Source organism: Cupressus sempervirens, chromosome 6 (assembly GCF_028749045.1).
Source record: "Cupressus sempervirens isolate cs-2001-9-10 chromosome 6, ASM2874904v1, whole genome shotgun sequence".
Classification (NCBI taxonomy): Eukaryota; Viridiplantae; Streptophyta; class Pinopsida; order Cupressales; family Cupressaceae; genus Cupressus; species Cupressus sempervirens.
Window position 1 is genome coordinate 211634533 of NC_143123.1, and position 72089 is coordinate 211706621.

Sequence of the window (72089 nt, forward strand, 5' to 3'; positions counted from 1 at the left end):
TCAATGTACAAAAATGACTAATCTCTTGCTCGGTTCCACTAAACTATAATAGCATCATGAGACCTCAAAGGTCCTAGCCATCTCCCACATGTAACATCCCAAACTTCCAGCTAGATATTTGAAGTTTTCTTATGAGGGCATTAGTACTACAATGTAATAACATCATAAGAACAAGAACATCTAACATTGCTAAACAAAAAAGAAAAAGATATTACTAATAAGTAAATCACATCATCTAACCATACGCTAACATTATAATAAAGGAATGCATCAAGTAAACTAACATCATCTAAACATGATATCCAAGCATTCCAATTAAAACATAAATCACAAGAGAAACATACTCCATAAACCTAAAGTACCAAGTGAAACATCAAGCACTAGTCACACCAAAATAATATATTGTCTTTGTACACCATTCCCCAATAGTGGTATAGGTAGCTACACCTCCCAACCACATGAAACCCATAGGTCCACTCCTATCATGCTAATGGAGATAATGATCTAACCAAAAATAGCCATAAAGAAAATGTTCATGGCTATCACTCACACTAAATAGTAAAGATGACTAAAACCAAGATCATGAGATAATGCAATAACAATAAGTCCTGGTCAGACACTCAATGGGTCAACTATGTAGGGACTTGCTGGAGGGTAAATTGCTTGGCATTAGGTAGCCCAAGATAGTATTGTTAGCTCTAACTCCCCAATGGAAGGAGCATGACCTTGTGTCCTCGAGTCATCTCCAGGTGCTCACAATCAATGTCCTCAGATGAACTCCAGGTACTCACAAACATTTTAATATCTTAATTTATTACCTAGTAAATTTATTTAGTTATCACTTAATTAACCCTTCTTCATGCCAACCTAGGAAATAGTCACCAAGGTTGTGGTAGAAGCCCCTCCATACTGCTACCCTACCCTACCCATGCTCATTAAATGATGAGTGCATGTAGGCATGCATATTACCAACCCACCCCTAATGAACATAACTCCACCAAAATAAAATTGGGAGTTCGGGCAAGTCACCCAACAAATACACATGCACATGCTTGTGTATGAGTTCACCACCATCACAAAGATCATAAAACAAGGGCCAGATGAGAACACAAGAAAAATAATAATCAACCGAATACAAGCTTAGGAGTATGGATGTGGCACACATCCCAATGCAACATAAAAGTGCAATAATTATTGGACTAACATCCTACAAAGAATCTAAGTTGATGACCAATGTCATGCCAAGAAAACCTGAGAAAGTTAGGTGAAACAAAAATCGAGGTGGAACCCTCAAAAACCCAACTGATGAGGCTAATTATTGCCTCTATTTTATGATAATTTTAATACCACCAAGACATTTGTGAACTTATATTTACATGAATTGATGATCAAAATCTATAATAGAACCATGAACCCATGGGTAGATAATATGTCATATTTTGCCAATATTATATATATAATGCAGTATTTCATATAACCATCACAATGTATGTTCTAATATTTGGATTTAATTTGATTATGTTTATTTGCAAATATATCTATATTATAACTAACCTATTAGGAAAGGAAGATGAAGATGGTTAGAAGCATTTAAGGGAAAACATTGAAGATGGTTGATGAAATTTAAGGAGAAAATGTTAAGGTTCAGCCCTAGTGGAGTGGAAGAAGTCATAATGGTACCAAGAGACACGACTACTACCAAGGAGGAGCTATGAAGAATTGCTATATTTTCTTTTCATTTACTATTGTGTCAAATTAGTTGCCTAGACTTTATTACTCATACCACAAACTATTTCCTTCTTTCTCTCTAACAGATTTGTAGTTAGTTAGTTTGATTTCCTATTTTTGAATAAGTGTCGATCCTCTATTTATAGGGATCAAATCAATGGTGTTAAAAAGTTAGAAGAAAGTTTATGGAAAGAAACTATTGGCTCTTGCAGTGAGTTTATTTTATAGTTTTATGTATCATTCTCATGTAAGGAATTTTTGGAACATAATGAAATAGCTCTTGGTTTACACTTTGTGTTAGTAGATTAGCAGAAGCCGACCAAGGGGGCCCACGTGGAAGGTGGATTAGATTAGAGTAGTATAGATTTGTTTCCAGTATTTCTAGTATTGCAAGCAAAAGTTATAAGTTCCTTCCTGTAGTATCATACTTTGTGAGTGTTCTTGTAGCCTTTGTAAGAACAGTTATAGTAGATGAACTAAGTTGGAATATAAGTTAGTATTCAATTGTATTTCTAGCATTTGTTTTAGTGAGGATTTAAGTATGCTAGTTTCCTGCAACACTAGTGTAGGTTCTTTCCTTGCATTTTACTTTCCTACAACATAAGCATAATGAATCATTAAGAAACCTAATGCACATATCGTGTTGACCATTTCAAGTATATGTCTCTAGGTTGACAAATTAACTGCACCTCATACTGAGGAAAATAGTCCTTAGATTGAATATACTATTCCTAAGTATGGCCTTGGGCATGATTATTATAACCTACTGTGAGGTGGATCATTTTTGGCATTGTTGCCAGGGATGGTGTCAAGCTAGGAGCATTTTTGAGTCATACTTATTAGTTTAGTTTTTTTTGGAATTTACAATCCTAAAACTTTCTTCACTAGTGTGAAGAATTCAATTACATGCATTGAAGAGGAAGATGACTAGATGAATATGACATATTTCTTCCATGGGAGTCTATTAATTTAAACAAAGAAATTGAAGAACAAGAAGTTGATTTTTCTTTTGAGGATGCAAGCCCTATGTTTCCTACAGAATCATCCTTTAGAGTAGAACCTATAGATACGAGTGGTCTTCAACCTTTTGCTAAATTTTTGGCTAGTTTCCTTGATAGTACTGATCCAAATCCACAAGTTGTTAACAATCCAGTACCCAATGTTCCTTTTTAGTAGCAACCTCATAATCGAGTACCTCTAGTAATGGTACAACCTAATTTTCCATTTCCTCTTCTAAGCCTCACAAATAATACTAATCTCAAGACTATACCCACAACTGCTCTACCAAAGTTTTATGCCCTTGTAACTAAAGACCCTAATACTTTCTTTTTTGAGTTTGGCATACTTTGTCATAGCTTTGACTACAACACTAATGCCCATTAACTCAAGTTGTTTCTAGAAACACTAAAAGAATTAAATCTACAATGGTTCATGGCTTAGGAGGCAATGTAGTAGGAACTTGGGATGAAATGCAAACTCTATTTTTGGATAAATATAAAGAGTATTGCAAAGCATCTGGTTCAAGAGGAGATGACATCTTCAAGATATTACAAAAGGAGGAAGAAATGTTGGAAGACTATCTTTCACATTTCTTGTATACATTGTAGAAGAACCCTCAACACATGTTGTCCGAGGATTCACAAAAGCTAGTCTTTTTTAGATGTGTGCATGATAATTGTCTAGAAGCACTAGACCTGATGGCTGGTGGTGATGTATATCAATCTTTTTGGGATGACCTCAATAAAATGTGTCAAAACTATTCAAGGTCAACTATGAAGAAAGGTCAAGGACCTCATTTCACAATCACTAAAGGAATCAGTCAAGGTATTTCAAAGCTTGAGATATCTAACCTATTGTCAGATTTCAAGCAGGACATCATAAATGATGTTGCTACACATCTCAACACAATGACTGCAAAGAAGAAGTGCGCAGAAGCTAAATCACAATTGGTCAAGTACTATCCTCATTATTGCAAAAAGAAGCAAGACTACACATGTAAACTAGTAGCTAACCTGGAGAACCAACATTTTTCGACTGAGTACATGAAGATAGATAGAGACAATGATTAAGTGTTCTTCATTGCTCAACATTGACCATGGGCCTTGAGAAAAGGTATGCCTCAAGATCCTCTACAATTTTCAAATCCTTATAATAATCAATGGCATAACCAAAGCTATCAGAATCCCTCCCAGTACTCCCAAATTTCTTGGCCAAACCAATATAATAACCAGTGGCCAACTAGTACAATCACCAGTAGAAAAACCAACAAAACAATTAATGGTAAAACCAATAGAACAACTAGAAACCACTGCAGGGAAATTGGTAGCCTAATAATCAATGGAGGGGGCCTTCATAATGACCTAACCAAAATCTTGGTAACCCATAACTACCACCTCTAGTTCCACCTCCTACAATAATGCCACCTTTTGTAGCAACTAATGTTAACCCTAAGCCAACTCAGTTGCCTGCTCAGCCTTAGCCAAATCCAAACAACAAGCAACCACAATAGAAAATGTACACTATAGATACTCAAAAATCCCCTACATATTCCTTAGAAGTATCTGATATACATTTAAGGTTGGGTAAAACTTTGTTTGTACTAGAATACCCTATTATAATAGAAGTTGTAGATACTCCTACAACAACCCTTCCAGAAGTGATACTACTAGATATCAACCTAACAATTGATGTATCTAATAAGACTACTGACTATATCATAGTGAATCCTCCTTTTCCACATAGGCTAGATAAAGAGAAATCTATACCCCAAAAGGAAGAGACATTTGACATTATTGAGTAGCTAAAAAGCATGCATGTTCAAATTCCTCTATTTCAAGCTATCAAGGATGTCCCTCTTTATGGAAAAGCTATTAAAGAAGCATTTTTTAAGAAGCTATGGTAGAAGCAAAAAGACCCTAAAATAGTTCACATTTTCAGGAAATTAGCAGATATCATGTTAGGGAAGGTAGTAACACCAAAGTATTTAGACCCTAGTAGTCTAGTGGTTAACTTGGTCATAAATGGGCAGGCTATGGAAATGCTTTGGTTGATCTTGGAGCAATAATCAATGTAATGAGAAAAGATACAATGCATAGGTTATGCATGGAGGGCTTAAGGACAACTCCCACAGTATTACAACTTGCAGATAGTTCAACTATCACTCCAGATGGTCTCATAGAAGATGTGATAGTGACTTTAGATTCATGGGAGTACCTTGCTAATTTTCTTATCCTATCACCCAAAGTCAAACTTCCTGGCTATCTTGTCATATTAGGAAGACCCTGGTTAGCCACTACTAATGCCAAAATTAGTTGTAGATAAGACAATATGAAAATTTCAAATGGTGAAAACACAAGGAAGCTAGAGCTATATCCACCTACTCAACCCCAACCAGATTTGGGAGAACCTATTTGGCCAGATTTAAGAGACAAAGAGGAAGAACTGAATTCTGTAGCCTAGCTCATGATGTTGCATAAACAATCTTTTCTAAAAATGTAGGAAGAAGATGATATAGTACAAATAATTCTCACCAATGAGTGTATAGTGGCCAAAGATATTGATGAAAGTTTTTTCATACAACTATGTACCTATGAAGATTGTGTTTACCCAAAAACTCCTGAAATAATTGACCAGCTATTGCCAAGAGAAGTATCTACAAGCCCAGTGTCAAAAGTGTCAATGGTAGAATAAATAACTACTATGGAACTTTCCCCTGGTCATAATCTTCATGTAAACAATAAGTTTTCCATATTCCAATTGGAACTGTTAACCAAGCTCTTCAATCAACATGAAAAAGCCTTTTCTTGGGATTATAAGGATATGGTAGGATTGAGTCCTAAACTTTGCACCCATAGGACATATATCAATGAAGAAATCTTGCCACTCTGACAACCTCAAAGGAGAATAGACCTAGCACTGCATGAAATAGTTAAGACAGAGTTGTAGAAATTGTTGGATGCTAGATTTATCTATCTAATCTCTGATAGTAAATGGGTATCACCCTTAGTTATTGTACCTAAGAAAGGAGGCAAGTGGAAAATTTGTGTAGATTATAGAGAATTAAATAATGCCACAAAGAAGGATCACTTTCCTTTACCTTTTACTGATCAGGTTTTTGATACTTTGGCTAGAAAGAAATACTTTCATTTTTAGATGGATATAGTGGATACAACCAAATAAGCATTTCTCTAGAAGATTAGGATAAGACTACATTTACATGTCCTTGGGGTACTTAAGCTTATTCTATATTACCATTTGGTTTATGTAATGGACAAGCTACTTTCCAGAGAGTTGCAATCAGGATCTTTGCTGATATATCACATGACTGCATGGAGATATACATGGATGACTTCACTACATTTGGTGTCACATTTGTGGGAGCTTTGAAAAACTTGGAGAAGGTACTCATCCAATGTGAAGAGCACAATCTATTTCTCAACAGTGAGAAATTTTTTGAGAAATAGATTGATGATGTAGAAATGAATAGTATTGGGGCATTTTATCTCTGAAGCTGGAATCCAAGTAGACCCTACAAAAGTAGAGGTAATTCTCACACTCCCCACTCCTAAAAAATAAAAAGAAGTTAGATCTTTTTTAGGACATGCTAGCTATTATAGAATATTCATTAAGGATTTTAGTCAGATAGCTAGTCCTCTTTATACCCTGCTTACCAAAGAGGTTGAATTTACTTGGACAAAGGAATGTGACAACTCCTTTCAAAAGCTTAAATCATTGTTGACCACTACACAAATACTTAGGTGTCCTAATTGGGCTTTTCCTTTTCACATACATACAGATGCTTTTGACTATGCAATAGGTGCACTTCTAGGAAAAAAATTCCAACATCTTGAAAATGTAATCTACTATATTAGCAAGAGCCTTCATGGAATGAAATTAAACTACACAATGACTGAAAGAGAACTGTTAGCAGTAGTTTATGCTCTGAACAAATTTTGGCATTACACAATTGGCTATCCCATATTTGTTCATACTGATGATGCAAAAATTAAATAGCTCATGAATAAATTGGCTATTACATGCAGGTTAGTAAGATGGTTACTATTGTTGCAGGGATTTGATATCACCATCACTGATAAGCCTAGGAGAGCCAATGTGGTAGCTGATTATCTATCAAGAATCCACCATGATGAGAATGACACTACTCTGATAGATGATACATTTCTAGATGAGCATTTATTTCATATTTTTGTCCAAACTCCATGGTATGTAGACATTGCTAACTACATTGCAACTAATAAAATGCCAACACATTTCTCTTATAAGGAAAATAAGCTGCTTGTAGAGAAAAGTTTCCATTTCTCTTGGATTGATAATATCTTGTTTTACATTGGACCTGATCAAGTTATGAGGAGGTGTGAGAGAAGATGAAACATATGACATTCTACATGCATGTCATTATGAACCATGTAGAGGACACTTTGCAACAAAAAGAACATCATTGATAATTTTAATAATTGGGTACTATTGGCCTACACTTCACAAAGATGCAACTAACTATACACAGAAGTGTGATAAATGTCAAAGGATGGGTAGACCAACAAGAATAGATGAAATGCCTCTCAATCCACAACTGGCATTAACACCATTTGATAAATGGGGCATGGACTTCATTGGTCCAATTGATCCTCGATCCAATGGGAAAACATATATCCTTGTGTGCACTGACTACTTGACAAAATGGGTTGAAGTCAAAGCAATGAAGCATGCTCTTGATCACAAAGTTGAAAAATTTCTGTATGAGGAAATCTTTACTCACTATGGTGCACCCAAAGAACTTGTCACTAACTAAGGTGCTCAATTCACTTCTAACTTGATCACAAAACTTACGAAACAATATAATATCATACACTAAAAATCAAGCCCTTATCACCCTCAAGCTAATGGACAAGCAGAAGTCACAAATTAGGACATAGAGGCCATCTTAACAAAAATAGTTCATTTGCACCTAAGGGATTGGAATAGAAGACTACCAGAAGCTGTTTGGGCCTACAAAACAACATGGAAGACTACTAAAAGGTTCACACCATTTGAGTTACTGTATGGGAAAGTAGGAATGCTCCCCATTGAATTTGAACATAAAACTTTAAGAACAACACTAGAGTTGAACATTGAACTTCCTACAACATAGAGAGAATGTCTTTTGCATCTTAATTCTTTGGATGAAATGCACAATGTTGCTCTAGAACACATTGAAATCATACAAAAATAAAGGAAATAATGACATGACTTTCACATTAAGAATAAACAATTTCAAATTGGTGACTGGGCAATGCTATATGATTCCAGATTTAAAGATATGCCAGACAAGTTGCAGACACAATGGCTAGGTCCCTATGAAATAAACCATGTATTTGCAAATGGAGCCATCCAAATAAGTACCATTTATCTAATTCCTTTTACATTATTAGTCAATGGAAATAGACTCTCAAGTTATATAAATGGCCCCAAACAATAAAGGATTTCCTGTAGCAAATTCAATAGCCAACTTCAAATGACCAATAGGTAACACTTCCTACAACAGAAGGTGCTGACCTCCTGCCTGTAGCTCTTTAGTACTAATTTCTTCGTGCATTCCCATAATAAAAAATTTATGCCCACATAAAGTTAAAAATTCTCCATTCACTTTCTAATTTCTTCTTTTCCAACTCATCTCATTTCTTTACCTACCACCCACCCACCATCCACATCATCATTTTACAATGCTTTCAATAAACATCACCATTTTGTTGATGTATGCTATCACTGTTGATGTATTTTCTACCACCTTTTGGTATGTGCAAAGATCAACTAATAGGTATAAGCTTTTCAAACCTTTATTCATTTATAGTACATAGAATTCATTTCTTACATCTAGTACTACATTATTTATATTATTGCGGCATTATGTTGGTTCCATACCTTGTGTTAAGTATGACAAGTGTGGACACTTGTCCATGTTTCATAGGGGGTAGGGAAAGTTACTAAAACCCAACGACATTCTTATTTATTCATTAAGATTTTTCAAATCTTTGCACTCCCTTTATTGATTAAAACTCAATTATTATAAGTACACAAGTGTCTTGGCGTCATACCCTTATTCATAAATGATTCCTTACTATCAGGCTATGATGTGATCTAAATTTAATTTTCAAGTGATCCGAATTCAATTCTCAAATAATTTTCACATATCTATGATTTACTCTCATCAAACTACATTATTATTTCTCATAATGAATTCTTATGAAATTAATTAGTAGAAAATAGTGTGAAACATGAAAATGGATTTTAAAAAAAAAAACAAAAGAAAGCCTAAATTCATAGGAGGGAAGAGAAAAATAGTGCAAGAAAATTTGAGAGTGAAATTTTCAAGAAGGAATGGGTGGATAATTATAGTGATGAGAACCGATGGAGCATACTATTTTACTCTTAGACATAGAGGTAGTGAGAAGATTTAATGCTTGTAGCTGGTTAGGGTATTTCTTAAGTCTAATAACATTTGATGAAGAAGCAACCATAGAATTTACCAGAACATTTAATGAGGGAGAAGCTACTATATGGGGATTGATAGTTGTTGCTATAGAAGAGTGAATAGTAGAAGTAACTGGGTTACAAACAATAGGAGAACATTGCCCTCATACCCATGATGCAAGATCAGCCAGGGCTCAGCTTATCACACCAACTAATCCTCAACTAGATATAACCAAGCATGGTTGCAAAAGGAAATCTCTTCTGCTACCATACAATGAGATAGTTTTTCACATTATTAGGTACCTCACCTGTCAAGGCAGATTTTTATATTTGCACGTACATCATTTTAAATTTCTTAGTTACATAAGGCACAATTATCTAGTAAATGTTCCCAATTTCTTGTGTAACATGTTATGCATTAGTGCTAAAGAAATCCAAAAGGGGAAGGATAACTCTATCACCCATCATGCCCTAATCAAATTGCTTATAGAGAGATCACTTAGGGATGCCTCTCCCATGACATGGGCAGAATTTGTCCAAGCTAAAACCCTACAACCCTAGGCTATCCTTAATAAATAGCCTAGTGAAGAAAATGTAGCTCCCATTGATGAACCTACTGAGCAAAGCACTCAAGGTGCTGAAGCTGACAATGTGTAAGAAAATGTGCCCTTACCTATTCAAGAGACTAAAATACCTACCTCTACTTGAGAAAAGAGAAAACAAAAATTTCAAGAAGAGACCTTGTCTCCAGTAGTAGAAAAATCAAACCCTGCAATTGCAAAGCAAAAGAAAACTAAGATGGGTCCTGCAATAGTCACTCCTATAGTAGAGACACCGAAAGGAAGTAGTAGGAAGAATACTGTGATACCTGAGGAGACCCCTATGAGAAGAAGTCTTAGAATGAGGGGACAAACTTCTAAAGTGTTAGTAGAAGCTTAGTCTACTTCATCCAAACCATCCACTAAAAAATCCCTAGTAAAAATTGTTCTAGATGAATCTCCTCCTCACCTTGAAACTTCAACCCTTCGTAAAAACCCTAATGAGGAATGTTAGGTTTAAGTAAATAAAAATCAAAATGATTCCCCAACAAGCCAACAAGGAACTCCAAACTATAAAGACACTGAACTAGTTCCCTACAAGTCCACATGGCTTACAAATTTCTTAGAGTAGTCATGGAGGGAATAGAGGAAAAATAAAAATACTTATGAAGAGGACAATGGTCCCATTACCCTACAAACACTTCGTTTCTAGTTGTATGGAAAACATATTCTTCCTACATACCTATGGGAAGAGGAAAGGAAGAAGATGAATAAAGTCATAGGGTCCCAAGGTGAGGAAATTACAGATTTGAAAGAGCAATTGGCAAACCAAAAATAAAGGATGGATCATGCCCTCAAATTGGTTGATCAAGCACTTGCTTGTAGACCACCACCTTGGATTTATGCTATGTGTTTAAAAGAAAAATTCCTTTTATTCCAACTTATGCTAACCCTCAAGAACATAAATGCAAAGTTCAAATTCGCTAAGGAATTCTATGGTTTGTATCAGACTCTGCCATCCGGGTAGTAGAACTTGCTCTGTGAGTTATATGTGCATAATTTTATCATTCCAACAGAAACTCAATGGAATCCTTTGCTCTACATAGGGGATATACATCTGAGGGCTTTGATGTCTTAGATGCATAATGAAGCTAATTATGACAAAGAAATGAATAATTATAGAGATGAGGAAAGAATAGAGTCCCTGTTATTGACAGTTGAGAGTAGTAAACCAGAAGAAATTCTTAGGGACTTGTTTAGATTGATTTATGAGGATAAGAACATGGGAGTAAGGACACAATCTTCACTGCTAGAACCAAGGTCTATGTAGAATATGTGAACCTACCTTACTTTACCTTTTAGAGAGCCATGGTTGGTACTAAAAGTAGGTGGATTAGATTACCTAAGACACTCAAAAGATCAGAGCCACACAGTCCTATCAATTTAGAGGCCGCCCTTCATTGAGTTGCAAAGTATATATAGTTGGGGAAACAAGCTAGGCTAGAATTGTGGTGCCCACTCATAATGCAACCTCCAATGCTCATGTGGCCCCTATATGATATTAATGCTAATAGACCTGACAAGCTATAGGAGGATAATAGAAGGAAAGTTTGGGAGAGAACATGAGGATTCTACTACACCTTCAAAAGTAGCAGGAGAGGAAGGATTGATGTTGGAAAATTCAGATCACTGATTAGGAAAAGCAATGCTTGAGGACAATCATCAGTTTACAAGGGGGAAAATGATGAGGCTAATTATTGCCTCTATTTTGTGATAATTTTAATACTCTATTTTAATACCACCAAGACATTTGTGAACTTATGTTTACCTGAACTGATGATCAAAATCTAGAATAGAACCATTAACCCATGGGTATATAGTATGTCATATTTTTCTAATATTATATATATAATGCAGTATTTCATATAACCATCCGAATGTATGTTCTAATATTTGGATTTAATTTGATTATGCTTATTTGCAAATATCTTTGCATTATAACTAACTTGTTAGCAAATGAAGCTAAAGATGGTCGAAAGCATTTAAGGGAGAACATTGAAGATGGCCGATGACATTCAAGGAAAAAATGTTAAGGTTCAACCATGGTGGAGTGGAAGAAGTCATAATGGTACCAAGAGACATGGCCACTACCAAGGAGGAGCTATGAAGAATTGCTATATTTTCTCTACATTTACTATTGTGTCAAATCAGTTGTCCAGACTTTATTACTCATACTGTGAACTGTTTCCTTCTTTCTTTCTGATGAATTTGTAGTTAGTTAGTTTGATTTCCTATTTTTGAATAAGTGTCAATCCTCTATTTATAGGGATCAGATCAATGGTGTTAAATTGTTAGAAGAAAGTTTATGAAAATTAACTATTGACTCTTGTAGTGAGTTGTTTTTATAGTTTAATGTATCATTCTCATGTAAGGAATTTTTGGAACATAATTAAATAGCTCTTGGTTTACACTCTGTGTTAGTAGATTAGTGGAAGCTGACCAAGGGTACCCACTTGGAAGGTGGATTAGATTAGAGAAGTAGAGATTTATTTCCAATATTTCTAGTATTGCAAGTATAAGTTATAAGTTCTTTCCTATAGTATCATACTTTGTGAGTGTTCCTGCAACATTTGTAAGAATAGTTATAGTAGATGAACTGAGTTGGAATATAAGCTAGTATTCAATTGTATTTCTAGCATTCATTTTAGTGAGGAGTTAAGTATGTTAGTTTCCTACAACACTAGTGTAGGTTCTTTCCTTGCATTTTACTTCCTTGTAGCATAAGCATAATGCCTCATTAAGAAACCTAGTGCACATGTTGTGCCGATCATTTCAAGTATACATCCCTAGGTTGATAAATTTAATGCACCTCATGGTGAGGAAAATAGTCCTTAGATTGAATATACTATTCCTAAGTATGGCCTTGGGCATGATTATTATACACCTATTGTGAGGCGGATCACCAACATTGAAGAAAATCAATGAAAATAAAACCCATTCACCCCGAGGATGAATAAGCCACAAAAATAGAATAAAATTTGGGTTTGAACAATATACACAAAAACAACTAGCATAACAGTGCAAAACCCCAAACCCTTATCCCAAAAATTAGGGGAAGATTCATACCTGACCAACTGGGTAGAATCAACAAACATAAATGGAGGGGAACACTAGTTCTCAACCTCCTAACATACAACTACTAGAAAGAAAACCAGAAACAAAACTAAAACATAAAAATGCAAGAGCCCTACCTTACAACCAAAAGGGTAGAAACAAGAATCAACACAATAAAATAAATAACCCACAGAAGCTACCGAAAGTCATGACAATCCAAGGTCTCTCCAAGCTAGATCCAACGAGATTGATCTCACAAACATCCCACACTTGTAGCTCCTACAATGAACAAAAATGTAATCCTCTATGTAATGCCCCACCCAGAGATCCTTGGAATCAAGGATTCAAATCAAGCCAAGATATATATATATATATATATATATATATATATATATATATATATATATATATATATATATATATATATATATATATATATATATATTTACAAGTATGAATGCACAAGACAACATCATACAGGGATCACAAAGATCACAACGGAAGACTTCAACACAATCCCAACAATCAATGAATCTCCAAACACCACTACCAAACTGACACACACAACCAAAGCCAACAAGGAAAACACACATGATGAGGGCACAAGAAACAAACACTCATCAACAAAACACCAAGCTGGGGTAATATGCAAAATCCCAAAATTTGGCTAAGCCTGAAATCTTGAAGCCCTGAAAATTGGCTAAGTCTGGATTTCTGAAGCCCTGAAATTTCCTAGAATCCATAACTTATCTTTGAGAGGTCTGAAACCTATCTCAAAAAATTTGTCGCATATATTAAAATATATCTTAAGTATAAGGAATTACTTAAATGATATATTTTAAACCCCAAGAGACTAAAACAGAAACACGAAAACTCGATTTCAAGAGAAACCGACAGAATTCAAAATGCAACAGCATAGGGTCGAAGAACGCCCAAAAGGGTATCCAAAACCACTCTCAAAAATATCGGATCAAGAAGAAAAGTGCCCGCTGATGGCACGCGCAGGTTTTTCACAAAAATCGTGTGACACTTTTTACTATGGGAGGGCGATACTTCTCCTTAAGGCGTGCGGCACTCTTCTAGTGTCGTACGACATATCTCAAGAAGGCATGCGACACTTTTCATCATCGTACGACATTTCTCAAGAAGGCGTCCAACACTCTTCTAGTGTCGTACAACATTTCTCAAGAAGCTGTGCGATACTTTACAGTGTCGTACGACATAGTTTGCATGGGCGTGCGATACTTTTTAAAGTGTCACACCATGCTGAACAAATGTCGCCCATAGAAACACGAAAACACTCCCAGAAGCGAAAAGGACCAAAATAGAGCAAAGAACCTCCACACCAGGGAGTACCAGATCCACAAAGGCCTGAGGAATGAACACTCGAGTGCAAGAACAACACAAAATGGAGAACATCAACCATCTAAACTACAATAGCAGAGAACAAACTAAATATAAACATCGTAGAGAACAAAAGAAACATCACAATGTACATAAATACATCTCAGGAACAAAACAACCAAACTAAGTACGTGGTTCCTCCCAACCGTCAATAGCATCATAAGACCATCGTGGGTCCTAGCCATCCCCCACGCGTAACATCCCAAGCCACTGACCAGATCGTCAGTACTATCGTAATAGGGATGTCACTACTAAATCATGCAACAATATAAGCATAAGGAAATCTAACATGCTAGTAGTAAAGCATAAGATAATCCTATAGTAGATAACATCTCCTATTACATGCTAAACAACAATAAGCAACAGATATACTACTAAATCAAATAACATCATATAATCATATGCTAAACATCATGATAAGGGAATGCGTCAAGTAAACTAACATCATCTAAACATGATATACAAGCATCCCAATGAAAGCATAAATCACAAGAAAGCATACTCCGGAACTCGAAGTACCAAGTGAAGACATCCAACAACGGTCGCACTAGGACAAAAGATCGTCTCTATACACCGATCCCTACCAGTGGTACAGGTAGCTATGCCTCCCAACCATGTGGCACCCGTAGGTCCACACCCGCCGTGCTGATGGAGATAATGATCCAACCACAAACACATAAAAGCACAACAACCAAGGCTAACACTCACGCCAGACAGTATGATGGCTGAACCAAGAACCTAAGACAATGCAAGGAGTACAGGTCCTGGTCAGACACTCAAAAGGCTACTAAGTAGGGGCTGACATCATGGAGAGTTGCTTGGCATCGAAAAGCCCAAGCTTGGATCATGCGTTTCAACTCCTCAACGGAGGGCCCCGCACACACATTTTATTATCTTAAGTTTTATTATTAGTCACACATTTTCTTTAATTATCACTTATTTAAAACTTCCTCTGCCAACCCTATGGGACTAAGGTCACCAAGCTGCAAGATAGAAGCCCCCTCCATATGCTACCCTACCCTACCCATGCTCATCCTATGACAAGTGCCCGTGGGCATGCATACTCCCATCCCAACCCCAATGATCATAACTTCTGGCAAATCCACGAAAGATCGGGCCTCGCAAGTCACCCAACAAATGTACGTGTACGTACTCGTGTGTGGCGCACCACCATCACGAAGATCATAACAGAAGGACAGGAATGAGAACACAATGCAAAGAAAACACCCAACTGAAAGCAACACGGGAACGATGGATTCTACACGAATCCCAAAGCTAATAAAACCATACATCATGAAATCACTCAACCAGCCTCAATCTGAGAGTATGGATTTTACACGAATCCCAATGATGTAACAAGACCAAACATCGTGAACTCACTCAACCGGCCTCAATCCAGGAGTATGGATTCTACGTGAATCCTAGCATTCACGAAACAAAAGCAAAGGTCCAAAAGAAACCATAACAGGTAACAAATCACTCAACCGAACACAAAGTCAGGAGTACAGGTGCGACACGCATCCCAATGCAACATAAAAGTGCAATAGTGGTCTGACTGATATCCAAATGGATCATCCAGGTCCACGAACCACAATGTGCCAAGAAAACCCGAGAAAACAGGGCGGCATGCAAAACGAGGTGAAAACTCCAAAAATTTAGAAAACTTCAAAATTAAAACCCATTTGGCCTTTGGGTTTAAAAACCCCAAAAATCCAAAAATAAATGAAATCGGACACCGTATGCAAAAACGGCCAGGATAACGGTGCAAAACTCCAAACCCTCATCCCAAAAAAAGAGGGAAATGTTCATACCCGCCCAACCGGGTAGAACTAGCATACAGAAACAGAGGGGAACACTAGTTCTCAGCCTCCAAACAAATGGCTACCAAAAACAGAAGCAAAAACGGAGCAGAAACAATAAAACAGGAAAGCCCTACCTCACAGCCAAAAGGGCAAAACAAGAATTTGAACCGTAAAATAAATATCTCGCAGAAGTAGCTGAAACTCACGGCAATCCAAGGTTTCCCCGAGCTGGATCCAACGAGCTGAACCTCGCGACGATACCACGCCCATAGCTCCCACAACGAACAAAACAGTAAATCCTCATGAAGAGGATTTTGGGTTTTACTCTCCAACTTTTCAATTTGAAAGTGAGAAGTGAGGAATTAAATTCCTTTTTGGATATTTATTCACTTTTCGAGTGAATAATCGATTAGGGCAAATAACCAACCAACCTAGTTAAATCTTGAATCGACCCAAACGAAAATAGGCTATTCCTATAAATAGGAATTCATCTATGGCAAAGCTACCAGAAATATAAAATAAATCAATTAAAAAGCCTGAAAACTCAAAAACACATAAATCTCCTAAACAACTTTCGCGACAAAGCGAAACTCTAAATGCACAGACACGCTTACTGGTCTAATCACATAATGCAAATGAGTTCGGATTTAATAATCACCGAAAGGTTTAAATTAAACATTTAATTAAGGATATGTCAACCATACAAAGGCGACATTGGCAAAATATGAACGACTGAATCACTAACTCCAAGTGCCACTGCCAGGGATATAATCCTACACACTAAACAACACGATCAAGTGCAATTGCATATAATACCATAGCCGAAGCAATAAATGCATTAAATCACCTAATTTAGCCATTTATTTAATTATATTAAAATAATCTATTTACATAACTCACGTTCGCAAAAGGCATAGCAACGCAGGAATGAAGTAAATAACCATAGCATTAAATCCATCACATAAAAAAATCAGAGGTATGTCCAAATACCAGATAGCCAGATAACATCATAAAACACACTGTCATCTCAAAATGGCATCATCATGCAATATGATTAACTGAACAACATAGTAGTCTAAAATCTATGATACTAGAATCAAAGAGTAACATTTGACCCTCGGGTCCTCTCAAATGTAAACATCACAAGAGTAACAAATATCTCTCTAATCAGAATGTAACAACGTAAATGTTCGTAGCACATAACCCAATAATCCAACAAGAACAATCCATTCTAATTACTTAAGCATTTAATAAAGATTGATTACTTTGCATTAAAAATGCATTTAAAACACATAAGCAAACACAGTCATAAACATGACTAACCATCGCTACAGGAACCCAGTCCAGTGTAGCATGGTAATAGTACACAGTGCAATCTCTGCACACATCTCAGGGTAATCACAGAACAACCTCATGATACCACATCGATCCTGGTAACCACTGGAACAAACCTCAGTGAACCAAAAATCACATCATAATCTCAAAGATCAGTCAAAAGCATAAATAAGGCAACTGATACAAAAACATAAATCCAAACACCTCAACGGTGTAGACCACTCAGGTTCACAATCATGATCCATCACAACAAAAGATCAACAAGGGTGCATCCATCAGGATGACTTACAAAAGTCAAATGGGAGAGGCACTACACTCTAGAAGAGGATTTGGAAAAAGCTCTCAATTTTCTAATTTCCAAAAGTGAGAAGTGAGAAATAAATTTCCTCTTTGGTTATGTATTCACTTTTTGAGTGAATAATGGATTAGGGTAAATAACTAGGTAACTCAGTTAAACCCTAAATTAATCCAAATGAAAATAGGCTATTCCAAGTAATTGGAATTCATCTATGGAAACGCAATTGAGAATTAAAATCAATCAAAATAAAGCCTAAAAACCTTTAAACCAAAATCACAAAAATTCTTAGCAACTTTCCTAATAGTGCAAACCTCTAAATGCACATACAGGTTCATAGGTCTAATCACATAAAGAAAATGAGTATGGATTTATTAAATCACTAGAAGTTTTAATTTAAATAATTAAATATGATATGTCAACCATACAAGGATGACATTGGTTAAATATGAACAACTGAATCACTAACTCCATCCACCACTGCTAGGGATATAAATCCTGCACACTAAAACACATGATCGAGTGCAATTGCATATAATAACATAGCCAAAGCAATAAATGCATTAAATAAACTAATTTAACCATTTATTTAATTATACTAAATTTATCCATTTACATCACTCACATTTGCATAAAGCATCACAAAGTAAGAATGAAATAAATTACCATAGTATTAAATCCAACATATAACATAATCAGAGATATGTCAAAATATCAGATAGCTAGATATCATCATAAAACATACTGTTTTCTCAAAAGGCATCATCATGCATATATGATCAACTGAATAACATAGTAATTTAACATCTATAATACTAGAAATCAAAGTATAACACCTAACCCTTAGGTCTTCTCAAATTTAAAAATAACATGAGTAACAAGTATCTCTTGGATCAAAATATAACAAGGTACAAACTGCAAACACAAGAGGCACTACAAGTTGCCAAATCATTTAAAGTATGTCATTATAAGTAAAGGAATGATTGGTAAAGATATAAGATAAAATGAAGAAGTGATGTTAAGTATGTGATATTAAAAGGAAAGTTAATGAATTGATCTTTGATAAGGTAATATTGGTTTTATTGTTTTGGATTATTTTATGAAGTGTGAAAATGATGTAAATATTAATTGTATTGGTCAGTAATGAAGGAATGAAGTTGTGCAGTGAAAAGATAAAGAATTAGTGTGTGCTACCAAGATATAAATGGTGGTTGGTAAGCAAACATATTGCTCGGTGGAAGTATACCAAGAATATATTAGTAAACCAATGAAATGTTATTATTACCAAGCAAATAATGCCACTGATCGCACTAGTGTTAATTGAGTATATTAGGTTGTTCGGTTGAATATGAATGCATGCTGGTAAAAGAGGAATAGTTTTGGAAAATTAATTATGGGATGACATCTAGTGAGAATTGAGATCTAGAAGACTCTAAGGAAGAAAATAAGTTTTTTAGTGAAATAAAAAAATAAAAAAGGTTAGGTAAGATCAAATGGAGAAGATTGAAGGAAAAGTTCAATCCAAGAATAGTTCAAGTTTTGAGGTGAAGATACATATGGCATAATTTGTAATATATTTTTCTAAGAAAAAAATTCAATGTATGCAAGCTAAGATGTAATCAAACAAATGAGAGGAAATCAAGGAAACCCTAATGAAGGAGATCAAGTGACAAAATATTGTCTATATAAGGGACGAGCAAGAAGGTTACTATTTTTGATAGCCAAAAGGAAAAAGAAGGGTACACCAAGCATAACAGAGCTGAAGAAAATCATGAATCAGGAGAAGGAAAGTGATGAGATAAAGTGTGTGTGTTGATCAAAAAACAAAGAAGAGTTCCAAGAAGAAAAAAGAGCAAAAAGGAGATTTGAAAAAGTAAAGGTAGTTTCTATTTCAACATATCATTTCATTGTTACTTTCTAATTGTTGTAGCAGAAAATATCTTAACTGAGTGGATGTAACAACACTATTTGTAAATCCTTTGTAAGGTGACATTCTAATAAATGTAATATGTCCTTTAATGAGGAAAATCATTAAAAAGTGATAGATTTAATTGATTTTTGGTGAAAATCCCTTGATAGGGTCACATTTAGCATATGTGTTTGTAACCTTTAATAGGATTGATCTTAATCGAGCTCACTTTAGAAGAGTGTTTTTGTTTGTGGGTGATAATTCCCAAAGTGATTTTTTCCCAAATTTGATTTCCACATTAAAATCTAGTGTTGATGTGTTTATGAATGTTTTGCATGTTATTTACCATTTTCATATGCACAATGTTGTAAACCATTGTTGGTTAGTTGAATGTTAAAACTAATTAGTAAGGATTATTTATTGATAAGTTTAATAGGTGAAAAGTGTTTAAAAGGGACCAGAGATTAAAAAAAAAGTCACACCCTACCATCTTAGTTATCCAAAAATTGGTCTTAGAGCATTTTGCACTTAGAATATATATTTTAAAATACTTGAGCTAAATATCCAAAGATGTATAAGAGAGAGGCACCCAAGTTGAATAAGCAACATTTTGAAGGATGAGGTTATACCCATCTAAAATTAGAGATTCTATATTATACTACTTGGATAATGATTATACTTCACCACCATTTGGACCTATGCTAGTCCAAAAGATGAGAGAAAAGCAAGAATACAACACTATAATGACTGAGATAGCTTCTGCTCTGACTGATGTTGAATTTCAAGATATCAAGAATTTTGCTACAACAAAAGAGATGTGGGATAAACTTTCACTTGTTCATGGAGGTGATTAGGATGTACATATGACAAAGATTGAAAGTCTTAGAGGAAAATTTGATGAGATGAGAATGCAAGATGGTGAAAACATTGCACAATGTAGTTTTAGAATAAAGGAAGTGGTGAGTGCTCTCAAAGGAGCTGGTGGAATCATAAGTAAACAAGATGTGGTAAGAAAATTTCTATGAAATCTAGTACCTCCTTATTCTATTAAAGTCTCTTCTATTCATTAATTGAGATCCACGCCTAGTAATATTATTACCCTTGATGCTTTGATTGGTAAGCTGATTACATTTTAGCTTATTAGTTTTGATAATATATTACCAAAGATAGAAACTATTTTCAAAATATCTCTAATCATTAGTAGTTCGAGGAAAGAAAGAGAAAGAGACAACCACTTAAGCACATGTGGAAGTCACCATGGAAAAATACTATTTGATGAAAAAGAACTAGAACAATTGGAAGCAATACTAGTAAGGATATTACCAAAAGGAAAAGGAAATTACAATGAAAAATTACCCCTAAAATTCTTTAGTTGCAACAAGATTGGTCATATTGCATCTAGGTGTCCTTAAAATGATAGGAATGATAAGAAGGACACGAAGGAGACCAATACTGAAATTTTAGAGAAAACATAGATAAAGGAAAGGAAGCATGTTACCTAGCTCAGGAAGGCCAAACAAACCAAGACTCTGATGACTTAGAAGAAGGTGAGAAGGTTTTTTATATTGCTATGAAGGATGATTTAGAAGAATAAAGTTACGAATATGAAAAAGGCCTTATTTCTCAAGTTAGTAAAATTGATACATGGATTATTCATAGTGGCTATTTACATCATATGATTTGCAATGTTGGAAATTTTAAACATATAGAATGTTATGATGGAGGATCTCTAATAATTGGAAATGATGCCTCATGTTATATAAAAGGAAAAGAATGTATTGTGCCGAATAAATAGTTGATGTGTGATAATACTTATTACGTTCAAGAATAAAATTACAACTTGTTGAGTATGAACAACTGAATAACAAAGGTTGCTGATTGTAATTTTAGAACCAAAAGGTAAATATCTATGATGATGTTGGAGATTTAGTTGTTATTGATGAAAAAGAAAAATGTAACTTACTCTATCTAAATTCTATTGCAAACAAATGTTTGGTTGTGACATAAAAAGTTCTATCATGGAAATTTTGATAATCTAATTAAGGAAAGAGCAAGAGGTTTATCAAGATTAAATAAACTAAAAAAAGTTATGTTTAAGGAATGTTGGATAGGTAAGATAAAAAAACCACATTTTTAAAGAAAGCCTTACTCATCTAATTGTATATTAAAGTTAGTTCATACTAGTCTATATGGCCCTACAAGAGTACAAAGCTATTATGGTGATCAATATTTCATTTTGTTTATTGATGACCACTCAAGAATAATTAATATAATGTTCTTAAAATAAAATTTTTATGCATTCTAAATATTTATAAAGTACAAGGCAAGAGTTGAGAAGGAAACAGGTAAGCAACTGAAGTGCATAAGATCTGATAAAGGAGATGAATTCATTTTTTTTTATGGATTTACTATCTTCTATAGGGAAAGTAGACCAAAAGATAAATCTCTACACTAAGAAATCCAATAGAATGACATAGATGAAAGAAGGAATAAATCAATAGTTGATTGTGCTAAAACACTATTAATTGAGAAGGAGTTTGCACAAACAATTTGGAGAGAATCCACTAGTATTGTTGCTTACACCCTTAGCTAAGTACAATTAAAGAAATATAAAAATGAAGGAGATAGAAAGAAGGAACTTGAAGACTATCAAATATTTTTATATGGTTAGGAAGGAGTTCCTGAAACCTTATTTGAGAAACAAGAGAAAATTGAGGAACTAATTGAACTCCCACTGAGTGAAGAAAATGATAAAGAACATAGAATTGAGCCAATACTAGAAAAGTATGTCTAAAGGATCCATTCACTAAATCAAATAATTGAAAATAAAGATGTAAGAGTCATGAAAAGAAGTAAGTTGAGAGAATATGCATGCTTGATTTTTGAGTTTGAGCCTAGATTAGTCAAGGATGCATTAGAAAATAAAGATTGGGCTAATGCAATAAAAGAAGAAGTTGATCAAATTGAGAAGAATAATACTTGGACACTGGTATTGAGACCCAAGGACAAAAAAGATATTGGTACAAAGTGGATTTTAATAAATAAGATGAATGAGAATGGATATGTGACAATGAAAGAAGAAAGAATAGTGTACAAAGGATATGCTCATGAGGAAGATACTGACTATGGTGAGACATTTGCCCCTATTTCTAGACTAGAAGGTGTGAGAATTCTACTTGCATATGTAGCTCATAAAGGTGACAAAGTATATCAAATGGATGTAAAGACTACATTTTTGAATGGAACACTAGAAGAAGAAAATTACATTGAACAACTAGAAGGATATTTTGACAAAAATCAAGAAAAATATGGCATGCAAACTGAATAAGGCACTATATAGTTTGAAATAGGCACCTTAAGCATGGTATGAAAGGCTCCAATACTATCTAATTAAATTAAATTTCATTATAACTAGTGATAACTATAATTTGTATTTGAAAATTGAATTTGAAGATAAGGTGTTAATAGCTAAAGTCTTTGTTGATGATATCATATTTGGAGGAAATAAGCTAATGTGTAGATCAATTTCTAATAAAATGAGTAAGGAATTTGAAATCTCAATGATTGGTGAGATTAAATTCTTTTTTGGATTACGAGTTCTACAAACTAAATATGTGATATACATAACATAGTCAAAGTAAATCAAAGAGATCCTAAAAATATTTGGGATGGAAGACTCAAGACCAGTTGACACCCTGATGATAATTAGATGCAAACTATAAAAGGAAGATGACTCTACTAAGACAAATGAGACATTATAGAAATCAATAATTGGTAAGTTATAATATGTTGTTCATAGTAGGCCAAACATTTCTCATGTTGGTGGTATTGTGGAAAGATTTTCTTCTATTCCTAAAGAGACATATGACTGCTGTGAAGAGAATCTTTAGATATGTGAAAGGAACCAAGGACTATGACTTATCGTACAAAAATGATGGAGATTTTGAATTAAAAGTGTATACTGATGTTGATTGGGTGGAAAATGTGGATGATAGGAAAAGTAGAAGTGGAAGATCTTTCTTCTTAAGAGAAAGATTAGTGACATAGATAAGAAAAAAGCAAAGTTGTATCTCATAGTCAACTACTTATGCTGAATATATTATTGTTGTAATCAATTATTCTAACATTGTTTGGATAAAAAAAACTACTTAAAGGGATATAAGAGGATTTAGATGGTCCTATGACAATATCTTGTGATAACACATGTGCTATAAAAATTTAAAACAACCCTGTGATGTATTCTAGACAAAACATATATCAATCAAATATCACTATTTGAGAGAATAGGTTTTTTCTTAGAATATATGGAATCCAAGGAGCATATTGTTGATATATTCACAAAACCATTACCCAAGGATAATTTTGTTGGAATTAAAAATGGGAAAGTAAATTTAAGAGGGGGAGGGATGAATCAACACTTCAAAACTTTAACCATAAAAATATTCACCAAACAACCATCTCATAATTTGCACGTAAATTAAAATAGCTAGCTACACGTGTTCATCCATAGTATGAAATGAATAACACATAAAAAAGTAAATTTGTTACCCAAAAACCCTCTAATGAGAAGGTAAAATTGGAGTGTCGATGACACCCACAAATATTCACTACTGTAGTTGTAAAGTGTATCCAATGAAGGTTACAATTGTTTGATCATAAACTATGATCTACCCTATGAAAGATCTACCATGTTAAAGGCTTATTAATACTATTAAATCTTACCTTGTTAAAGGATTTCAATACCCTATTAGAAGTGTGTCTAGTTAGAGGATTTCAACTTATAATAAAGTAAGCACTTTTTAAAGGATTTGCAAAAGCCTGCTAGAACTATTCAATTAAGAGATTTGTATTGATTTGCTTCTTAGAATGTCTCAGCCTTGATCCTTTGGTTAGCACCTCTTTTCTAGATATCAGATCTCCTCTTTCCTAATGTGTACTTGATCCTTTTAATTAGATGTTTCTCTTCTATCCTTTAACTACTTTGTTGTGTTCTCTCTAACTGATTCTACTATTCATATCTCTTTCACAACCTCCTTAGTCACCATGAATGCTCTCTCTATGCTTAGCATTCACCCTTCTCTTCTCATCCGTGGATACAAACTTGTTAGGGTTTTCCCTCCTTAATTGACTTAGGTGAACTAGGGTTAGGTGGTAATAAATGATTGTGATTCATCTATTTTTCCACTTAAAACATCCCTTAATCTAATTCATTGCATGTAATGCATAGGTATTTGTAATATACATCTGTATAAATCTTCTAGAATCATAAAATAATCCTCAAGTCAGCCCAAAAATGGTTTACATAGGAGTTTGTACCATTACAAACAACTATATCCAAAATTGGTAACTTGACACTTAAAGGCTCTGATGCTCGACATCTATTACATATTCAATGCTATAACTCATCTTTTGAATGAATCAACATATTCTATTTACTCAACTTATGAGTGATTCGACACTCACTATCTACTTGACACATACTGGTGCTTGACACTATCTATGTATATTACTTGACATGTATTGTTTGGCAACTAATGCTCGACATGCTTTGATCACTCGACTTACACTAATTTCTTGGCTTTCTCTGATCACTTGGCATACATTATGAATATGAATAAGTGTGTTGTCACTAAATTGTCAAAACCGATATGAGTTTAACAATCTCCCCCTTTGACATGAGTGGAAAAAACATGCCATAACTTAGATAATATATATACTTCACTTGGTTCCCATACAAAATTTCAAAACTTCAAAATTTTGCAAAATTGATGACTTGAATAGTCATACCTCTTTAAAATTTCATAACCCCCTCTGAGTTGAGTGTTTTTTGTTGTATCCAAATTTTGATAACTCCTGAGTAAATATGTTGTACTGCTGTTGTCCACTATTTTTGAATAGTGTTCCCCTTATCATCTTTATTCCCCCTTTTCTTTCTCATTCCCCCTTTTTTAACACTTATGTCATTTGGGTGGTATACTAATACTGTGTTTATCCATAAATGTTTTATGAACCTCCATGATGATCTTTAATGTTGTATCCCAATTGTTGCATGCTACCTCTAGAAACTGATACTGGATGTCTAGCTTGACAACAAGGTTAACTAAGCTTTCATGAGTGGAAAGATGAGAATCTTTCTTCATCAAGTTTTTAGAAAATACTAGTTCCTTGTGTAAAACTTCCATGTGTGGGGTCAACATGGATTGGATGTTGATCAAGGTAGTACAAATGTTAGCATCTTGTGCTTCTAGTGCTTCTATCTAATCTTGAGTAGAGAGTAATCTCTAAAAATGAGTCTATCTTTGACTAGGAGATAATTTAATGTTGTACCTATGGACTATAGATCTCCTTGCAGTCAATCAATAGCCCTCTATTCTTCTTGTGTGAATAAATTAACATCACAAAGCTTTATGTATAGAGAAAGATATTCTCCAACACCTTTTTCACATCTTCCATTTTGGTCGCTAACTCAACCCGTCTTAGTGCAATAAAACTAGATATCTATTCAAGAAAGTTTTTCTAAAACTTCTTTTTTGACCACTCTAATAGTTTAGTATTTGAGTCTAGCTCATCATCATTGATCCTATCAATAATATTTACCAATTTCTCAAGAATAAATTTGTCTTTATTTGGGGCTAGGAGACTGAAAGTATCAAGAAATTGTTTTTGACGTCATGAAGAACTTTCTTCTACTTATGCTCCCTTCTCAGCAACTCTTGATGTTTCTTCCTATGTAAAGATTCCTATAGAATGCTCATCTTCTCAATGGTGATTGTTGTAAGATCAAACTTGGGTAGTTCAATCAACTCATCAAGACTCACATCTCCATATGTTATCTCTTCTGTGCTTCTTGATGTCTCTACACTTGGCATGTATATTTGCAATGGTGTGGCTTGAGTGCTCAGTCTCTGAAGAACTTGACTACTATTAAGAGTCATAGAAACTGGTAAGGTAACTAGAGTATATATAGAAATTTGTTCCTCTACAACAATAGTCATCTTCAATTCTTTATGCTTTTCAATCTAACTATCCTCTTTCTTCTCTTCACCTTTTGTCTGTGGTGTAGGTGTAGGACTTGCTTCCTAACCTAATTTGATTTCTATTTCACCTTCCTCAACTATTATTAAGGCTTTCTTGTGTGAAATGAATGGCTCAAGAGGTAATGCAACTAGTGTTGTAACAACACCTTGCTATTCAATGCTTACACTCTGTGTTTATGTAGTTTTTACCTTTTGGGGCACACTAGATGTGTTAATTTGCTTCTCCTCTATTGTTGCCATATCTACCTTTTGAATTTCATCAATTCTCACAAATATAGGATTTGAGCATAAATGTGCTTCCATGGTGGAACTCTTCAATATCTTTTTCAAATCATCCTTAGTCAAAGGATTGATGTATAGAGTAGAGTTGTCAAGAACATCCTTGATTTGTATTGAGTCCTATTGACACACTTGGTCTACATGTGGAGGATTGGCACTTGAAACTTGTACTTGAGGTACACTTTGATCATCTTATTATTCATCCTCAACTGTGGCCTCTCCTTCTCTTGTTTCCTCAGTGCCTTCCACATGACCATCCTTGACTGATATATCTTGTACAATCTCTATTGCTTGTTGTGTTGTCTTTCTCTCACCTTGCTTAGGGTCTTGCAATGCTTGCTCACCTTTCTCTATTAGAGCACAAATGGGTAACTTGTAAATTAATCTCCATATTGCTTTACTATTAGTTACCACATCCTCTATATTCTTCTTCAATGTACTAAATGCTCTATATTTTGGAGTAAATTTATCTTTGTGCAACTCCATAGCCTCATCTATCATTATCTTTGGCAATTTAGGCATAAATTGGGCTAAATTGGTTTCCCTAATCTATCTTTTTGTTTGTAAGCTGTATTTCCATTTTTTCGCAACTCAATCATAAAGACTTTTAGGTAATGAGTTGGAAATCTCTATAGGTGTTGATTTGAATGTATCCATCATCACATATATGGCTTCCTCTATAGTATTTTGTTCAACTTTTCCTATCTTATCAAAATCTGTGTGTAAAACCATATAAATCTATAGTTGATTTTATATTGTCACACAAGTTATCTAAATCAAAGGAGGGACTATGGCTTACCACCTTGAATTGACTCATGTCATCAAATTTTGTCTTCTCCTCATTTGATTAAGTTGGAGCTACATATTTTCTCCTCTCATATGTCTTCTTGACTGGTTGGCTTGGCTTTGCTGAAGCAATAGTCCTCTTGCCTTCAGGTTTCTCAACAACCTTGACTTGCTTAGTGATTGCCCTTGTGCTAGCCCTAGTAATAAGAACTATTGGCTTCTGTTGTGATAGTTTCATAACCTTCTTCTTGGATTTATCCACTATAGGCTCCTTAGTCTTTCTTTTCTTTTTAGTAGGCTTGGGTGCTTCCTTGGCTTCTTCTTCCTCAACACCTTCTTTATGAGCTCCCTCATCTTCTCCTTGTGCTCGAGTATTTTAAAAAGGGGCTTGGACTTGTTCTTCCTCTTCTTCATCTTCATCTTCTTCTTCATCTCCCCCTTTTCCAAATATCTCTTTTAGCTTCTTCACAACTTTATTCTTGTTTCTTACCACAAAAGCTATCTTCAAATCAATTGTAATTCTAGACTTCGCTTCCTCATAATTCCCAAATGAGGTGGCATTTTTATCTATTTCCTCTACTAGTAGAGTTGTTGTAGTTGTGATGCCTCATAAATATTTATCTCATATGGCAAGGGCTCAATCCATCTGACCATGGATAGGACTACCTACACATATGTATAATCAATATCAACTAGAAGGAAAACATAATCATAATGTTTCTCAACTAGTGATACTAGAATCCTCAATCTCTACTTCATAGACTTCTTAAATTCTTCAAAATAGCTTGTCATTACTGACTCAAAGTTGTCTCCAAGTTTCTCTATGTATTCTCCAATTTGAACTACAATAGGCCTATTGGTCTTCCAAGAAACTTTACCAAATGAAGGAAATATACATATAAAAGAATATACAAACTAATAAAGAGCCAAATTTTCAAGATGCACTGTTAGTTTTCCTTATGGCCTGCAAGTTTTTAGATAGTTGTTGAAGTTATAACTTGGAAAGGTCATAGGTATGATCTCTCTTTATGATTTTATATCCCAAATATACTGGCATGCAAAACAAACTATTCAATCTACTAGATTGAAAGAATTTGTGAGCTATCACTTTCACAACAAAAGCAATTAGGGGGTCTAAGATAGAATCAATAGATATTCCCCTATTATTCCATATTGCACTTGTATTCTTCTTAATTACCTCTTTTGAATCACTTCACATGCACTTGGGTTGGTCTAGGGTAGGATACCTTGACACTCGACTAATGATCCTTTTGGTGATCTTAATGGGTCCACATTCTAGCCAAATGGATTTTTCATGTGTTCTATTGAGTACAATCTTGATCCATTCAGTATTAAATACATTAGCAAAATCTAGGGCACGGGTCAACCCTTTCCTTTCTACAATTTTATTCTCTTCCCTTAAAACTCCATCATCACAAAGTTGATTGTACAATTTCCTAATCTCCATGTCACCTATACTTCCAACTTTGCATGTATAACACCACTTGACATCCTAAATCATTAAGACTTTTGGTGGTATCATAGATAGCACACTAGATAGGTCTCCTTTGTATGCAATTTTAGGTATTTCCTGGGAAGGTGGTTGTCTTATCTTATTAAATAAATTACACATTCAATACTTCCTTTTCCTCTTTCCTAACATTTGTAGAAGAGGTTGCTGCCATATTTGATAACTAGGGTTTACTAAAACTTAAACAATGAAACTCGGCACCAGTAAAATACCTTTCCAATCTGATGAATATGTCAAGTTGTAGTTGAATTTGGTTCACAAATGCAAGAATCTTCTTTTTCAATTTTCCTTCATGCTCTTCATGCTCTCTTCAATCTTTGATAAATGCAAATGAGTCGAGAAATAACTATATAACCCTTAAATTTTTTCAGTTGATGCTTAATGCTTACACATCTATAAGCTTGATCTATATAGGGTTTCCAAATCACTCGGCTTACACATGAATTCCTCTTTGCTCGGTTCACATAGCATGCTCAACCAATACTAGCATACTTTCATAGCTTGACATCAACTAAAATTCCATTCACGCTCGACAACAACTATGAAATCTTTCATTCTTGACAAAAACATGAGACCTAACAAAACTAAAGATTTCTTCTAGGTTCTAACTATTTCATTGCATCTCAATTCATGCATATATAATATTTTTAGAACTTATATTCTTGGAACTAATGTAAAATATATCATTGTGATATCCATCCCATACATACCTTTTGATTGCCTAGTTGGGGGGTGATGTTATCACCTGATCCATTAGATGAAGTGACCTCATTTGAACTTGATGTGCTGAAATATTCCTTTTTCTTCCATGTCTTGTTCATCTGCACTTTGACTTTCTCATCATCAAACTTATCTTTGCCTTTATTGAATTCATTGCTTGGTGCTTTTGACCTTGTTGGACACTTTCTACTAATATGACCAGGCTTTAAATAGCTAAAGCATGTAGTTTAACTCAACCATCTACTATAGTCACTTCTAAAATTTATTCTAATGCAATTCTCAGGAACATGTCCATAATCTTGAAAATAGTAAGAACTATACCTTGATTTGTGATCTCAATTGTAGGGTTTTCTATTGTGTTGCACCTTTGTCTAATTGTTTGATGTCCACTTGGCATTAGATCTGTATTCATATGCTTTATGTCCATACTTTTGATAATTGTGGCAATATCTATCAAATATTTTTGTGCTTAGGGTCTTGGTCCTACATTCATGTGCCTGATTTCCTTGCTTGTTGCACTTATGATAGTAACCCATGAATTTATTCTTAGGTTTCTAATTTGCATTATTGCTCTTGCAAACATTTGTTGTATAACCTAACTTTCCACAATTATGACAAGTGGATTTTTAGTTCTTACCTTTGTTGTTTATTTTTTCACCACTTTTAGATGATTCTCCTTGCTCATTACTAGTGTATCCTAATCCAATAGCATCAGTGTTAGATCTAGGAGATCTCATTAGTTTCTTAAAGTATTTGATGGCTTCACTAGGTTAGTTGAAACTTTCTACAAATTCATTTTCTCTTCTTAATTCATTTCTTAGTTGTTCATTCTATAACTTTAGGGTTCTGATCTCAATGTTCTTTCCATTTAGTTCATGATTTGTAATCATTACTTGATTCATTATTTCTAGTTGCATGTTGGCAATCCTTTGTACCTCTGATGTATTCGCTTCTAGTCCATTGGCCAATGTTCTTTTTTCATCTTCAATCATGACTTTATCTTCCTCAAATTTGTTTTTATGCTTTTTCACCTCACATAGAAATACTAATTGGACTTCTTGTTCTATCTTAAGATTTTTGACCTCTTTAGTTAGGACACCATTCTTTTCCATCAAATCTACAACTATTGCATCAAGTTCACTTGAGTTTCCATCTCTAAACAATTCAGTAGTGTCTTCCTCTTTATAACTTGTGTTATTTTCCTCAATAGCTATCTCTTTCCTTCTCTTTAATGAGCACTTCAACTCATCTCTTGCTCCATTGAGTTGGTGTAGGACAAGCTAGATTTCAATTTTTTGGTTCTCAATAGTCTTTCCCAACTTGTAGACTTCCATCTTCAAGATCTTTCCTTAGAGTTACAAAGCTTTCCTTTCCAGAGAACAAGGCTTTGTTACCAATTATTGGAATTAACAATGGGAAAGTAAACTCTGGGGGGGGGAGGGAGTGAATCAACACTTAAAAAATTTAACAATAAAAAAATTCACCACACAACCATCTCATAATTTGCATGTAAATTGAAATATATAGCTACACATGTTCATCCATAACATGTAACAAATAACTCAAAACAAAGTAAATTTGCTACCCATAAACCATCCATGAGAAGATAAAACTAGGGTGAGGATGACACCCACAAATCTTCACTAGTGAATTTGTAAAGTGTATCTAATGAAGGTTAAAATTATTTGATTATAAACTATGATCTACCATGGGAAAGGTTTCCCCTGTTAAAGCCTTACAAAGAATGTTAATGTTGGAATTCTTTAGAATAACAAAGAGGGGAGTGAATCAATTATTCAAGGTCTATATTTGCAAATAAAAATTTTCACAGCTTAGTGAACCCATATCTATAACACCTTAATATGCATGCATCCATTAGATCATGCAATGCTTAAACATTGTAGGTTACTATCCTAGGTCAAAATAACTTGCAGAAATGTAAACATGAAACATAATAGATTCAATAACATATTTGACACATGGATTTTAAATGGAAACCCAATTTGGGAAAAAACCACCAGTAACATGCTACTAATTCTCACTCTTTTGAAGTGATGCCCTATGAAAGGCCAACCCTGTTAAAGGTTACAATACACATTGTTAAATGTGACTTGGTTAGAGGATTTCAATCATTCTATTAGGAGTGAGCCTTGTTAGAGTACTTTAGATTATTCACTTGGAATGTCTCCTGGTTAAAGAATTTACAAATGACTGTTAGGTCAACCTTAATCCAAAGGATTTACCCTAGATTGATACAATGATTAGAAAGTAATAGTAAGACTTGATCTGATACCTAATGGAAGTAATATCTACATCTTTCCTCAAAGATATGTAAATAAAAATCAAGTGTTTGATAGAGGTAAGAAGTTTTGAGGAATTTTGGTGGCTCAGGGCCATCATCTTGTAAAGTTGGAGTAGGTTTCCTATTTTCAATAAAGTTGTTTAGAAAAATTTTGTTGTCAAGTGTGTGGCCTAATTCCTCTAGTGATTCTAAATCCTTATCATTCTTGTAAGGGGCATGCATTCCTAGAAAGATCCACTATTGGCCTAATTTTTCACCCATCAAAAAATTGTGAAATCTTGTGAAAATTAGGAAGAACTGTGTTAAAGATTGCTTAAGGTTTCTAAAATATTTGTCTATCCTATGAACAAAGCCCTAACACTAGTCATGTCATATATTTTTGTTGAAATATTCATAAGTTGACATGTTTTAGGGATATATAAAATATTGCTTATCTTTGATGTCCCTAAGTCCTTTTCATATGTTCTAATGTCTTGCCCTTTTACAAATTTCAAGTTACAATGGTGCGACTGCTTTGGTTGCAACATCACTCCATTTCTTATGCTAATAATTTGTGGAGGCGTAATAATGATAAATGGTTATCTATTGGTCAACACAACTTCATGACTATTAAAGCTGACTGCAAACAACTTATGGTGTGAAGGATCGATTCTTTGGATTGCATGGTCATGGCTATTTTCTCACTTTAATGTTCTACAGAGTGAATTGACAAAAATTGTAATGATGGGGGTTTAGTTTTAGTGTGTTCACAATGTTGCACAAGGTTTAAGGTAACTCATGGTTAATGCTATGAAGAAATGACTGCTTTGCTCATGGATTCATAGGGTTAAAAGACAGGTAGCTATTTGCAATTCCATCTAGGTGATTAATGATTAAGGTGTGGTCTTTGTGGTTTTGTAGTGGTTTGTGATGTAGTTAAGGTTTGTGTTGTGACTAAGTGAAAGGGTTAATCATAGTGATTAAGGTTCAGGTTTGTCACATGATCATAAAGGATTAATGCTAACCATGGTTAAAGCTACAAAATGGTAAAGCATTATGATCACACATTTGCAAAGGTTAAGATTAAGTTGAGCAATAAAGTTGTGAAGTGGTGATCAAGGTTAATATGTAGTTGTTTGCATGGTCACAGGTGATCTCAATCAAAGGAACGGTTAAGTTGTGAACTTATGAGGAGTAATAAGGTAGTTAAGGTCATAGTTTTAGCACAACTTTGCATGGTGAGAAAATAAGTATATTTGATAGTTGCAATGTTGCAATAAAAGTAGAAATAGTTAGCTCATATGCATATCATAAGGTTACAGGAGGTTTGTATATGAAGCTTCAACCACATTCTAGTAAGCAAAGGGTTCTGGATTAGCATGGATGGTTACTTCAGTGCCCTGATGCGGAAATTTGATGCACTGATGGTAGGTGGATGGAACTGCCTTTATAGCGTGAATCCATGGGCAACCGAGGAGGATGTTAAATGGTAGGTTTAGATCAACAACATGGCAAATCGTCTCTTGGATGACTGGCCCAACCTTGATGGGCAACAAAATAGTTCCTTCTGTGGTTCTTTCCAAGTTGTCATAAGCTTTGATGGTGATAACTTCACTGATCATATCTGCCTCAGTATACCTAGCTTGTTTTATGAATTTTAGGGTGCAAATGTTCAAGGCTAATCCATTATCTATCATTACTCTTTTCACGACAAAATTGGATACCATGATGGCTATGCGAAGCGGAAGGGTGTGATCTGGCTTGACCGCGGGTATGTCGGTGGGTTTGAATGATAGGGCACATGAGGAGGATAGGTGTCCGACGAGATTACAAAAATTAGTAGCATTGATATCAGAAGGGACACAGGATTCTATGAGAGCACTGTCAAGGATGTCTTTGTACACAGGACTAGTATGGAGAAGGTCTAAAATGGAGATTTGGGCTGGCATGTTCCCAAGGTGTTCCAAGATATTGTACCAGCTTTTTGATGGAGCTGATGGTGCTGATGAAACTGCTGGGCTTGCGATGTTAAATCGCGCTCTTCGAGTGGTGACTACACACTCATTGTCTGGTCCTCGGATATTGATAACATTGACAGAAGGCTCTTTCTCGGATATACAACCTATAAGGCTACCATAGTCTATATAGGATGAAGTGTGGTTATTGTTCTTCCCATGCTGCTGGTTTGGCTGGCGGTTGTTGGTGTTGTTTTGAATAGGTGCTTTTCCAAGATTTTGGTTGTCGTGTGGAGGAAAAGAATTTTGATAAATCTGTAAGCTTGCATTGGGAGAGGTTTGGGCACCAACGGTGATTTCTTTCCGATCAATGAGGTCTTGCACATAATCTTTCAGTTTCATGCATCTGAGGGTGGTGTGACCGTTTACCCTATGGAACTTGCAATACTCATTGTCCTTGTACCATGTAGCTTTGGATTGGCTTGGATCAATTTGCTGGGTAGGAGGAAATTTGATGAGGTTTTCCTTAGCCAATTTCTCAAAAATGAAATGGCTCACCAAGGGGTGTATAGTTTCTAGGTGCAAGTTGGAATCTGGGCTTTTGCCCTGCAGCTACATTGATGGCATTAGCTTGATTGTTAGACCCTTGAAAGTTGGGTCTTGTGTTGTGGTTTTGATAGCTTTGGTTATTCCATTGTTGGTAGTTGATAGCTTGTTGATTGTTTGTTTGATATGGTGGGTTAGACTGGTTTTGAGAAGGACCAACAATATTCACATGTCTGGTGTCAGTAACCCCATCTATTGCCACATGCTTGTTTTTGTTCCAATACCTAGACTTGTCATTGGAATGTGATTGATTTTGGTTGGCCTCTTTATAAATCTTGACCACACCATCTTTGATGAGTCCTTGCTCAAGGATCATTCCTTTCTCTTTGATATCCTTATAGGTCTGCAAACAGTTCATGGTCATGTGGTGAGCCAAGCTGGGATGTACATTATCAATAAAAATTTTCACCACATGGCGTTCTGGCAAGGTGCAAGATATGCGGGTGGTAAGGGTTTGCCATCTTTTCAAGTATTCAGCAAGGCTTTCTCCACCTTTTTGCTTGGTGTGGACAAGATCAACTATTGATAGCTCTATTTCAACAAGATGGGCATATTGGGCTGCAAATGCCTCAAATAATTCAGCAAAGTTTTTAATTGTGCCATAGGGGATTCTGTAAAACCATTCAAGAGCTGGTCTAGCCAAGCTTTTGGGAAAAAGGTGCAAGAGGAAGACATCATTGTATGCCACATCCTGGAAGTGCATGTAAAATTTTTTGATATGTGTGACAGGGTCTCCTTTTCCTCTGAATTTGTCAAATTTGGGTACCTCAAAGTGTTTGGGAAATGGTGTCATGGTAATGGCTCTGTCAAAAGGGTAAGGACACACATTCTCAAACTTGAATGTCTTCGTATCATTCCCTTCTTGGATGGCTTTCAGAGCTATCTTCATTTGCTCCCATTTTGAATTGATAGGTGATGGCTGGGGTGCCCCCAATGTAGGAGTGCCTTGAGGTAGGTATGCATTAGATGGGGCCACTGAATATGGATTGTTGTGAGGGATTTGCTGATAGGGATTGTACATTGTTTGGGCAGCTGCATGGTGGATGACAGGTTGCTAAGGGGGAGGTGGCGCATATTGCTGCATGTGTTGTGAGCCTTGCTGTTGATATGGGATTTGAGGTTGGGATTGAGGAACATAAGCTAGCTATGGGATAAATGGATTGCTTTGTGGGGGTAAGGTACAAGATGGTTGTGAGGCTTGGGGAAAGGATCAGGGGGCTTGTGGGGTTTGACCAATATATGTGGGTTGTGCCCCCATTTGGGATGGTATCTGCAAATAATTGGTGGTTGGCTGGGGTGGTGGATTACCTCCCAGGAGTGGCATTGAAAAGTAGTTGGTAATATGGGGTAATGGATTAGTTGGTGGTGGAGGTGGTGGGAGTTGAAAGCTTGGGAATGGAACTGATGGGGTTTGGTAGCTTTGTGGCTGGATTTGGAAGCTTGGTAGAGTGGTGGTGGGAGCTAGGGTCACTTGTGAGCTTGGCAGAAAATTGGTAGTAGCTTGTGGGATTTGATAGCTTTGTGGAGTGAGGGTAGTATCTTGTGGATTTGTGGCTAATGGTATTGAGCTCCCAAGACCTAATGGAAATGATGGGATTGTGCTTTGGGCTATGGTGAAAAAACTGGGGGTGATGAAAGGTTGATTACTTGGCCCCATGGGTGGCATCCCTGTTGTATGTTGGCCAAAGATGCTAGCACTAATTTGGCAGATGGGTAGATTTGGAAGGCTGGGTTGGGGAGCAGCAACAACAATAGTGAAGGGGGTGAATGGTGAGGTGTTTTGGGTAAAGGGGGTTTGGAGCGGAGAGGTATGAACCAAGGATGGAGTGGTGGTGGCTGGGTTGGCTTGCGGCATGGAGATTTCAACTTGGGTGGATGATGGTATGTTTGGGTCTGTTGGATCATATGGGTTGGTTGGAGGCTCTTCTTTTGGCATATATTGAGGATAATTTGGATCATAAGAGCCTATGGGTGGTGGAAGCTACCCAAACAATGGGTGAGATGGGTGTGATAATGGAGGGGGTCTTCCAAAGTCAAAGGTTCCTACATTGTCCCTTCGAAAATTAGCCATGATTGTCTCTTTGTTCTTGTCTATAATGGCGTTTACCAATACTGCATTTCCTGGTTGGTTCATGAAAGCTTCAATGTCAGTAGGTGATGGCATAGCTTTCTCTGGGCTAAAGGATGGCTAAGTGCTCAAGGGAGGTGAGGCTGTTCGATCCAAATGATAGGGCTCCATTGTTTCTTTCTTCTTGGCTAAGTGAGTGACGGGTGGCATGAAAATGCTCCTAGGGATGAGATGCAACAAATGTTGGTGGATGCAAAAGGGGGGAATGCTTTTCTATGAAAATGATTTCCTAGGTTGAGGTAAAGCTATATGAAAAAACCTAAGGAGGATTGGCTTGGGGATTCTAACTTCAAAGATATGTTGCCAAAGCACGAAAGGTCTGCTTTCTTATGTGCAAGCTTGGTGGTGATTGTGTCAATCTTAAGGATAGACTGATGATCCTTTAGGAAGAACACGAGATTGACCACTTGTGGATCCCAACCTTTAGCTCAAGGTGATGAGGGATAACAAGTGAAAAAGCTAGATTACCCTAGACAAAGCTCTGTCAAAGGGATAACCTTGGTGAGATGGGTGGATTTGGAAGATTTTAGGAATGGCAAACTTTTGGCAAGGTGACAACAATTTTTGAAGGCTTGGATGTGAAGATTTTGGATTGCTGGCTAGATGGTTTGGTCCTAAATGAGATGGATGAGCTAATAATGCTTAAGGGAATAACCTAAGATGGCTGGCTTTTCTACAAAGATGACTCTAAAGTGAAGCTTATCCAAGAAGATGTGGAGAAACAAGGGTGTTTAATCATAGAAATCATGCCTAGTTGGTAAGGCATAAGCAAGATTAACTCTTGGACGTTGGCTAAATTTGATGGTGCACTCTAACCAGGCCTCTTGAAGTGCTTCATCAGTAGCTTTGTCCTCTACTTTATGGAGTTTAGCAATTTGTGGGCTTGGTGTTATTTCTTTTCTCTTGGCTGAAAGTTCTTGGTATGCTAGAGATGGCTTGAGTTTGACCTTGTGAAACTTCTGTTTGGGTTTGGATTGTTCTGACATAAATTCTTGAATTTGCTTGGCTTTGAGAGATCTCAGTTGTTTTGCTTCAACTCGTTCAACTTCTAAAATAGGCAGTGACTACGCTAAGTGTACCCTAAGCTAGGATTGACCAAGTTTGGCAAACATTCATTCAACAAGCAAAATAAAAACAAGCAATAGATAGGAACACCCAGATAGAAGTTTGTGGTTCTTAGAATGTGATACTCGCATCGAGGAGTGTGTATGTTCTACAAATATTTCGATCAGTCACTCCAAATACATTAACATCCTAGATGGTTGTCTGCAAGGCTGACAGTTGGTTTAGCTAGGGAGTCCTAGATATACGCAAGGTACGTGAGGCCCAAATCCATAGATGAGACCAAAAAAATGTCACACAGCCGAGAGGAGCGGTAACCCACTTCTCCTCTTTCACTTCTCAAGGGTATAAAGTTCCTTGAGGCTTAGCCCAAGTGACAAAATCTTGATCCCAAGAGAGGTGTCTTTCAATTCACCTCCCGATTCTTATACTCCGCTAGAATGCTGGAGTTGAGGTCATCCAAGGGGTGATGAAATCCCCAAGAAGACCTCTTAAAAAAAAGAAACAAGGTTTTGGATCCTAATCTTATGCACCCAAGATGGCCTCGAAAGATGACAAGGGGAGAGAAGACTTGGATGACCTTGGGCTAAAAAATATGCTTGTTCTTTTACCAACTGACTCTTATGTGTGCTAATCTAGACCTTGCAAACACTTATGTTTAAGAGACAATGTTTAATTTCAACTTGAAGCGCCAACAAAAGTAAATTGATCAAAGAATGCAAACAAGAAGAAGAGTTAGGGTCAACAAAAGCAAACTTGTGTGCCCGGAGGCCCTCCACGTCAAGTATCGATTGATTTTCTTTAAGGCATTCAAGATTGAGTGTTTGTTCATTTTAAACCCAAAACAAAGATGTGTAAGCTTTAATTTCAAGCTCGCGCCTGGAGGCCCTCCACGTCAATTGTTGTTCAGTTTTAGTGCCCAAACTTGAAATGTGATCAATTTAATCTAGAGTTTTGGTCATTTAAGAATTTTGATAAAGTTAAAGCAAACGTTCAAAGACCAAGTGAGTTAGTTAGATTGTGGAACATTTAACACCTTTTTCAAGTAGACCCATCCCCATAAATGGCGTTGAGATTGCAACCAATGGTTGAATTGATGGGTGATTAGAAAAGAGGTGAGTCCAAGGAACTACTCAAATTGATTTTTGAAAATTTGTATTTAACTTAACAAAGTTTCTTAATTGTCCAAAAATCAAACTTTACCTAAGTTGCATGTGAAAAAGAGATTTGTTTTGTTCAATTTTAGAAGCTCCAAATGAAATGTTTGATATTGCAATGGTTAATTGATCCTTGACATTCAAGATTGGATTTGTTTTTTTAAGCATGCATTCCAAGAAAAAATGATTTTAATCCATGGCATTTAAGAGTGTGTTTTGAGCAACATTCATTCAATGAAAAATGTGTTTAACCATTCAAGTTCATTTTTTAGCAACATGCATTCAAAGACAAATGGTTAAACATTCAAGTTCATTTTTTAGCAACATGCATTCAAAGACAAATGGTTAAACATTCAAGTTCATTTTTTAGCAACATGCATTCAAAGACAAATGGTTAAACACTTAAGTTCATTTTTTAGCAACATGAGAACCTGCAAGAAACATGGTTAGTGGTTCCATATGTGCTCCAACCTGCAATGAGAGAAAAAAAAAAAACAATTTAGTTAGTTAGCCAAAATCTTCAAAAATGAGAGCTTAACTATGGAAAATTTTTTAAAAACTTTTTTTGCTATTTTTCCTATGCGTAAAAATGCTTAAAATGGTCTAAATCCTACGAAACCACTAAAAGTCAAATTTTGATTTATACTCTTTTTTTTTTTTTTGTTTAAACTACAAAGTGCAGAAATAAAGATTTTAAAATAGAAGTGCAACAGAGATAGGCGAAGATGATAGTTCATCAGGCGTAGATGCCAAACTGCAGAGATGCTGATCTACGGAGACGCTAATCTACCGAGATGATGGTGACAACGGAGACGACAGTTCAGGTTGCAGAGATGACAGAGTAGCCAACAGAGGCGCTGATCTGCAGAGACGACAGTTTAGGATGCATAGATGACAGTCAAAGATGCCAAACTGTGTAGATGACAATTTGGTTGCGGAGATGACAGAGTAGCTGGTGGAGACAATAGTTTGCAGGCACAGACGCCAAACTGCGGAGACAACACTGCACGAAAAAAAAGCTGAAAAACGTGGATTTTTTCCAAAATTTTTAAATTTTTTTTTTTTTTTTGTTATTTTTGATTTTTTTTGAGAGTATGTCTTCTTCCTAAGTGCATTCTTTAACCTGCAAAAACAAGAAAAACACCCTACAACTCACTCAAACAACAAGAAACATTAGATTGTTAGAAAAACAACATATAGATAGAAATTGATGATTAAATGACCCATAGTGGGGTCCCACCGGGCGTGCCAAAATGTAGAACAAGATTTAGTATGCAAAGAACATTAACAAATAAAGTAAACATTCACAAACCAAAACTAAATTCACATATATGTTTAGACAAAGAAAAACAAACAAAAAGTGCAAACCTCACAAGAGAAAACACTCCATGCTTTCTTGATTCTGTAGATGTGTCCTTTTGATGTGGATGTATGCTCAAGATGCTCAAAAGCTGCTTCAATGGAGGTGGGTAATGGCAAATTGGTAGCTTTGTGAGCTCTCAATTTGGCATTATAAGGGTAAGATTGATGGCTTTGGTTCTCAAAATAGCATGGTAACTTTAGCTCAAAGATTGTTGATGAAATGACTTGGGATGGGATTCAATTTATAGACCAAGGGGTAGAGGGATGGAGGGCTTAGATGCAAGGATGGGGAGATGGTTAAGGAGGGCTAAGATGCACTCAAAGGGGAGCACATGGATTGTGCTTGTTTAGCACCAATGGGAAGGTGACACTTGTCACAAGGAGGATGAGTGTGAGAGGTTAGGGTAAAGGGTTGGTTAAAGGCATGATGAGTGGGGTTGATTATGTAAGAGAGATGTAAGAGGAATGAGTGTGGAAGAGGGAAGAGTGTGGAAGATGGATGTAAGAGTCATGAGTGGGCTTGTAAGAGTCTTTTATGGTTTGTAAGAGCACTCATGACTTGGTGGTTGGGATTTTTGAGGGGAGACTTTGGTTTGGTTTAGGAAAGTTTTAAACTTGTTTAGGGAATGTGACAACATTAGGGGGTGGATTAGGCTTGGGTTTAGGATTAGATTAAGGATGTTAGAGATGTGCAAGTGGATGGCATTAATGAGGGTGGGTTAGTTAGTGGCTAAGCTAGGTTAGCATGGGTGGATGGGGTGGATTAGGATAAATGAAGGATTAGGGATAAGTTAGGGGTTTTTGGATTTGAGGATTTTATTTATCAAATAGATTTATTTAATAAATGAGGATTTTTGAAATTAGATAGAAGAATAGGATTTAATTGATAAATAATAGGTTATTTTATTTATCAATTAGGACTATAGATGATTAATTAAATTAATCAGCTAGGGGATGGCAAAGGATTAATTAAATAGGAATTTAATTAATGATGCCTTTAGAGATGGCTAAATTAGATTACCAAAGCGGTATAATCAAATTTAGGTGTCTACAATAACAACATCATGATAGACTGACATGTGTCCTATGACATGTAGTCATTACATGGAGCAAGTGAAAGGGTGGTAGATCTAGCAAATCAATAGATGCTATGTAGCAAGATAGTCAAGCTTAGTTTTGACCTGAATGCAAAATAGAAGAAATAGAGTTACAATCTTATACTTATTGTGGGATTGTAAGAAGAAAGATGCATTGCTACAATGCTACACCTGAGGAATAGAGTTATGATCTTACAACACTCATGAGATTGTAAAGAAAATGAAAAAGGCTCAAGATGTTATGATTAGCCGTATAGTTGGAAAGGCAAAGGGTGATGCATTATGATCCTATGCTAGTCATAAGATTAGGAAGATGAATTATATGAGATGAGAAAATATGAAAGGTTTCAAAATATTGTAGGCATCCAGTTTCAATGTTGAGATACTATGCTTCATCTGAAATCATATAGTCATATGCTCATGCTGTGCTAAGATCGTAAGGACAAAAAGTGAAAAGGTAATATGCTAAGTTACAATCTTATGAGAGAGGGGAGGTCTTGACATCATAAAGAGTTTTTAGTAAGGTTATGAAGATACAAAATGCTTATAATCATAAGATTGTAAGAGTAAAATAGGATGTGTTCGATGGTATGATAAGGTAATGATCATAAGATCATAAAGTAAGATTGATAAGGAAAGGTGGGGCTAGGTGCATCTACATAATTTTTAAGACACGTGGCATGTTTTTTTCTCTGATCATAAGATCGTATGTTTTGTTTTAAGATAAGCTATAGATCATAAGATCTCAAGGGTAAGTATAATGCTTTACGAAGCTATGAAGAAACATCAGATCATGAGATTGTAAGGTTGGAAAAGACAAAGCCCGATGCTATGATAGGGATGATATTGTGAGATCATAAAAAACCATTCTTCAATCTGATGAGAATATGAAAGGTTAAAAAAATTCAAGATGGATTGGCAGAACAAGGCATTGGTCAACACCAGATAGAAAGATGAGTTATTCAAGCTAAATAGTTTTAGTGGATATTTGATTTTCTGGTGGAGTAAGGTGGTGGTAAATTAGATAAAATTAGATTCATGGAATGACCACCAAGAAAGAAATGAATGTCCTAGAGAGAAGTTGTAGATATCAAGGCTTTGTTGGCAGAAATCAGTTGGAGATGGGCAATAGAAGACAAAATGAATTAACTTGAAAACTCATGCTTATGTAATATGCTTCGAAAAAGTTGGTTTTCTCATCATTTTATGAAGATTTTTTATAAATCTATTATTTGATGGTGATGAGATTTGATTTTTGGTTAAAGAGAGAAGAGATAGTTTCAATAGAAATAGTAGGAAGAGTTTCAAGTGGACACATGGCATAATCAAATTTGATCTGGGAGTTTCTTCCTATCTATATATTCCTCTTCTTCTTTCATTGGAAGGGTTCTAGTTCCAGTTCCATTTTTTCCAACTATGATACCAATAAAGTTCTAGTTTCCATTGAAAAATCCTTTTAACTACTATGATACCAAGAATGTTCTAGTTTTTGGGTTGAGAGTCTCCCCACCTTCTGTGATACCAAGTGAGTTTTCCAGTCTTTACCATTGTGATAACAAGGATGACTTCAATTTTATTGTTGTGATACCACCATCCTCAAAAAAATTTCTCTGTTATGAACAAAAATGTAATATTTTTGAAGCATTTAAATTATACAACCGTCCATTGTGTTTTCTCTAAGTTCTATATACATTTGGCGTATTAGTTTCACTGAAATTAATAAAAAGGTTTATTGAAAGTTTCAATTTGAAATTTGTCTCTATCTTCATGGGTTTGTAATTTTCTATTAATATATGCACAAGGTGCATATTATCTAGTTGCTACTTAGCTTTGAAGTTGTATTCCATTGCATGTTTTTCTATTAAGTCAATGGCTCGAGTAAATTTCTTGATATGTACTAATAGAATTGCACAGATCGTGGGAGGATATGATAAGTATGAATTTCATTTTGAAAATAGATGTCTATTTGCAAGGTGAATAGATATATTAGATATTTAGGTATATGAGTATATTTTGATATCCATGTGTATGTTTTGACTTAGTTAATGCCCAATGGATAAGGAACTAATCAGCTTGGATATTACATATTCTTGCTATTGTATATCTTGGTTATGCTGATATTAAACACAATAATCAAAGTCTTTTACCTTTATGTTGAAGAGTTAAAGAGAGTTTCCCTCACTTAGCTTGTCAAGTTCATAGGTCATGTTACTAGCTATCTCATGTCTATGTTGTCCGCATAAGCACAAAAGATTGAGGGGTTTTTATCTATTATATAGATTCAATTATATGCATTGATACTAGTACCATATAAAGAATCTGAGGCCCACCTACCTAGGTCTTGCAAAGCCCAAAGAATAAGGAGAGTAAATAGCCTTATAGTTGGCCTTGGTATTTGAATAGGTGCATTGACCATGGGAATTAGCTACCCCTAGGTGTATGTGTTCTTATCATTGGGTTATTCAAAAACTATTAATTCAAAAGACAACAAAATGAAAAATCTACTGGGAACAAGATTGCAATAAGCCTTGTTAGAAGGATAATAATCTATGATGTGAATTGAATATTTTAGTCCTATTTTTTAGAATGGTTTTGCCCATCCAAGTCAATGAACAAAATGGTGACTATGCCAGGGAGTATTCAATCTAAAAGGTGATTAAATATAGTTAGAAGAAAGACATGTGCAAAATTTGTTATCAACAACAAGGTCATGCTGAAGATTCATGCCTATTAGTAACATTTTATCAAAGACAATAGTAGATTTTAAGGTGGAACAAAAATTGCATTAACTAGTGATTCATCATCAATGAGTTTAGCTAAGGATTCTCTTTAAAGTGTTGTAGTGTTTAGAGTCAAGAATGAACAAATGGGTTTATTCTCTTTTTCAAGTTTGTAAATCTCCAAGAGTGGTTTGATGATTTAGATGTTTTCTACAATTGAAAGTTTGGTTTAGATTTGTCAAGTGAAAAATTATGTTTTATTTTTCACAAGTGTGAGTGGCGACTCTATATCTTTGTACTAGTGTATCCTAGTTATTTTCATATTGTATATTTTGAAGGACTTTTAGTTGTATGGGAAGATCTAAAGCTCTTGAAATTAGTTCTTGGAAAAGAAGCAATGGTTCTATAGTTTTGAGTGTTGTTGCATCTAGTATTACAAGAAACCTGAATGTTAAAAAGTGAATCACAACTATGATTTTTTCTTCTTCTTCAAGGAGGTGGCATCTCTACAAGATTTTATGAATGGTGTGAAGAAGTTTCATGATTCACACCCGTGTCAAATTAGAAGAGAAAGTTTCATGCATCATCACTTAAGGTATTTTAATTTTCATGAGTTTCCCTTTCTTGAAATTTAAATGATAAGAATGGTTGCCTTTATTCAGTGATTTTCAACACTAGGAGAAAGAGGTAGAAGTTCTTGTTTTAAAATGGAGTCAGATGTTAGGTTAGTCTACCAAGCTCTGAAAGTCATGAAACTGTGGTTAATAATATTGCTATGTTGAAAAAGGAACTCCACAATAAGATGGCCAGTTTCATGAGAAATGTAGTAGGAAGTATACCAAGTCAAATGAATTTTCAATTTTATATGAAGTTCAAATCAACAATTATGGAGCTGCATATTTCTTTAAGACTAGAGGAGTCTTCATGGCCTATTGTATTCCTAGATATTTTAATACCTGATTTAGTTAATTAGCCAACACATTTAAGACTAAAAAATATTTTGAAAGTTGAGGAGTACATCAGGAAGGTGGAAAGTAGTTTGTATAACAATAGAATTCACGTTGAATCTTCTAATGATGTTAGTGACTGTGCTAAAGATAATAGTGAATGTAATAAATTTGTAAATAATGATAATCCATCTTTTGAGTGTGAAGAGAAGGATTCAAAAGTTAGTGAATCAAATGATTATAGTTAGCATGAGGAAGATGGATATGTAACTGAGAATGAATCTTGTGATACTGGGTATGAGAGTGGAGAAGTATATAACAATAGTAGAGGTAATTCTTACTATGATGTAAATGAGTGTAGTGATGATTTTGATTTTTTAGATTGTCATACTAATGGTCATGCTATTGTAAGTTTTTCATATCATCCAAATAACTATCATAGCCAAGATGAGAAGATTTGTGAGGAGATCTTCTTGAGCCTTGATGAAATTTTAGCTTTGTAAGCTCGTGATTTTGAAAAATATTCAAATTCTTCTAAGGATGCTCATATTTTTCCTTATGATGTTTCTTTATTTAGTCAAGTCACTTTCCCAAAGTTTGAGGTAGAAAGAGATACAAAATCACAACTATCTTTGTCAAGCTTTGGAGGTACATACAACAATACCTGAAATGTCTATGCACATTATGACTTGCTAGATGTGGGGGATGTTATTGAAGGGATATTTCATACTAATTTAGTTTCTTCTCATCTTGATGTTGGTGATAGTGCTGCAATAAGTTTTGATATTTCATGTGATGAAGAGGATAATAGTGAGGTTGTATTTCTAATTCTGAGATTTTTTTTATGCCAATAAATCGTGTAATGATAAGTTCAAGGTTTCCTCGAAAACTTTGTTAGATGGAGACTATGATTATGATCAACATATTTTGTGTCAACATTTTCATGATAGTTTTTCAAAATTGGTGACTAATCAATTGTTTGAGTGTGAAGGAGTTTTAGCAAATGGAAAATTTGATTAGATGAGTAATGAGACCGCAAATAAAAAGGGATCAGATTTCACATACTCTTCACATCTAGGTAAACAAGGTGAGTTAGAAATATATGATGAATATGACTTTTTAAATGAAGAAGAGTGTGAGCACTTTGTGTTTCCAGTTAGTAGCATGTATGAGTCTTTTGATATTGAAGCCTTTCAATTTGATTTTTGTATTCAAGAGCATATTGATGTTCATTTTCATAGTGATCAAGATGAAGAGAGTGATTTAATTTTTTATATGTACTATGAGAATGATTTTGTTTACCTAATCTACTAATGAAAAATTTTGATGTGTGTGGTGACACTGATGGAAGTAATATCTACATCTTGCCTCAGAGAGATGTAAATTAAAATCAAGTGTTTGATAGAAGTAAGAGGTTTTGAGAAATTTTGGTGGCTTGGGGACATAATCTTGTACAATTAGAGTAGGTTTCCTATTTTTAATAAAGTTGTTCAAAGAAATTTTGCTGTTAGGTGTGTGTTCTTCTTCCTCTACTAATTCTAAGTCCTTGTCGTGCCCTTAAGAGGCATGCATCCCTAGAAAGATCCACTGTATTTGAAAATATTTGTCTATCCTATGAACAAAACCCTAACATTGGTCATGTCATATCTTTTTTTTGGAATATTCATAAGTTGACATGTTTAGGGATATATGAAATATTGCTTATCTTTGATGTCCATAAGTCCTTTTAGTATGTTCTAATGTCTTACTTGTTTACAAATTTAAAGTTGCAATGTTACAACTACTTTGGTCACAAAATCATCCCATTTCTCACTCTAATAGTTTGTGAAGGTGTCACAGTACAAAATGGTTATCTACTTGTCAGCATAGCTTCATGGCTATTAAGTTGACTGCACAACTTGTGGTGCGAAGGGGTGATATTTGGATCACATAGTTGCAACTATTTTCTAGCTTGAATGTTTTATGGTACGACTGGGTGAAAAGGTTACCATGGTGGTTTAGTTTCAATCTGTTCATGGCATTGCACAAGTTTTAAGATAACTCATGGTTAATGTTACAAAGCAGTGACTAGTTTGGTCATGGCTTCACACAGTTAAAAGATAGGTAATTATTTGCAGTTCCAACTGGGTGATCAATAGTTAAGGTGTAGTCTATGCGGCTTCACAATGGTTTGTAATGTAGTTAAGGTTTGTGTTGTGACTAAGTGAAAGGTTAATAACAATGGTTGAGGTTCAAGATTATCGCATGATCTCAAAGGATTAATGCTAAGCATGGATAAAGCTATAAAAAGGTGAAGCATTGTGATTGTATGTTCACAAGAGTTAAGGTTGAGTTGAGTAGTCAAGTTGCAAAGTGGTGATCAAGGTTCATATGCAGCTATTTGCATGGTTGTAGGTCAACTCAATCAAAGGAAAGGTTAAGTTGCAACCTTGCAAGGAGTAGTAAGGTAGTTGAGGTAATAGTTTTAGAACAACTTTGCATGGTGCAAAAGGTAGTATATTTGATAGTTGAGATGTTGTGATAAAAGTATAATAGTTGGCTCAGATGTATATCACAAGGTCTTAGGAGGTTGGACAATTAAGTAATTTTAAGATGTGAAGCAACGAAGGTAGAGAAAATTGTCAAAATGATGTTGGATCATACCATTGCAAGGGTGAACTCACAGTTAAGGCTAAAGGCTGAGATGGTGCAAAAGTGATTAGATTTGACTACATCACTGGGTCATAACATATAATGTGTAGTCAAAAAATGAGTTGTGACTGAGCAAAAAGGATTATATTGCTTGGTTGTAGCAATTAACTCATGATCAATGAAATGAGTTTCAACAGAGAAAAAGAGAGTTAGTCATAGGGTCACTTGAGTGAGAGTGTGGTCATGAGTTAGGCCTACGAAGATGTGAGAAGCTACCATGTGGATAAACCTAATGATGTGGAAGTTCAATGTTAGAGTGAGTTGCCATAGAGGTAGTTTCTAATTGGTTAAAAGTATTGAAAAAGATCACAAAGTTGTAGTTTTATGTGAGCCATTGATCTTAAGGAGAATCTATGGTTGTCGCTATGTCATTTTGAAGAGTTTCTTGTTCTTTAGTTATAATGACATCATGATGGGCCAACATGTGTCCCATGACATGTAGTCATTATACAAACCAAGTGAAAGGGTGGAAGATCTAAAAAATCAAAAGATGCCACATGGCAGGCTAGTCAAGCTTGGTTTTGACCTAAGTGCAAAATAGAAGTAGAGTTATGATCTTACACTCATCATGAGATCATAAGAAGAAAGATGCATTGCTATGATTCTATGCTTGAGGAATAGAGTTATGATCTTGCAACACTCATAGGATCATAAAGCAAAGGAAAAAGGTTTAAGATGTTATGATTAGCCACATAGTTGGAAAGGCAATTCATCTTCCTAATCTTATGACTGGCATAAGATCGTAACACATATGATTAGCCATATGTGTTACATTCTTACACTAGTCATAAGATTGGGAAGATGAATTATATGAAATGAGATGATATGAAAGGTTTTGACAGATCACAACCATCTAGTTTCAATGTTGAGACACTATGCTTCATTGTGAGATTGTATAAATGTATGCTCGTGCCATCATGAGATGGCAAGGACAAAAAGTGTAAAGTTAATATGCTGAGTTACAATCTTATGATAGAGGGGGGGTCTTGACATCATAAAGATTTTTCAACAAGGTTACAAAGATATGAAATGCTTATGATCATAAGATCATAAAAGAAAAACATGAGGTGTTTGATGGCACGATAAGGTAATGATTGTAAGACCGTAAATAAAATTGATAAGGCAAGGTGGGGCCAAGTGCATCTACAAAAATTTTAAGACACGTGGCATGCTATGTTCTCTGATGCTATGATAAGCTGTAGATCATAAGATCTCAAAGGTAAGTTCAAAGCTTTACAAAGCTACAAAGAAGTGTCAGATCCTAAGATTGTAAGGTTGGAAAAGACAAAGCCTGATGCTGCGATAGCAATGTTATCATGAGATCATAAAATTCTATTCTATAGTCTTACAAGAATATGAAGGGTTTAAAAAAATTCAAACTGGATCGACAGAACAAGGCATTGGTTAGCATTGCATAGAAAGATGAGTTATTCAAGTTGAACAATTTTAGTGGAGATCTAATTTTTAGGTAGAGTAAGGTGGTGGAAAACTAGATAAAATTAGATTCATGGAATGACCATCAAGAAAGAAATGAATGTCTTAGAGAGCATTTGTAGATATCAAGGATTTTCTAGCAGAAAGAAGTTGGAGATGGGTAGTAGAAATAACTTGAAGATTCCTACTTATTTGACATCCTCCAAAAAAGTTGGTTTTTTCATCATTTTATGAAGATATTTTACAAATTGTGATGATATTTGATTTTTGGTTAAAGAGAGAAGAGATAGTTTCAACAACAATAGCAGGAAGAGTTTCAAGTGGACCCATGGCATCATAAAATCCAATCCATGAGTTTCTTCCTATCTATATATTCCTCTTCTTCTTTCATTGTAAGGGTTCTAGTTCCAATTCCATTTTCTACAATTGTGATACCAATAAGGTTTCAGTTTCTATTGAAAAATCCTTTCAACTACTATGATACCAAGAAGGTTCCAATTTTTGGGTTGAGAGTCTCCCCACCTACTATGATACCAAGTGAGGTTTGTAGTATTTACTACTGTGATCACAAGGATGAGTCCAATTTTATTGTTGTGATAACACCATCCTTAGCAAATTTTATCTATTATGAGCAACAATGTAGTGTTTTAAAAGCATTTAAATTATACAGTTATCCATTCAATTTTCTCTGAGTTTTGCATACATTTGATGTATTAGTTTCAATGAAATTAATAAAAATCTTTATTGAAAGTTTTAGTCTAAAATTTGTCTCCATCTTCATCGGTTTGTAATTTTTTGTTGATAAATGCATAAGGTGCATGTTTTCTAGTTGCATCTTGGCTTTGAAGTTGTATGCCAATGCATGTTTTTCTATTGAGTGAAGGGCTGAAGTAAATTGCTTGATATGCATTGATAGAATTACAAGGATCATGGGAGGATTTGATAAGGATGAATTTCATTTTGAAAATAGATATCTATTTGCAAGGTGAATAGATAGATAAGATATATGGGTATATGAGTATATTTTGGGTATCCATGCATATGTTTTGACTTAGTTAATACCCAATGCATAAGGGATTAATCAACTTGGAGATTACATGTTCTTGTTGTTGCATACTTGGGTTATGCTGATATTCAAAACATTAATCAAACTCTTTTCACTTTATGTTGAAGTGTTGAAAAGAGTTGCTCTCACTTAGCTTGTCAAGTTCATAGGTCATGTTACTAGCTATCTCATGTCTATGTTGTTTGCATAAACACAAAAGATTTAGGAATTTTTATCTATTATATAGATTCAACTATATGCTTTGATATTGGTACCATATAAAGAATTTGAGGTCCACCCACCTAGGTCTTGCAGAGCTTAAAGAAGAAGAAGGAGAGTAAACAACCTTATAGTTGGCCCTAGTGTTTGAATAAGAACATTGACCATGGGAATTAGCTTTGCCTAGGTGTATGTGTTCTTATCACTAGGTTGTTCAAAAATTGTTAATTCAAAATCCAAAAACATCAATATGTTGTTACTCGACTTCCATACTGTTCTTTCACTCATCTTCAACTAGTTGACTCGGCAAACACTAAAGTTTATTGGTGCTCGACATCAACTAAAATTTACTCAGCTCACATCAAGTTCACTCAGCATACATTGAATCTTCAATTTACTCAGCTCCAACTAATTTTCTTCTTAGCTTGTACTAAGATTTCTCAGAATCTACTATCCACTCGATCAATCTTGGCAGACTCAATTTTTCTTACTTGTTCTTCTAGATTTAATCAATTTATCCAACCTTTGCAGCCTTAAGTAGATAATCAATACACTATGTTGTCACTGTCTTAACTGATCGGTGTACTTCTTATTCATACCATAACTCAGCCTTTCCTCTAGGTGTTCATGTTATCATATTTGATCAAAACCTCCTCATCAATCACACAAATGATGGTACTCAAATCAACTAGGCAGTTGTCATACTAGCAAGTAGCAAGTTTGACATTAGTGAAAAAATAATGATTGAATACATTCTCATACTTGAATCAATATTTTCCCAATAATATCCTTCTTTGAAATTGATGGCAAACCAATATCAACAACAATACTAGGAAGGAAAATAATTTTTTGTAGTGAAATCTCTCCCTCTATCAGTATCTTTCATCTTCTATATAGGCTACCAAATTCTATTCTAATCAATAGACAATCAACTCATCCTTATGATTCCCTTCATTTTTCATCTTGTAGGGTTTCTCCCTTTAACTGATATCTCCCTCAGTACATTCTCCCTATTACTAGGTAGATTTATTTCTTGTAGTCATTTCATCCTCTTTAGTAAACATCATGCACATTTTCTCCCTCTAAGTAGATATTCCATGTTTCTCCCTTTGATTGGTATTCTATATTCTCCCTATTTGATAACAATGCCAAAGACCTATCATCTAAAAATGCATATGTTAACAATTTTAGTTTCTCCCTTTGTCACCTTACTTGTGACTAATCTTCTATTCCAACACTTTGATTACTTTAGGAAAATCCTAAATTAACATCCATTGCATCAATGTGTAAGATACAACATTCAACTCCAGTTGATGCAGGGCACTACTCATGCTTTTGAAGTAGCTTTGGATAGGGGTATCACCCCCAATTTACCTCTTAGATACTTGTGAGAATCCATAGGTAATACTTTTGTGAAGATATTAGCTATCTTCTCTTTTGTATTCACATATTCCATCTTCACCTCTTTGTCTTAAACTGACTCACTGAAGTAACGATACTTGATTGCAATTTGCTTAGTCTTTGTGTGCATCATAGGGTTCTTTGATATATTTATAATACTTGTATTATCACAATAAAGTATTATAGGTTTAGTAATTTCTTCCTTCATACCTTTGAGTAGCTATTTGATCCATACAATGTTTGTATAATTTACTGCAACAACAACATATTTGACCTCAACAGTAGATTGAGATATACAATTTTGTTTCTTATTGGTCCATGTGACCAACCTCTTTCCTAAAAAAATGCTCCTCCACTAGTGCTCTTTCTGTCATCAATGTTTCTAGCCCAATCAACATCAACATAGGCTCTCAGCTCAAACTTATCATTTTTCTTATAGTATAGACCATAGTCTTCTAGTCCTTTTAGATATCTCATTATTCTCTAAACAACAATCAAATGATTCTCCTTAGGATTAGTAGAGAATCTTGCAACTTTCCCAATAGACAATACAATGTCATGTTTGCTATGCACTACATATTGCAATTTGTCAATCATAGACCTGTATAATGTTTGATTCACATCAACTAAATTATCATTCTTTGACAACTTGTATCCTATTACCATAGGTGTACTAACTAGTTTTAAATCTTCCAATCCAATTTTTTTAAATATCTCTTTCACATAATTAGACTGAGTGATGTCTATACCATATTTCATCTGATATACTTGCAAACCAATAATGGAATTGATCTCTCCAAACATAGACATCTCAAATTATTTCTTCATTTCATTTGCAAATGCCTTACATAATCCATCTTGACCTCCAAATATGATATCATTAATAAAAATTTCAACTAGTAAAATACCTTCACCTCCTTTTGTCTTCAAGTATAGATTATTGTTATCATCAGTCCTCTCAAATTCAATTTTCACAAGATAATTGTAAAGCCTTTCGTACCATGCTCTTGGTGCTTTCTTTAAACCATATAAAGCTTTGTGTAGTCTACATACCATTTTCTTTTTGTTAGCATCAACAAATCCTTCTGGCTGTTCTATATAGACCCCTTCTTCTAATATGCCATTTAGAAATGTAGATTTCACATCCATTTGATAAAATTTGAAACCTTTGTATGTAGAGTTAGTAAGTAGATTTCTTACTCCTTCTAATCTTACAATAGGAACAAATATTTATCCATAGTCTATCCCTTCTTCTTGTGCATACCCTTTGGAAACTAATCTTGCTATTCATTGCAACTTCACCATTCTCATCTAACTTGTTTCTATGCACCCACTTGGTTCCAATCACAATCTTCTATTCATCCATTGAATGAAGCAATACCCTAGACTCCTTATCTTCCTTAGGTTCTTACACATGACAACCTTTTCTTATGACCAACTTTTTCTATAAATAGAAATTTAAAATCTTTTATCATTCAACCTCAATCATCCATTTTAGGGTTAGGTAGGATACAATGAATCTAACCAGTTGTCCATTTGGTTCCTCTAGAAACTTCTTCCTCAATCTTCTTTGAATTTACTTCAAAATAATTTACCTTGAATTTTGTGCCACCAACTCATCATAGTTATCTTCAACACACTTCACACAATTCAAGAAAATAAAATAATTGGCTTAGATTTGTCAAATCTATGATTTGACATGAATACTGGCACATGACATCAATATGTTGTTACTCAACTTCCATATTGTTCTTTCACTCGTGTTCAACTAGTTAACTTGGAAAACACTAAAGTTTACTGGTGCTTAGCATCAACTAAACTTTACTATGCTTATAATAAGTTCATTTGGTATACATTGAATCTTCACTTTACTCAACTCAAACTAATTTTTTGCTCAGCCTGCACTAACTTTTCTCAACACTTACTATCCACTCGGTCAAGCTTGGCAGACTCAATTCTTCTTACTTATTCTTTTAGACTTAATCAGTGTATCCAACCTTTGTAGACCTAAGTAGATAATCAATACACCATGTCATCATTGTTTAAATTGATGTTTGTACTCCTTTTTCATACCATAACTCAAACTTTCCTCTAGGTTTTCTTGTTATCATATTTGATAAAAACCTTTTCATCAATAAAAAAATTGATAGCAATTAAATCAAATAGGTAGTTTTCTTAACAACAAGTAATAGGTTTGACATTAGTGAAAAAATAATGTTGAAACACATTCTCATACTTGTATCAGTCTTTTCTCAATAGTTAAATCTTACACTGTTAAAGGATTTCAACACCCTATTAGAAGTGTGCCCACTTAGAGGACTTTAACTTACAATAAAGTGAGAACCCTATTAAAGGATTTTAAAAATCCTTTTAGGACTACTCAGTCAAGAGATTTATACTAATTCACTTTTTAGAATGTCCCAGTCTAGATCCTTCAATTAGCACCTCTTTGCTAGATATCAGATCTCCTCTTTCCTAAAGTGTACTTGATCCTCTGATAAGATGTTTCTCTTCTATCTTTTAAGTACTCTATTATGTTCTCTCTAACTAATTCTACAATTCATATCTCTTTCACAACCTCCTTAGTCACCATGAATTCTCTCTTTGTACTTAGCATTCGCCCTTCTCTTCTCATCCATGCATAAAAAATCTTTAGGGTTTTCCCTCCTTAAGAAGACTTAGGTGAACTAGGGTTAGGTAGGAATCAACGATTGTGATTCATTAATTTTTCCACTTAGAACATCCCTTAATCTAATTTTTTGCATGTACTACATAGGGATTCATAATATACACCTATATAAATCTTCTAGAATTGTAAAACAATCCTCAAGTCAGCCTAAAAATAGTTTACATAGGAATTTTTTCCATTACAAACAACTATGTCCAAAACTATTAACTTGGCACCTGAAGGCCTTGATGCTCAATATACATTACATCTTCTATGTTGTAACTCATTTTTTGAATGACTTGACATACTTTATTTACTTAGCTTATGAGTGACTTGACACTTACTATTTGCTTGGCACATACTAGAGCTTGATACTATCTATGTATATTACTCGACATGTATTGTCTAGCAACTAATGCTCGACATGCTTTGATCACTCATCTCACACTAATTTCTTGGCTTGCTCTTGTGATCATTCAAAATACATTATGAATGTGACTAAGTGTGTTATCACTCAACTATCAAACCCAATATAGATTAACAAATTTTGAGTACCGAAGAGGTAAACTAGGGGTCATTCCTCTATCTAATGCTCATTAGAGAAAGATGCAAGTTATATCAATTTACATTTTATTAGAATTATTTACTTGTAAGTCAATGCATATGTTCACTCTCTAGGAGAAACCTAAAGTTGTGCTATGAAGAAACAAAAGTAATCAATATGAGCAAGGTACAACTATAAGGACAAACGATTTTAAAAGAATATTTTTAGGCATCTTTAGTATTTTTGTCAAAGGGGGAGAGATCTATATGGAGAGTGAAGCATAAAATAAATAGTTGATTATCAAAGGGGAGAATATGTGATCAAGGAGATAATGGTGTTGAAAAGAAAATATAAAAGCAGAGAATGTTTAAAGAGAGAAAATACATATGTAAGGTGAAAGGAGGAGAGAACTCAATGAAAAAGATGAAGACCATGAAGCAAGGAAGAGAAAATGAAAAAAAGGAAAAGATACTCAAGTGAGAGAATTTTTGAAGGGAGAGATAATACCCCAAGGGAGAGGATGATTAAGAGAATGAAGACTAGTAATCTTCATGGTATTTGATGGTATACTTAATTTGTGTTTCCATCAATGCCAAAGGGGGAGTTTCTTATCCAAACTGATATTGATGTTGATGATGAACAAGGCTAGTTAGATAAGAAATAAAAGGTATGAAAAAGAGTTGGATCATTTTTTATGTTGCCATTGATGTCAAGCCTATTGACCTACTAATTTATATAAGTTGACAAATCATTTAAAGTATGTGATGATACGTAAAGAAATGATTGGTAAAGCTATAAGATGAAATGAAGAAGCAATGTTAATTATGTGGTCTTAAATGGGTAATTTATGAATCAATATTTGACAAGGTAATATTAGTTTTATTTTATTACATTATTAGATGACATGTAAAAAAGATTTACAAGTAAGTTATATTGGTCAGCAATGAAGTTGTAAAGTGAAAAGATAAAGAATTAGTGTGTGCTACCAAGCTATAAATGTTGGTTGGTAAGCAAAGATATTGTTCAGTGGAAGTATACTAAACATGTGTTAGTAAAGGAAGTGCTAGTAATACTAAGAAAATAATGTCACCAAGAACACAAGTGTTAACCAAGTATATGAGATTGTTTAGTTGAACAAGAACACAAATCAATTGTGGGATGACATCAAGAATCTGCATTAATCTAGGAGATTCTAAGGAAAGAAAGAAGTTTTTTAGAGAAATAAATGGATATAAAGGTTTAGGTAAGATCAAATTGAGAAGACTTATGGAAAGGTTCATGATCCAAGAAAAATTAAAGTTCCAAGGTGAAGATAAAGATTCCACAACTTGTAAAAGGTTCTTCTAAGTGATCAACTCAATGTATGCAAGTTGAGATGTGATTGAATGAATGAGAGGAAATCAAGGGAACCCTAATGAAAGAAATCAATAAGAATAATATTTTCTATATAAGGGATGAGAAAGAATCTTATGGTTTCTAATAGTCAAAAAGAAAAATAAGGGTACACTAAGCATAATAGAGTTGAAGAAAATTATGAATCAGGAGAAAGAAAGTGATGAGATGAAGTGTGTGTAGTGATTAACTAGTAAAGAAGAGTTTGAAGAAGAAAAAAGATAAGAAAGGAGATTTGAAAAGGTAAAGGTAGTTGTTATTTCAACAGATCATTTCATCATTACTTTCTAACTATTGTAGCAGAAATTATTTGAACCAAGTGGATTTAACAATCCTATTTGTAAATCCTTTGCAAGGTGACATTCTAACAAATTTACTAAGTCCTTTAATGAGACCCCTCATTTAAGTGTGACAAATCTAATTGATATTTGGTAAAAATACCCTAAAAGGGTAACATTTAGAAATTTTTTTTGGAACCTTTGATAGGGTTGGCTCTTCAATAAGCTCGATTCAAAAGAGTGAATTTATTTATAAGTGATAATTCTTGTAATAGTTTTTTTCCCAAATTGGGTTTCCACATTAAAATATAATGTTGAAAAGTTTATGAGTAATTTGCATGTTATTTAGTATTTTCATATGCAAAATGTTGTAAGTTATTGTTAGTCATTTGAATGCTAAAACTAATTAGTAATGATTATTTGCTGATAAGCTTAAGAGGTGAAAAGTGTTTAAAAGGGACACAAGATAAACAATTCACTCCCCCTCTTAGTTATTAAACACTTGGAATTTTTTAAGATGAGTCATAGGGTCACCCTTACCATTATAAGTATTAAGGTGAGGCATATTAGCTATTGGATGAGTAGTGGTATGAATAATATCAAAGGACAAATGAATACCCATCACATATAGGAACATTGAATTTGGATTAAGTAAGAGAAGCAAGTTATTGTTACAAAAAAGAAATAGTTTAAGAAAGATTAATGATAGTGGAATCATTAGAAGAAATAGTTGGTAATGAAACATTTGACACACTACGAAGCATATATGAATTAGCTGCAATAGAAGGTGCTACTGGTGGAACATTGGGAACCATATTAGGATGATTAGAATAAGTGTAAGGAACACTATTCTATGAAGGTTGTGAGACAAGAAATGAAGTGGGTAGAACCTAAAAAGTAGAGAAGGAATAGGAAAACTTAGGATAGGAGGATTGGATGTTTGAATAGAAGTAGACACAATAGGAGAAACATAGGTAGGAATGCTAGATATATATGTGGAAATATGCAAGGAGGGTTCAATAGTAGTGACAGGTGGAACCATTCTTATTATGGATGTGGCTTCATCCAATGGATTAACATGAGAGTGGACAAGGTGAGTAAGACCACACAAAATATGAATACCATGTTCATAATTACATATCACTTTCTTAAGGCCATCAAAAGAAATAATATTATTGGTATTGTGATTCTCTTAAAGAATTAGCCAATCATGCACTTTATAAATCTCACTAGAAAGCTTATGAATTTTTTTGGGAGAAACCCTTAAAGTCTCATCTTCATCATGAGATGGATGAGAATAGTCATTCTACATGGAAGAATTGGGATCATGGGGAACATAGGATCACTAAGGTTCTAAAAGAAAGGATAAGATGATTTTAGATCAGAGGGAGCCATGAGTCTATGACTTCTCCTAGTGGGAATAGTATAGGTAGGGACTAAGGTAATGAATATCATACACCAAGAAAGGCAAGATGATGCCACAAAAATCTAACCATAAGTTAGGAACTAAATCACAAAGTAACAAATATATGTTTTAACAAGATATATAATTGCATGGAAAAATATAAATCCAAAAGTAAAAATAAGGGGGAAAGAAGTATCAAGTTCACAAAAGATGGTGAACACATAATTGAATGGAAGAAGGAATCTAAAATCATGAAAGAAAGAGTTGACAACATTGGGCTCACCAAAGATATTCAAGGGAAAATGTGAATCAAGGAAAGTAAACCTAATTTCATCACATAAACTTAAAACCTCAAAGGATAATCAAGGAAGTTGATACTTTTAGTCAAAATTCTAAGGTAACTAGATCTAGGAGGATTAGTGCTAATCAAGTGATGAAGGATCACTAATGCAAGCCAAGATCTAGTGGATATAGAATTATAGAAAAGATACAAAAGTTCTTAAAACCCTAGTGTAGAAAGAGCTATGAAATGAAATTAAAAGACTAGATATAGGAAGTAGATATCTTAAAGAAAAGAAAGTAATTAGAAGGCTCACCTTAAGAATTAAGAACTTTGGATTTGATTTTCTAATACTTGCACAACTCTAATTGACAAATAACCTGAGCTTTAAACTAAAAATTATGACATCTCTAAAACCCAAAAAAAAACATTTGTTTCGCATAGTTGACTTTCCTTAGTAGGGACAACTTTAGGTAGTAGGGATGCAATGAATCCTTGATTGGTGATCTCTAAATGCAAAATAATTTCTAAATATCTAAAGATTGACAAAAAGGTTATTGGATTCCAAAAACTAATTTTCCTTCCAAGAAGGTCCCTAGAAAATAAAGGGAATTTTATTTTGTTAATTGGGGGTTTTCTTTGGCCCAATCATAATTTAGGAATTAACATTGAATTGAAATAATTGAAATGTTTAAATGTAAAGTATTTGCACACAAATTCATGTTACAATAGTAGGATATCTCAAATAAAATGCAATGATCTTAGTTTACCAATTGACTTGGATAAAGAGGAATACAAATTAATGAATTTAAAAGATGCACAAAGGACCTTGAATGTATTGAGCAATATCTTAAATGCTAGATAAACTCCTTCAATTATTTGAATGCTTCAAAATTTGAGTGTTTGATGACTTTAGTGATTGAGTGCTTGCTTGCATTTGAATGATGGATATGTTATGAGATGAAAAATGGAGAAAATAGATGGGTTTATAAAGGGGTTGGAATTAAATTTCTTTTGTAGGTCGACTGGACTTAGAAATTAACACGTTGAATCAATCTGTATATAGGACCCAAGAGGTGGACCCAAGATAGGGGCTTAATAGGGATGTATTGCACCCCTAATTAGCCCAAAAGGGACACAATGTGTCCTTCATTGAGTAGGGATGCACTATATCCCTACTAACCAAGGCCCAAAACCCTTGGGATTCCATCAGGGTACTAAAATAGGTCTTGGATCTCAGAAATTAGGTGAAAATTTTGAGATAAGATTGTCATGGTGAAAAAAATAGATTCCAAGAGATTGGATGAAGGGAGGACCTAAGTGATTACTTCCTACCTCAATATTTAGACCATGAAAATAAGAGCATTAAAGAGGATCTATTAGGTCCTACCCTAATTCCACTTAGGAGAAATAAGAAGAAAGTGGGAGAAAGGAGAAGAAAGACAAAGGAAAATAAATGATGATCCAAACTTAAATAGGTGTTAAACCATCATTAAATTGAAGTTCTTCTAATTTAAGACAAAACACTTATCATCAAGGACTTGACGCTCTGATACCAATTGTTAGAAAGTAAAGTCTACCAACACAACTAAGAGGGTGGGGCTTAAATTAGTTGTGTGCCAATTAAAAATTAAATCTAACTTATTAAATCCAACTTTAATAACCAAAACAATGAGAAATGCCAAGAGATAAAGCATGCACAATGAAACAAATATTTATTAACTAGGGAAAACCTTGATTAGAGGGAAAACCCTAATGAGGATGAAGCTCACAATATGTTGTACTAATATAAAAGTTCTTTATGAAAGGATATGACCTTGTTAAGAGCCAATTGTAATATAATGAGTGCATTAGTCCTGTAAGGAAACTTGTAACAAAGAATATAACTATTTCCACATAACACATAATAGAACTAACATAAATATGTAATTAAAATTCACATGCAAGAGAATAGACAACATACCCAAAAAAATGTGACACAAGATATACCCTACGAACCTTAATCAAGGAAAAAAATCACCCTCCAAAAGTATCCATCACCATGTATTATTCAACAAAAACACCATTATAAAACAACCATGGAATTCTTCAAATCCATAGCCATAACCAAGAAATCCATGTGAACACACATGAATCCACACATCCCATGCCATGGTTCCAACCTTCACAAATACTCCCTTGGCTAACTTGGTAAGCCTTGTCCCACTCAACTTTTTTTTTTTTCTATTTCTATTTTTTTCTTGTCTCTACAACTACCCTTGTGACTTCTTATATAGTTACAAGTCCCATAAAAATACCAAGTGGCATTACATGAACCATGTGCTAAAACCATGTGCCACCTAACCCATTGACCCTATATTTAATATTAGGAATTTAACATTTCCACCCAATATTAAATAATTACATCAAATATTATCAAAACATTACAATACAACTCATCAAGTATATCCCATGGGAATATCTACATGTTGCATGTCAATCTAGGTGCTCTTAGGTGCAACATTACATAGTAAAATAAAATAACAATATAACAATATTATGTAATGTGTGCAATAGACGTAATCTCAACAATCTCCCACTTGCTGTTTACAATGCATACGGTCAATTTGTAGCCACATAAATGAATACCAAAACAATTCCTCCTAGCACATCCACCATCATGGATAAAAGTACACCATGTGCTCCATCATGGTACCCACAAAAAAATCAAAGTATCCAACATCTCAAACATGAATGATGCCACCTCCTATTATGCCACTAACACCAGATACACATAGAATTCATTAAAAGAAAAAGCCACCTAACCTATCACATAAGAATATAATAAAATATTGTACCAACTAAAATTCCAAGAACAAACACTTGATCCAAAGGTAATCACATGTTCCCGTAGTTCTCAAAATATCCATAGCTAAAATAACACCTACATCAAGTACCAACCCATCCAACTATCCATACCTCCAAAGGTATACCAAGTGAATCTCACATCATCAACATACCCAATCTATAACCTGCAAGAAAAACTCCCATAACAAGTCTCTAATACTTCTCCACAACCAACAAAGGAAAGAGATAAATGAATAACCATTCCATCTCTCACATGACATACATGAGCACAAACCTATGATCACAATTTCCAACCAATATCAAATCTATTGTAAATGAAACTAAACATCCAAAAAGATAACCAAGACTAAAGAGAAACCATGCAAATCATATCATGTATCATGTCCTTCTGTACACACCTCTAGATGTAAAATGTGCAAGTATAATCTCGTGAATAATACCCCAACTATCAAGCCACATAAACACCCAAACCAAACCATATAACTAACCATGTATGTAAGCCTTTCACAAGAAGATCAAAATCATAAACTATTCATAAACCAAGGAATAACCATTCTTAATCCAAGGAATATGCTCAATATAAAACCATCTCCCAAAGTCAACCAACTTAACAACAACATATGTAGAAGGAGATAACCAATGCTAAAAAATCTCTCAAATGAACCCTCTAGAACTAACTCATGTACCATAGCTCAAGATCCATATCCATGAAAGACAAACACAAACATAATACACCTAAGAGAAACATTGGGCTATACATCTCAAGTAGTAAACCGCTGAGTAGACCAAGAGTGGGGAATGAGAATTCTCATCAAGCTATCCAAGTCTTCAACCAAGAATCATATAAGAACAATATCTTCTCAAGTCCATATCAATTGAATGCCCCTCAGGCTTTCCACTGAAACCATCAACCATCTTAACAAATACTTCTATAATCCAAGATAAATCAACATCACCACCATCTCTAAGTATCCATAAGCACCTATAACTAATCAATCCATGCCAACTCCAAATGTAACATAGCAATATCATGAAGTATCTAACAAATTATCAATGTTCTCAATACCAAGAAACTAAACCAAGATTAATGTCAAAGTTCCATCCATTGCCTCAAGAACAAAAAAATATGATAACATGATCTAAACCATCTCAACCAAAGACATAACATGCTTCATGTGAACATAACATAACAAGCCACAACTCTAAATGTGTATCAAGAGTATACCATTACATCATAATGAAACCATCCTAACACCAAGGATACCATGTAAAATAAAAGTATAAACCACATCTTTACCAAGAACCCTATGATTCTTCAAGATGAAACCATCTCCACACACCATGAAGATAACAAGTGTACCATGCAAATGTAAAAGATGCTTTTGTAGCAACATGATGTAAGAAAAACTTTGAACATCTACAAACACTCAATAAATATATCAATGCGAAAAAATCCCACTCCACCATGGTACCCAAGCATCATAACATCCGTCTCCTATATGAAGATCCCCTAGGTCAACAATCACACAACCAAAGTGTTAGTACCAAGTGAAACAAGATCTCCAAACTAAGATGATACAAACCAAACCAATAACTAATCCTACACTACCACCTCATCATTGTTACAAGCTCCCACTAAACAATTTTTCTAAGCCATCCATGAGATCCTGATGAAAAAACCATCCTCTAACCATGAGAATCAACTAGTGCATCAAACCATCAAAGAACACAAAGTGCACATCATGAGCTCCTCAAAAGAAACCAAATAACTATGATCCTCAATGAAGAATATATACCACCATAACCAAATCAGGAATCCAAACCAATGAACATTAAGGGCATACCTCTATATCCAATCATGTCATGCCAAAATCTATGGCACAATGATCACATCCATAAATAAAGCATATAAATCTCAAAGTTTCCAACTTGTCAACATAAAATAGTCAACCATAATCCTCTACCATGACTATACCTAGTAATGATATCTCACCCCTTCTACATGAAAACAAATCAGAAAATCATGTGACTTAGGGCATAGACAACCCAAATTCAAGCCACCAATCTGAATATGCATCAATAATGAAAGATCAATGGGCATCGACAACCCATATCCAAGCCATAAATACAACCTGTAAGTATAGACCACTTACAACATTGCACAAATTGTAAACTCAACAAGTCATCATATATATCCAAATAAATATTGATAACCATATCATAATGAGACAAATCTCAAATATAAGCTAAGTATACAATGACATCAAATCCAAATCTCCAAAATATACAATATCATAAACTCACAATGTTACCATAGTCAATAAATATCATAAACCATTCAGATCAATATATCACCAAATAAATTTTGACAAACCTTCACCAAATATGAATCAATGCATAGATCTCTTTAAGAGCTTTCCATTGAGTATTCAAAGTCCATAATCTGACTATACATGATCAAGTTATGCCCTAATCTATCCTCAAAATAAATAACATCTAAATTTTAGGCTCTTAAACCTAAAAAAAAGTCAAAACCATAGAATTAAATCTATACCAAGTTATAATACTCTGAATTAGCTTTTCAATGACTATAAGAAGTCCAAAATCTGATATCTTGAGAGAAAGTTATGGCCTTTTTACTAAGATAGATTTTTACCATTTTTCATTGTTGTTTTTTTAAAATGTGATGTAAATTTTGGTGGGATTAAATTTGATGGCCATTACAGGATGCCACTAAAAAACCTTTGCATTTTTTAACAACATTGCCAAAATAAGGCATATTCTATATAAAAATTTATGGGAAAATTAACCTGGATCTAATGCTGAGGTTTGTTTTTACCGAGTTGGTCATTTATGCAAGCCACCCCCCCCCCCCCCCCCCCCCCCCCCCAACCCCCAACTCCTTCATTTAAATAAAATATCTAAAAAAATCATTTGACCAACAATTTCACATGCCCAAAAATTTTCCAACATCCTATCATAATCAAAAACCTAAAACTATTAGATTTGTAACAAATAATCTACAAAATCTATATATCTTGCCCTTTCTTTTATCCTCTCATGCATTTCCATGGATTCAATCTAGGGTTACAACAACAAAATGATAGCTCTAATACCACTTGTAAGGAAACTTGCAACAAAGAATATAACCATTTCCACATAACCCATAATAGATCTGAAATAAACATGAAATTAAAATCCACATGCAAGAGAATAGACAACATACCCACAAAAATGTGACACAAGATATACCGTAGGAAACCCTCATTGAGGGAAAAACTTGACCTCTAAAAGTATCCATTACAATGTATTATTCAGAAAAAACACCATTGCAATACAACCATGGAAGCCTTCAAGGCCATAGCCATAACCAAGCAATCCATGTGAACAAGCATAAATATACACATCCCATGCCATGCTTACAACCTTTACACATGCTCCCTTGGCTAATCTGTCAAGCCTTGTCCTACTCACATTTCTTTTTCTTTTTCCTTTTTTCCCCTTGTCTCTAAAACTACCATTATGACTACTTATATAGTAGCAAGTCCCACAAAATCACCAAGTGGTATTACATAAACCATGTGCTAAAAATATGTGCTACCTAACCCATTCACCCCACATTTAATATTTTTTCCCCAATATTAAATAATTACATTGAATATTATCACAATGTTACAATAGAACTCATCAAGTATATCCTAGGGGAATCTCTACATGTTGCATGCCCATCTAGGTACTCCTATGTGCAACATTACATAATAGAATAAAATAAAATAAAATATATTTAATATTATGCAATGTATGCAACACACATAATCTCAATAAGTCCTTGTTAGGAGAGTTTGAATACTTGTCGCAAGGTTCCATTCCTATTAGGAGAATGAAGGAAGACAACTGAATCTAGTGTCCAAATTACTCCAACAATTGTATACTATAGATCTTCACGATAACAAATCCAAAGAGCGAACTAACCAAAACTGCAACTCATTTATTAATGCAATTCCTTTAAAGTTCCCCAAAAAAAATTAGCTAAATCCTTTGGTCTTCTCTGATTAAATTTACATCCTTAACATCCTCAAATATTACATACAAAATCACAAAATCACTTAGGATACTTTATACACCCAAGGAAAACATCTTTCCTTTATACCTAGTCCTAACAATTAATTACATGTGCAATTAATGGCTTTCCAAATTTAAAATTAATTATATAGGACCTCATGTTGGTTTTTGACTTAACAAATTTCAAAAAAATACCATGGAACAACAAATAACATAATACCTAGGGTTTAGTTACTTCCCATACTTGGTACATCCTATTTGAGCTTGGACCAACTTAAAGAAGCAGTTATGCTTTATACTCTTTAGGCTTTACTAAACCAAGGTGGTTTAACCTAAGGATTTGACAATACCTTATCTCACAAATCCCCTACAACATATTTTTTAACCTTGAAACTTCTTGAAATTGCAATTGTAATGAAAAATCAATAATAGCCACTAATAAAATTGACAAATCATTGCAACAAGTGATAACCAACTTTGTATCCCATTCTGGCAACTATATTTAATGGTTTTGATTTTGTAAAATGTATTTCATGCAAGCTAAGATTGTTTTACTTGATTCTTCAACTAAATGACCAGTGGCTTAATCTATTGCCAAAATAGAGTAATATCAATTAATATTTATATATATATTTAATTAGCTTGAATTTAATTACTTGAATTAAAATCATCAATGAAATGATATACAAATCACTTAAATTCTATTTGAAAGAAATGAAGCTTGTTCATTCATTCTCAAAATCATAAAAGCATGAAAATGGAGATAGAATTTTGAGACACATATATTCTACAATATTCCTTGCATTAATCTCTTTTCTAATTATACATATTTTTGATATAAGACTTCTTGACAAGATATAAGACTAAAACCAACATTTCATTAACTCAAACTTTCAAAACAATCAAACTAAAACATCTCCACACTTAACATAAAAAATGGATTGACTCATATGATATTATCAATCACATAATTAGACTTTAGACTCCTCTTCCAAATCTTGGAAATCCTTTTATAGAATAAGGATTGCAACGAGATCCAAAAATGGGAAGACACATTTATTACATGAATCAAAATAGGTTATAAAAAGACAAAAAATCATTTTACAAACATTCAATACAACTAGACAGATTTGGGAAGTAGCTCAAAATTTGATAGCTGATATCTTCATTTTTAGGTACACTCCTTTTTTTTAGTGTACGTGTATCTGCAACAAGTAAATGAAAAGGTAAGATACCCTAATATGATTCCTACCCTTGCTCTATTTTTTCTTTATCTATCTTCATCAACATGTCTTCTAATTACTTCCTATGGGAAAGGCTTTTATTTCACCAACTACCTCCCACACATAGACTTCTCTTTTTGTTGGCCACTTAGTACCTCTAATAACTTCTATATCATTAACAAACTTGTTCCATCTGGCATCTATAGTATCCTTTGATTCTATTACAAATATGTTCATATCCACTTCAATTTCAAACAAAGGACCAATAAGATCATAGAACAAGTTGTCATCAACATCCTCGTAAAAACTAGTTGCAACCTTTTCCAATGTCATGATGTGATCAAAGGATGTTGAGCACTCCTACCAATCCTTCAATTTAGTTTCATTATCAAAAATTCGGGGAACAAAAATATCAATACCTTCAACCATTATCTTCATCTTTCCTTAGATTATATGTAACTTGTTTGTAAAGAAACCAATAAATTCTTTTACAATCTCCAAGGCCTTCTTTACTTTGAAAATTTTATCAGGAAATTCTAGATCTTTAGCTAGAAAAATAATTAAATTATCAAAGAATGGAGTATATGGGACCCATTGATTAAAGATGGGGACAGGCCATGTCAGAGCTTCATTGCATACATGTTATGCACTTTGTAAGGAGATGAAGACATTGTGAACATGTTGGGATATTCTTTTCAATACCTCTAATCTATGATTTAACATACCCTTTAGCATCCACCTTCAGTTGATCATTCTAACTTGGAGCTTTAGTCTCCACTATAGCAACTGTCTTCTCAGTCCCAACTACTTTATCTAATGTCATGAAAACAATTTTAATTTTAATTTTTTGATTCTTATTCCTCAACCCTCATTTCACTTTTTCTTTCTTCCATAGTGTTAGCCCTCATTTTCATTTTGCCTAATTTCTAAAAACTTTAATGTGAAAATGTCTTGAATTGTGATGTCTAGCTAGCATTTTGTTATGATACATTATTAATCTTTTGGTGAAATCCCTAAACTTGATAAAATTGGCCCATTTGTGGTGCTTAGGGTTTCTTTGAAGTTTCATAATATTGTTTTCCCTAGCAAAAAACCCTTTATTTTAAGTTTGTGCCCTTTTTGAGCCCTTCAAAATTTAATTTCTTCAAAGGATCATATCTTTCTTTAACATTTTGGCATCTTGATGTGTGTGTGATCAAGTGACCAATTTAATCACATGGCCAAAGCTCCTCATTAGAATGTAGCATCAAATGGTGTAACTCAGTAGAGTAGCTCAAATTCCTTTGATTACAAAGTTGCAAAGGTTAAGTGCTTAAGCTCTTTTTACATCACAACTAAGAAAAATAGTCAGTGAACCCTAAGTCATGTGGTTGCTTGAATGTTAAAGATAAGATGAAACTTCACAACGATTGGGTGAAATACAATATTCACATGGTTAGGGCCTTAGAAGATAAAGATTGAAAGATGATCATGACTGTGTGAAAATGGTCAGAAGCCCATAAAGAATCTTTAGTCACATGGTTGCTAGGATGACCAGGTGGTTAGGTGATTTGGCTATGAAGGAGCAACCAAGTTAAAATATTTGAAATTAATCTCAATCACATGGTCAAGGTAGTTAAGTCATGTTATGTAGAATGAAATGAGACTTGGTGAAAGGAAGTTATGAAGCCAAAAGTTGTTTGTTCTCTTGGTCACATGGTTACGTATCCAGTTCATAGACCAAGACTAGGTGAGAAGGTTAAGGAAATGTTAAAACACACATTCATGTTGTTAGATAAGTAGTAAAAAGGATAGGTTGTGACCTGGTGATCATTACTGCAAAATGCATGAACTATTTATTTGCTTAGTCACTTTGTTAAAGAAGATAAAAGTAATTGAGTCAACAACTTAGTGACCATAGTCAGTTCAGAGTAAAAATATATGTGTTCACACTATCATAGTATTAAGAGGAACTTAATCAAGATAGGCTACAACATTAAAGAACTAACTAACAGATACTTATTCACATGGTCACGCTATTAGCAATTATAAGACCTGATCAAATCGCGACCATGTGACACAGTCAGATTGAAAGTAGAATATGAGAGGTCACTAAGTCACAATGTTAAGAAGATGCTAGTAAGGATAAGTCGTGAAGCAATGACTGGATTAAAAGAGTATGAAGATCCTTTGCTCACACAATCATAAAGAAAAAATATCATTAGATGAGCTAAGTTGTGACCCAAAAAAGTCTAAAGATTAAACTGCATACAACATTTTTATCTCATAGTTGCAGTAATGAAAACATAAAAGCATGAAAGGTGTGTGAAGCCATGACTTAGTGACTACTAGGGCCATTTGCAAGGTCACAATAGTAAGTGTAAATGCTGATAAGGTAGAGTGATTGCACAATTAAAGTTGTAAAAGGGATCAAATCTATAAGGCACTCAGTCACATGGCTAATGGCCAAAAATGTTGGTTAGATCAAGGAATGGCAAATTAGGTAAGAGGATGGAGTCATCTGGTCACTAATGTTAGTGTTAAAGTGGAAATTGACCACAGAATGATGACTGAAGGGAGCTGCTAGGTCGCACAGATAAGTTTTAATACAAAAAATGACTGTTAAAGAGCCTCATCATGATCTAAAAGCGATGTCCTATCAAAAGTGTATAAAAGGTTAAGAAAGGTTGGTAGCACAAATAGATTTTGGCACTTTTACAGAAATTGAGATTTTTCATAAACATTGACATAAAGACACATTAATGTTTCTTTGCTATATTTTTCTCTATTAATAAGTTGATATAATAGTATTCTAAGCTATAGTATTTTGCACAATCTAGAGATAGAATTTTGAGTGCTAAGAGATTTCCAAAGCTTGCAAAGATTTTTAGAGCTTTTAAAAGTTCATACTGTGAGAGTTTATTTTTTGGAATCTGATTATAGAATCCATGGTGCAAGAAGAAGGGAAGATAATAGCTCATATTGACATGGAAGAGTCTTTGCAAGCTGTTGAACAATCAAAACCAAAGTTGGCAACCCTATATATAGAGGAGTGGATATATTTCCTTCCAATGTCTTATCATATTCAAACTTTGAATGCACATGTTTTTAGAGATACATACCCTTTATGTAGAGATGCCATTGTACTTGATACAAATGAAAATGGGTTTTTCTAGTATTTCTATCAAATTAGGTTTGAAAAGTCACCAATTTACAACTCATGGGTTAGGTATGTGGAAAAGTTGATAATGCTAGAATTAATAATAGATGTTGATCTAATGGAGGCATTGATCGAATCCTATAATCTAACAACTAGAGCTTTCCATAAGAAGCATATAAGTATCCTATGTAGACTCGATAAGGGGACTTTCATTGAGGTATTTGACCTAGGAGGACCTATGACAAAGGAAATTGAAAAGGAGAAGATGAATGAAACTTTCAAAAATTCTAAGAGTTTCTTTATTGGAAGAGTCATGAAGAGGCACATTCCCAACTTAAAGCTAGAGAAGGGTGAGATGCCAAAGAAGGTAGGATGCCTAATGCCACTTGAATTCTTTTGCAAGTATTTTAGGTACACCATTTTTGGAATAAATAAGGTGATAAGAATTGATGGCACAAATAATGCCCTAGGATACATATATATATCATTGCTTTGGATATTTAGGATCCAAATCATCATGTTGGGTATGATTTTGTGGAGTATATTATCAATAGGATGCATGATGAAATTGTGGTGACTTAGACTAGAGAACTTGGGAACTTTAGATTCTTCCATTATTCATTGTTGATGCACATCATTCTATATAGGAACATAGGTTATATTAGTCTAGACTTCATTGAATCCACTAAAGAGAAAGAAGAGAACTTACCCGTGCAGATGTGGACTCACTTTTGGCAAAGGTTTTATCCCTATGCTAGTGCTATTTCTTTTTACAATGAATTTTTTTTCCTATTACAAACATGTTAGTAGATATAAATGAAAGAGTACCTAGAGGGGTAAGGATGCTAATAAGACCATCTACTTTCCCATATGGGGATAAGATACTTAGTCATGATTGGGCTAGTTTGTTTCTCTTTGAAAAATATTCAATTATAAGGGTTTTTGGGTGTCCACGAGCCCCTCATGTATTACCAAAATAAAACCCTAAAAGGTTAGGCCAACTAGAATTCTTTTGGAAAATGTTGATGATGAATAAATAATATTTAGGTCCTACTATTAAGAGGGGCTATTTTTTAGCAAGGAACACAAAGATAGGTGATTTTGTAATAAGAAAAGATGCTATAGAGGAGATATATTAGTCCATGGGAGAATTTAGGCTTCCCTTAGTGCCTACTAGAACCTATGATTCAAATGATTTGGTGAGGCATGCTCTTAAACAAATGAGAAACGATACCCTCCCTAGCAGCAAACTAAATTGGGAAGAGTACTTCATAATGAATTGTCTAGAGACAGAGGTTTGTACAAATAGAACCCATAAATGGAGTAAGATAATGAAAATTGAATAATCCATGAATTCAACTAATCCATTATTTCAAGGTTTCTACCATGAGGCAACATACCTAGATAGATATAATAGGTGCTTTGACAATTTTGATCAAATAATGGTACAGGTGCTTGTTGAAATCAGAGATAGGGCAGAGCCTCAATTCCCTTAATAAGAGGATGTCATAACCACCAAGGTTAATGATGACCAGCCATAAAGTTCCTCATGGGTACAAGGGAGGAAGAGACAAAAAATGATTGAGATCCCTAACAAGGCTAGAGGAAAGGAATTGCAAATTTTGCCTAAGGGATGCAAATATTTTGACACAATACGACACAATTTATTGCTGAAGCAAGCAGGGGATAATGAGAAAATCCCCAATAAAACTGAATTCAAAATTTAGATGTTAGATGAGAAAATCATTAAGGATCAAGAATTTATGAAGGATGATGAATTCATCAATTTAGGTAAATTCAAGTCATTCTTATACAAAGTTAAGAAGAATGAGCTTACCCTACAACTACAACGAGGAGATTCCCTTGAGAAGACTGTAGAGTTGGTACAAAGGTTACAGGAATATGATCCTAGTAGTGAGATTCTCACTATAGAAGAAGCTAGAGAGCTTATAGAAAGAAGTGGGATGCTTCTCTTTCTACGATGGGATATGAGCTCATCTTTTATGTTAGATTAGATTAGAAGGTAGGACAAGTCAGTCTCTTTTGAAGAGACCAACATTGCTAGTGAGCTGCAAGGTTCTGGTTTCAACATTGATAGCAAGACAATGGTTTTCTAGAGCATGGATCCTGAGGAAAATAAGCCAACCCTCATGGAGATAAAGGATTCCCCCAAGGTAATGTAATATTTTGGAATGTCACT